Below are 72089 nucleotides of genomic sequence, written 5' to 3' on the forward strand. Positions count from 1 at the left end.
ACATCAAAGGTACAATGGATTATAGCTTGTTTTATTCTACTGAAAATAATTTCAGATTAGTTGGTTACAATGATAGTAATTGAAGTGATTGATGATAAAAAGAGCACATTCGATTTTTTTTTCTTCATTGGAAATTTAGCTTTTTCTTGGGGTTCAAAGAAATAACCAATTGAAACTCTATCATCATGTGAAGCAGAGTATGTAGTAGCTGCATCTTATATTTGTCATGGGATTTGGTTAAGAATATTATTGGAAATACTGGGTTTTACCCAAAAGAAAGCTACTAATAATTTTATTCACAATAAGTCAGCGATTACTTTGAGCAAAAATCTAATTTTTCATGATAAGAGCAAATATATAGACACAAGATATCATTTTATAAGAGAGAGTATCAACAAGAAGGAAGTAGCTCTAAAGCATGTGAAGGGTAAAGAACAAATTGCAGATATATTCACTAAAGCATTAAAGTATGAAATTTTCTACGGATTGAGAGCTTATCTTGGAGTGTTGATATGATAAGTTTAAGGAGGGGTGTTAAAAGGATAAACTTGTTATATTAGTCATTGTAAACAGCTCTTATATCAATGATGTATTAAGTTTCATGTACCTTGATTAGTGTGTGCAAGGTTTAATATATGGGTTAATTCATGTATTAGTCATTAGTAGGGATTCACGCATTAAGGCATTCATGTACTAAAGTTCAAGAGACATACTTATACTCCTATATATGTACCTATGTATTTTGTATTTGAAAATAATGGAAGAATAGCGAAGATTATTCTCTTCATCAAGTTTTTTCTCCTCTAGTTTTCCTTTTTCTTTCCAACACTTTCTTAGAATTTTATAAATAGATAAATAATATAAAGGCATTGAGGTAATGCAAGATCCAATGTTAGTCTTCCAAGAAAGGATAAAACTTTTTTTTTCCCAAAAAGAGTGTCTATTTTCAACTTTTTAAATGAGAGGATTCCAAGTATTGCATCCTCCACCATTAGCTCCTAGGCAAAACCCCAAATATCTTATTGATAGACTTTCCATTTTGCAACAACATGAACTTACAACCGCTTTAGAAAGATATTCATTGACATTAATGGCAATAAGTTGCCTTTTGTGAAAATTAACCCTCAAACTAGACAAGTAGTAAAATCATTTAAGAATTCTTGTTATGGCAGTGATATTTTGAAACTTTGGAAAGGCTAAAAATATGGTATCATCAATAAAAAAAAAATTAATGGGTTAGAGAGACGTTGCTGCTGTGAGCCCCTAATTTAACACCTTTTAGGTCACTCGAAGCACTTGTTGGGGTTCAACCATAATAATAAACAAGAAGGATTATAAAGAATCACATTGCCACATTGATTCATAAGCTAAAATTATTTTGAAGGAGACTCATTGATAAATAGGCACTTAAAAGAGCAATAAAGTGGCTTAATTACAATTTTAGGATAGCTTCTAATTAGCATCAAATCATCAATGTAAATTAGGAGATACATAGCGATGGTGGCATGGAAATAAATGAAGAGAAAGTTGATAGATTTAGACATCTGAAAACTAATTGAAAGAAGAAACGAACAAAGTTCATTGTACTAAGCACGAGATGCTTGCTTGAGTCTGTAGAGGGCTTTACAAAGCTTACACTATAATTAGGATATGCTTCATTGATAAAGCCATCTGTAAAAATAATTTAAGAGGTGTGTCTATAAAGAAATACGTTACTGACATTTGATTGGTGAAGTGGCCACTTATTGGAGAGAGCTCAGCAAAGAACAATACAGATAATGGTGGGCTTTACAATAAGATTAAAAGTGTCTTGAAATTCAAGACCAAGGTTTTGTTGAAAACCCTTTGCAACAAAGCAAGCCTTGTGCTTAGACATGGTCCCATTAGGATTTCTTTTAAGTCTAAAAATCCATTTGCATGCATCCAATGATATTTTGGCGTAAGATTTCATGTTCTATTGCAAGGAGGGCATTGTGTTTCTCAGACATTACTTACCTCCATTCATAGATTTCATTGCTTGATGAATGATAGTTAGTTCATGGTGGAGAGGGGCAGGGTGGATTATGAAGACAAATGTGCATTTCTTAATCTTAAACTATAGTTTTTCAATCATGTAATCATGGGATGTTGAGATAGAGGTGGTACAAGCTAAGTTGGATTTAGTTCCACGAGGGGCAGAGACAAAATCAAGGGGCGCTAGGGAGCTCAGCTTTCTGAAGATTTCTTAAATTTTTTAATTATTTATAGTAAATTTTATTTTTTATTAATTAATTTTTTAAATTTTCTATTGGCCCTTCAAAAATTTATAGTAACTAGTTCGTATGTTCTATAATTTTTATCTATTTTTTTTATTTATAATTTTTTAAAAATATTATATATATTTTTTATTTGTATTATAATTAACATATAAATTAATTATTATGATGATATTTAGTTTATCTTATTTTTAACTCAATCTCTCATTAATTGTTTTTTTGTTTTCAAATAAAAATCCAAATCATCTCTCAATATTTAATTCAAATTAAATGTCATTAATAATAATTCTATTGTTTCAATAAAATTTAATGTTCTTGTTTTATTTTAAAAAAGTATAATTTAACGAAACTCAATGTATTAACTACATATCATGCAACCTTATATTAATTTTTCCTATTCAAATTAATATATATATATATATATATATAATTACAAAAAATGAGTGATTTTATTTCTCCTAGATTTATTAACCTAGATTTATATTTATTTTTGTTTGATGTGTTTATTTATTAACTTAGATGTATATTTGTTTTTGTTTAATAAGTTTACTTTACTTTTTCGTAATTTTTAATTTTTTATGTCTCTTTTTACTTCTTATTAATTTTTTAATTTTTATATTATACTTAAGATTTATATTATTTTTAATTTTCAACTCTATGAATCTTTTTACAAGAATATAGTTCAATAAAAATCTTATAATTTGATTTTTTTATATTATTATATGTAATTACAGAATACATGAAATTCGGTTATTTGGATAGGACTTCTTTTAGTGCTGATTTTTTAATTAATTTTATAATATTTCAATTTTTTAAATTTTTTGTTATCGATTTGATTAATTCTCAGTTGACAATTAACAATAAATTTATTGATAATATTTTATTATATATATAGTACTTAATTAATAAAACATATATTTTAATTTTCATATTTTCTCATAATTTTAGTTTAATTCATGAAACATTTTAAACTTGGTTGAAAATTTGATACATGAAACATTTTAAATTTGGTTTGGGAACTTATTGCTTGGATTATGCCTTGATACATGAAACATATATAAAAAGCAAAAACTCAATGATGCTTTTTTTTAATGATATTTTCATTTTTAAATTTTAATATAATTAATAAATTTATTTTTATATTTTTAAAATTAAATATTTAAATTTTTTATGATCAATTCATCCAAATTAGAGGTCCATTCCTTTATTTTTACAGTAAAAGTGTAAAAATATTTTTATTATTCTTTTTAAATGGATAAATTATGTTTCACTCTTGAAATTTTAACAAAATTAATGAATTGATTTTCATATTTTTAAAATCGTATATTTAAATTTGTTTGTGCTAAGCTCATTTATAATAATTTAAATATTTTAATTTTTCATTTTTTATTTTAAAAAAACTTAAATCCACATTAACTTTTATTTATAATATCTCATTTAACTAATTTTTAATATTTTTTGTTATTCAATTTTCATTTTTTAAAAATATTTCAACACTTATAATTTTAAAATTTTTATAAATACTTACAATTTCAGCTATTTTTAAATAGTACCAAGTAACTTTTAAATAAATTTTAAATTTTTAAAAAAATTATTTTAAAAAAATTATGGTTTTAAAAAAAATTTGACCATCCATTAATTTTGAATTAATATTTATAATGAATAGAAGAATAATTAAATATAGAGAAATTTAATGATTTAGTTTTTAAAAATACAAGGACTGATCCATCAATTATGCTAAAATTTAAAGACCAAAATATAATTTATGTAACATAAAATTTTTGTTCTATATTAGAAAGAATTTAAATGTTAATGAGAATATTTTAAATATTTAAAATATATATTCTCCCTCTGATCGATTGGCTAATGGAATTATAGATAGAAGGAACTTCAATTTAGATGAAATAATTATATAAAGATTTAAATGTTCAATTTTAAAAATATAAGAATCGATTCATTAATTATATTGAAATTAAATATTAAAATATAATTTATTATTTTTTTATTCATTAAAAATATTATAGAAATAATTTTACGTCCAGTACAACTAGCAATCACAAAATAATAAAAAAAGACAAAGAAGTCACCTTATCGATGATAGACGATCCATATGAACTATGGATATAGTTATCTGTCGTCCCATTGAAAAACTAAGGAAAAGAACTAAACATAGCATGACAATAAACATGAACAATCTTCAATATGTCTTTAATAGCAGCAAAGCTATTTCACACCTACCTTAGAATTTCAAGACTCAAAGAATAAAAAGCAGCTCCAGAATTTATAAGCGACTCATGAAATGTTGTTGATGAGAAAATCACAGGAGAAGAAAATGTTTATTTTTTCAACTTCAAGACTCGAGAAAAAAAAGAAAACTATAATTTTCAATCTTCATTGAACACTTTGAGCTCAATGCTATTCTCCATTAAAAGCAGCTTCATCACTTTCCTCTTCACGACTCAAACTCAGGTTCCTCTTCTACCTGAAATTTAGAATACTCAAAATCACCATTGTCAGTGGCATCAAGTTCTTGTGTAACAAATAAATTATTTATCATATTTAATTATTTATAAGATATTTCTGAGATTATGCAATTGTGGGTTATTCACCAATAAAAAATAATTAAATTCATAATTTCAAAAGACATATGATAACTAAAGAAAAGCAATGCTTAGATAGAGGAAGAGTCAAATCTATTCCCCTTGTTTAGAATACAATTTTTTTTTTTATTTATAGAAAATTTTTTTTGTTTGAAATAAATTTTAAAATGATAGAATTTAATTAAATTTATTTTATTTTGAATAAATTAATAATAAATTTAAATTAATTTATTTTTTTATTATCCTTATTATTTTTAAACTAAAATATAATTATTTATTTCATAAATAACAATCATTTTGTCATATTGAAAATAATCTTGAACACCATTATTAATATTTTGCAATATTTAAAATATGATCTTTACATAACTTTTTTCTACTAAAAAATTACATTAAGATGGATAATTTAAGAAAAAAAAAAAATAAAATTGTCCATATCAATTATAAATATATTAAATATTAAATTAAATTAAAAAAATAGTTATTAATTAAAAAAAATAAACAAAAAAAATAAGGAATAAAAGAAGAGAAAAATGGAGTTCTTAATTGAGTAATTTTAATGCAAATAAATTTAAATAAAATCATTTCTTATAAAATTCTTACAAGATTTACTTTTTAATTCAAAATCAATTCTCACAAAAATTTTAAAAAAATCTTATATTCTTAATTTTTCTAAACACAAAAAAAAAAAAAAAAAATTAATTCACTTAAATTCTCTAAACATTTACCATTCCAAATAAAGGCATTAGGAAATGAATCATACCTCTTGTTGATTCATCTTCAACAACTCATTGATTTTTGCATTAAGGTTTGGATCAGATCCCATTAATTGATGCCACCTTCCATTTATCATAACAATAACCTTCTCTAGCTTTGGCATGCTTAATGATCCATAGGAGAATGTCTCCATCCTTTTACATTTCCGAAACTCCAATGTTTCTAGAAATGGAAATTCAAGAGCATAAATCGTATTGCAGAAACTGTTGAGGTTGGGTAAATCCTCAAGTGTCAGAGACCTTAGTTGAGGGAACACAATTTTTTGCATGCTAATTTCTTCACCCTCTTTTCCAATAATTTCCTCCATCCTCTTGCACCTTCTAATCTTTATTGATTGTAGCTTTCCTACAAGTTTGGCCGAGCAAATTGAGAAAAGGTTTATTAAATTATCACACTCTTCTACCATCAACTCTCGCAGGTTTTGGAAGGCTGTGATTTCTGGTGGAATCTTGAACCAAAGGTGCTTCAAATTTCGTAAATTAACTAAGCATATCTTTTCCACTGAATTGAGCACTCCATTAATCAGCCCTTCAAATGAAAATATTACTTCCACTGAATCGCTGCCCTCAATCCAAAGGTGTTTCACATTTTGCAACTGTTGAATCAATTTGGACGGAAATGCACAACTTTCATCAGTATTGCTAACAGATGGATCCCTCTGATTCTTTATTAATGAAACCTGCCAAACCAACATATATATTTTATAAAAATACAAAACATCATTTAATAATATGATTCACTTTCATAAATCAGTAATTAGATTGGTAAATTTTCCTTATAAAACAACATAAACAGATAATTTTTTTTTAATAATAAAACTAAAATTCTAATATTAATTAGCTAATAAACTAAATTGAATTTAAACAAATTAACGATAACTTATATTATAAAACTAAAATATGGACATTTGAAATAAATATTTTTATTTTGATAATATCATTTTTTGTCATTATTAAAGTCAATTGTGTACTTTTTCATCAATTATAATATTTTTCTCTTCAATAATTAAAACATTATAGAAAATAAGTTTTAAATTGAATTCCACACATTTTAAATTTTTATTAACTAATGCTAAAATAACAAAATAATATATTTAAAAATTTTATTTATTTTTTAATTCTTAAAAGTTACATGCATGATTTTCAATATTATTGAGTATCAATGAATTAATCTATCAAAAGTTGCATTCAATATTTATGCTCATATTCCATGCTTAATAATATTAAAAATTATGTACATAAGTTTTAAAAATTAAAAATAAAATACTGTTAAAATTAATTTAAAAACACCATTTTGTTATTTTAATATATGTTAATAAAAATTAAAATACATTAATTTGATTTGAAGTTATTTTTCACAAATTTTTAATTATTAAGAAGGAAAAATAATAAACTAATAAAAAAAATAAATAAATTTAATAGATATGATTAAATAAAAATATTTAGTTCAAAGGACTATTTTATTAATAAAATAAAACTTTAAAAACCTTAGTACATGTTCAGTACTAAATCTTAATGTTTTACCTTTATCTTAAAAAAAATTATATAAATATGAATTTGTGTAAATATTTATCTATTTTTTTATATCCAATATAGCAAAAAAATAATCATACTGATAGATATTGAATAAATTTTTATAAAATATAAAATTTAAAAATATATTATGTGTGTCGCATAAAATAGTTATAATATGATATTTAGAAAATGTGAATTTTTTTTATTTAATTACAAAAATATGAAATTTTTAAATAAAAATAAAATATATAACTGATTTGAAAATTTTAATAAATGAAAATTGACTAATTAAATAAATACTAAATTCAAATTCACACTTACTCATTTCAAATAATTATAATTTATCTTGAAAGGCATACCTTTTTGCTGAAATTATTATCTTGCTCTTTCCTTCTTCGTGATATCAATGTGGCACAAAAGGTAGTATCAAGGTGATCAACCTCAGCACTCGTACTCAATATTGATGATTTTGGAACTGAAACGCAAATTGTCTTAATTTTCGGACATTCAACAAAGCTCAATTCTTCTAACAAAGACCACTCAAGAGAAACATTATTATCTTTGCAAAAACCCATCAAATTTGGCAGATCTGAAAGGTGAAGATAAGTTAGGCTAGGAAACAATACTATTTTGCTTCTTCCCTTATCTTTTGCAACAATGTATTCCATCTTCTCACATGACAAAATGGTTAAGTCTTTAAGCTGCACCAATTGTTGAGCTACAGAGAGAGGAAAGGCTGCTTCTTGAAAATGACAGTGAACGATATGAAGCTCTCGCAAATTTAATAATGGTGAACTTGGTAGAAAAAATAATGTAGAAATCATTTCCATTGGTCCACTTTTCATTTGAGATGTGCTTGGCTGCTCCATCTCCATATCCTGCCAAATTTATTAGGGAGATCATCTGATTCATTCATAGCTATTGTAGGTGTAATGCTTCTAACTCCCAAAACCTAAAGTAAATTTCAACAATTTCAATGGCATTACGTTATGAAATTCAATGAGTACATACCTTTTTCTTGGAAACATCTTTTGGCTTTCCTCTTCTTAGTAAGCGTTGAGCAATTGAGCTTGTTGGGAACATGACTTTGAGCTCACTTTGATCGTAACTTTTGTTCAAAGTTGATGAGTCTGGAGTTTCACAATAATGTGTCTTCAGTTTAGGACAAGACCATATATTCAAATCTACTAATGAGTACAACTCAAAAGAAAAATCATTGTCTGCAAAGAAAGCCACCAGCTCTGGTAGATCATTAAGACCAAGCTCAGTTAGATTAGGAAATGCTATTTTGTTTATGCCCTTGTTTTTTTCTTCTTCTTTTGCTTCTGCAACTATATATTCCATCTTACAACATGCTGAGATATTTAATTCTTTAAGCTGCACAAATTGCTGGGCAACAGAAGAAGGAAACAGTGCTTTTACTAAACCACAATTATACAAGGTAAGCTTTTGCAACTTTGATAGTCTTACCCAAAGAGAAGAAAATAATATAGAAATCTTTTCCATTGGTTCAGTCTTAGATTGAACAATTTCCATCCTATTGTTCATTTCAGATGCACTCGACTCTTCTATATCCTGTTAAATACGAATATATATATATATATATATATATATATATATATATATATATATATATATATATATATATATATATATATATATATATATATATATATATATATATATATATATATTAGCCATTGGAACAAAAATTAAAATTCAATTTCTTCTGTATAAATGAAAACAATTAGCAAACGTAGAAGATATGGATGAAAATAATTATAGAAAAATAACATATATCAGCAATGGAAAGATAATTTTGGGTAAATTTTGTTTTTTTCTTTTGAAATGGGAATTTAGAAATTGGAGAAATATAACCTGAAATATATCAGATTTACTCAGATACATTTACCATCAAATTAAGTCTGTGAGTGTAATTTTGAGTAAATTTATAATGTGTAGTTTTATGAAATAACAATAAAGTAAATTATGAATTTTTTTGTAGACGGAGACATATATTCTGATTGGATTTAAATTTGAAATTAAGGTTATATTTATATGTAAAAAATAATTTGTATTTAAAAAATATTTTTTATAAAAAATGTTTTTTTAAAATTTTTTTAATGAAATACTTATTTTTTATTATTTAATTTTAATTTAAAAAATAAAATTTTATTAATAAATTTATATATAAATGTCTTGATAAATATTTTAAGATGTGAAAAATGATTTTATTTTTTCAAAAGTAAAAATTATTTTCTTGGTTTATTTTTTTATTAGAAAAATATTTTTTTAACTAAATTTTTTTAAAAAAATGAAAAATATTGTTTTAAAAATTATTTTTTTTGAAATAAATAGAGCTTATTAAAAAGTTAAAAAAAAAAAAATTTTTAGTCACGCTATGAAGCAAGGGATTAATATGTCAATGTGAGGGCTTCGAGCAATTTTTTAAATCATGCATAATTTTAAAAAAAATTATCAATTCATATAGAATCCGAAAATATTTTCGAATATGAATTGATAATTTTTTTTAAATTATGTATGATTTGAAAAATTGCTGCAAAAGGCTTCACAACATAAAATTTCCTTATTAATTTATCGCCAAGTCATATTATTGATAGAAACAAATTATAAATATACTGTGTTTTCTTCAAGGGATTACTCACACATATTTAAAATAATGAAATATTTTTTTAAGTAATAAAAATAATTACTAAAAATTTAAAAACAAGTAAAATTATAAATTGGTCTTCATATTTAAAATAAGATTTTCTTTAATAATAAATAAGAGTTCAGCACAGCAAGGCTAGTCAATTTGCAGCTCTACCCGCATGCGCGCTAAAGGAATTAAATGACTGCCTGACGTGAAGAGGGGTCCTGACACTTTCGTACTAGCTATCTAAGCACCTTCAGTTGTAATTAGATAATATTAGATATTTTTATACTAATAAATATTTTTTATAATTTTAATATATTAATATTTAATAAATTTTATTATTAATTTTTAAATAAAAAATTACTGTAATATATAATTTTATAATTATAAAATTAATATTATATTGCGATTAGATATATAAAAATAATTCGGTTGTAATCAGATATATAAAAATAATTTAATAATGTTGTATATATTTATTTAATGATAAAATTTTTTATTACTTTAATAAATTAATATAGTAATATTATTGTTAAATAATATCAGTAATTTTTTAATTATCTAAAAATATTATTTTATAATTTTATAAATTATTAAAATTTTTTCAAAAGTAAATAAAAAAAAATAAATAATGGCATGGCGCCACTCTAAGTGGCGCCAGGCCATTCTTAAAAAAAAAAAAAAAAGAATGGCTGGCGCCATTTTAAATTGCGCCAGGTTCTAGCGCCTGTCAAATAGGTGCCAGGATTTCTTTTCAGCTGCCACCTGGCAGTCCAACCCCAAATCCACAAATAATTTTTCTCCAACCCTAAATCTACAAATAATTTTTCTCCCACTCCTAATTTTACAAAAAGCCCAAATAAGTTTTACCTCAATAATATTTGAAGTTATGTTAATATGATCAAATCAAATAGATTGAGAAAAAACTTAAATACATTTCAGTTAAATATTAAAAGTTGTATTTTTATGTGTGTGCAAATGAAATTCATCGCCAAGATATTTGAAAATATAAAAGCTTACCTTGTAGATAAATCCAATGAAGTTTGGAAGGTTATCCAAGCAGAGAGTTGTAAGTGGCGACTCAATCTCATCATTCACTTTGTTTCTGTAGAAAATTCCCTCCATCTTTTTGCAGAACATTACAGTTATGCTGTGAAGTTGCCTCAACTCTCTAGCCATGGATAGTGGAATAAAGTACTTCAACTCATCACATCCCCTTATTTCTACTTTTCTTAAATTGCTAAGTATGGGAGGCGACTTTTTGGAGACTCTGGAATTCTTACTAGTGCATCAACACATTCATCTCGCTTCAAATCCGCATAACTATTATCTTCTATCTCATTTACAATTTTCTTCAAATTTTTCACTTCTTCCAAATACAAGACTTCAACTTCCCTCAACAAAACACATATCCCACTCCCTTTAATATCACTTGCATCTCCTTTAAGATGCAACACATTCTCTGAATCTTTGTGAACAATATCAACCTTTGAGTCGCCTACAAAAATGTGGAATCTTATTAAGTTTCTAAAGACTGAAGCTTTAGGTGAAATGTAGGCATTTACTACAGTAATATGCAATGCAGTTATATGATGAGTCTCTAGCTCGCTGAGGCTTGCATTGGTTTTCTTTTCTTCCTTCCATTCCCATTTCATCATATATCTAAGTGGAAGATACAACTCTTCTAGTTTGGACAACCTTAATAATACAACTGGTGGAATGTATCTAAGGATCCTGACCCTGCGCAGGTTTAGCAACCTTAGATTTTTCAGTGATCCTATTTCTGCTGGCAGCTCTTCTAAACAATAACTACGAACTTCAAGTATTTCCAGTTTAACGAGAGCTCCAATTGTATGCATCTCGTTTAGCCTACCATTCAAAAGACGTAAGGTTTGAAGATTCTTCAAGACATCAATTGATTGTGGCAGTGATGGGATACAGGAGGCTATATATAGAACTTTGAGTTCTTTCATCCCTTCTAACACGTTGGTTGGAAGGCTTTCTAACTGACTATCATGCCAAAGCTGTAAGAGTTCAAGCTTCGGACACTTTAAATGATCTTTAAGTTTTTTGATGTCTTCACACAGAAGTGAAATTGCAGTGCAATTTTTGTACCCATCATTATCTTGCCACTCTTTTATTCTAGCTTGACTTTGTAATGCGTGCCACTGCTTATTTATGGAGGCAAGTGATATGGCTACATCACGGACAAGGTCATGCATTTTGACAGACTCGTTCCGTTTGTCATCACCTTCAAGCAACAAATTTGACCCTTTGAGCATATCAATAAGCTTATAGATCCTATCTCTTCCTTCATGCACATATTCAACACCTTTAAACAGCCTTAGGCCCATTCCAAATTCAAGCAAATCTTCAACCAGAATATCGAAATCTTCAGGGAACAAGCTACAAAGCAAAAAGCATGACTTGGCCTCTTCATCTTCCAAATAATTGTAACTTAATTCAATTGCAGAAAACACCTTTGCCTTCATTCCTGAGATATCTTCCAGCTTAGAATTCTTTAGATGTCGAAGCACATCATTCCAAATGTGTTTGTTTTTGTTTTTTAATGTCTTGGAAAGAGTTACAATGGCAATTGGTAAGCCTTCACATTCATTTACAATCTCCTTCACCGTGTCGAGTAAATCATGGCCAATTGAGTCGCCCGCTGTCTCTTTGAAAAGAACGAGAGCTTCTTCATCATTCAGAACTTTCATTAGGAAATTTCTTTGACTTCCCAAACTAGAGCACACAAATTCATTTCGTGAAGTCAACACGATTTTGCATCCATTGCTCCTGCAACCTAAAGGAACTCCAATTTTTCCTAAACCATCCTCCTTCCAAACATCATCCAATATTAGAAGGATCCTCTTATCACAGTTGGTAAGCCTCTGATGCAGTTTGCTTGCGCTTACCACCTCACTTTCACCATTCTTGAGTTCCAATCCCAAGCAAAATGCAATTTCATCTTGGATCTTTCTGATGTCAGGAGTATCAGACACGGTTGCCATAGCAAACTCGTCAAACAATTTCTCTGTTTCCATTATTTTCTTAAGCTGTATTGCCATAGTGGTTTTACCGATACCACTCATTCCGCAAATCCCAATCACACGAAGATCGTCATCCTTTAAGGCCATCAAGATGTCATCTAGAATTGATTCCCTTGATTTAAAATTCTTGATGCCTTCAGCATCACTGATCCATAATTCTATCTTTTGACGATAGGCTATTTCACCAAAATTCCTCGCTTCTTCAAGCAAAGCAAGCATATTTTCTGTCATCTTCTTAGCTTTTCTACTCAAGGAATAACGATTCAAACACTTGTTCATGTTCATTTCATTTTGAAGAAATGCTTTACTACTCCTATCAATGTCATCTGCTTTCTTTTGCCAATGAATTACAGAATCATGAACCCCATGCAAGTTGTTTTTGTCGTTGTTCACACGTAGCCCCACCTCAGTTCTCTTGTCATCCAGTTTCTGAAGCTCCTCTTTTAAATTCTCGATGTTATGTTTGTAGTAAATCAGATAATAAAACGGTCGCCAAATAGGAGCCACCAAGTTTTTAGCAATTTCACCAGCAATTGTACCTCCAATGGCAAGGAGAACCTCCATTTCTCCTGTTATATTTCTACAATAACCAAGTCCTAGAATTAATATAATTGCACGACAAGAAAAGTAAAACACAGTTTAAATTAAACAATAAGTATATTAAAATCTTACAAAATCCAAGGACGGATTGCTAATAGATCTGCAAAGAGAAGTATGCGTACACTAATCTGCAAAAGAAATCAGCCAAACATTTAAAAAAAATTTATTTTCATTGAATTTGAACATTAAAAGCAACAAATAACCAATAAAATAAACACTAGTTAAATAATAGCAAAGATCAAGAATATCATTGATCTCCAAATTAATAATTACCAGCGACTGAAATTAATTTTTAAAAAAGAGTTAATGAGAAGAAAGTCAACTTTTTTTATATTTTCTTATCCTATTCCCTTTAAATTTCAGCACTTTTGTAGTTTAATGTATCTTGTGTTGAAATTTATTACTTGAGATATTTTTGAATTAAATTGAAAAATCAACTCCTTAATTTTCCTAATTTAAATTGTGATATCTTACTTACTGGTACTTGAGTTGAAGATTAATCGCGTATTTGCTAAGTTGGTTGCTTACATATTGCATATTTAGCTGAGCATAAACTACAAATATGCCCTAATCGTAGTTCGATTTGGTTCAGGACTGAGCACTTCTCAGTACTAAATTGAAAAATCAAATCGAACTAAATCAGTTAAATTTAATTCTACAATTAAATTGGTGTGGTTCAATTAGTATCTCATAGAATTTTAAATTTTCAGTTTAATATTTTTTTTAGTTAAAAACCGAAAAATAAAACCAAAATGAAATTAGTAAAATACATGTAGTATATATATGTAATATTTCTTTAAAATTTGCGTTTTATTTTGTTGAAAAATTCTTGATGAAAAATTCAAAATCTATGATCCTAAAGCATGTGATATGCACTATATATTTTGCATTTTTAATTATTACTTGGAATTGAATTGTTTGATTTTTATTGTTTCTTTGATAAATTCAAATGATATCAAGGTTGTATATTTGTATCTCAATTTGATTGAGAATTGAACATAAATTCACAAATTATATATATACATATGAGTAAATCTGAGAGATCTCAGGTTCTACTTAATCTCCATTTCAACGACGAAAAAAAATTATCTAAATTATCTAAATTAAACCCTAATAAATTTTTTATCTATTAAAGTCCCTAACTTATCGATAATGAACAATTAATTCAAAACATCTATTTTTGTTATACCCTGTTACTCATCTTTACTCATTACATATTCGCCTTTCTCATGTATAACATAATTCCATTCTTAATCAATCTCCATTTCCTCTTTCCCATGGCAAAACTCTTCCTCTCTAAACCATGGTTATCAAGTAATAGATTTCTCTCTAAACATCATTTCCATTCTCAATCAAATATTCGTTTCCTTTAAAAATCTTAATTTCCTCTACAAATGCCAATCCTCTCAACACCTTCACTAATAACCGATCAGTTGTCATCCTCGATCTCAATAACCATCGAGATTTTCATTTATGGTCCATAATTGTCAAGTCACCATTGCTCATTGCTCCCCTAACCACGAATGTGTCATTTTTGCTAATGTCTTTAATACTGTCAAAATTTGAAAGTTTATAATTATCATGTCTTAAAGAAGAATTTTAAGGTTTTATCTAATTAGATTGATTGTCTTTAATAGTTGCTTGATGGATTTCGTCTATTTGGTAATGCTTTATTTCTTTCACCTTTTCAATCATAATATATTTTCTTTTTCTCAATTCTTTCTCCGCAGTTTTTTTCTTTTCTTCATAAAAATTGATAAACAACTTTCTTGCTAAAGAAAAACACTTTAAGTTCTCAAAAAGTATAACAACGAAAGCATAACAACTAACATGTAAAAATTCATAAAAGAGTTTAAACTAGAAGAGAGAGGTCTCTTTTAACATGGGTTAGCAAATGTAAAGATCACATATTTTATTTCTGCTTAATTTGATCTCCTTTAATTATAATTAAGTGTTAATTATTTATTATCGATAACTTAATGTCTTCCATAAATCAAAAAATATTATTAAGATTTTAAGTAAATAATTGAAAATTTATCAAAGACCTTTAACTTATATCGTTGTTTTTTTGGTAAGCTTAAATATTCAAATAGAGTCTGTCATCATAATTTGATTTTTATTTAAAATTATGATATTGTCTTACAGTAATTTTACTGTTGGAAATCTTGATTACATATGATTGCAAATTTCACTTTTTATCAAACCGAACCGAATCATTATTTATTAGTTTGATTTGATTCGATTATGGTTCAGTAATTTAAGATGATTCAATTTTTTAGTTTTTTAAATTTTGTTCGATATGGATCCAAACCAATCGAATACTCTCTCTTAATTTGGACTATGAAATAGACAAGAACCAGACTAGTCAAATTCGAAACCAGAGTAAAGCCAATCCCTTTTTTGAATTAAAATCAAAATCAAACTAGAATCGATTAGTTTAAACTAGCGATTCCGATTATATTCGGTTTGATTTTTAAATTTTTAAAATAAAGCATACATAAATAAATTAATTATCAAATAATTAATTTAAGTTCATTCTTTTTTATTTGTGAAAAGTATTATTTTTCTAATTTTATTTGTTAAGTATTCACGTCCAAATCTATTTATATAAATAATTATTTTAATATAAATATATATTTTGTAATATAATTTATTTTTTTTATATATTTTTATTTAAAAATAGATTATAATTTTTTTGAAATATAACTTTTTAAAAAAAATTATTAATTAAAAATATTTTTTATATAATTTATTAATTAAAATATATAAAATAAAATAAATTCAAATATTAAAAATATTAATTGAGTTCGACATGATAATTTTTATAAGTAATCTACCTGTTGGCGTCCCTACTTTTTAACTTCGATGATAAGTTAGAAGTATATGTTTATAAAAATATTAAATTATTTAAAAAATTAATTTGATTAATGTTTATTTATCTTATAAATATTAAATTAATAATAAAATTATATAGAAAATATATTAATTATTGATATAATTAAATTTATATCTTTATATAAAATGTAAGAGTTATAAATTCAATTTTTATAACAAATATTTTTTTTCCTATTTTCATATATTTGTAATTTTTTTATTTAAGGTAAATTATTAATAGCTCCTTATTTTGTTAAAACTAACTATATAGTTCTTATTTATAAATCACACGATTAAAATATTTATATATTTTATAAAATTAAATTTTTTAATCTTTAACTAATATAAAATTTAGTCATTAATTAAAATTTTAAATTATAACAATTAACTACTAAATTAATAACTATTAAAAAATAATATATTTTTTAAAAAATAAAAATATTTTAAGAATAAAAAATAAAAATATATAAAAAATTAAAACGAGTAAAAAAATGTGTTGCACGTAAATAAATGTGTTGCACGTAAATAAAATTAGTATATATAAAAGAGGGAAGAGGAGTTGTCGTCCCAAAACAAGTATCCAAAAGGGAACAAATAGAATATAAGGCCAATTTTTTAATTTTTACTTTAAATTTTATGAAAAATTATAGTTGAGCAAAATTAATAGTTTATTAAAATTAAAATTAGATAAAAAAAAATGAATATGACTTTCATCGCTCTCCCGATTGAAAGGACCTAGATGATTCCAATCCTTACTCTAATCGCGCCACAAAGAAGGTGAAGCATAGGGATCACATCCCTTTTGTGCAATTTGATGTGTCTTTCAAAAATAAAGTTATAGGAATTGCATATATGGATCATGGATCGTTTGCATATATGGATCATGAATCGTTGAAAGGAGGGCTTCAAAGCCCTTGAGACAAGTCTCAAGGAGCTTTGGAATATGACGAAGTTCAATCTCCTTGATATAGGCAACGACTTCTTTTCTAGCCAACTATTCTGATGATGAAGGGTACTGCAGAGCCCTTGTAAAGGGACCTTGGGTGATGCTAGGAAGCTACTTATAGATTCAACCATGGCATCCCTCCTTTGATGCTTCGTCCAATGTTATGGAATCTGCAGTGGTTTGGATCAGATTATCTGTCTTACCCTGCATCTTTACAATAAGAAAATGATCCACAGAATTGGCTTGTCAGTTGGTAAGATTGTTAAAATCGACGAAACTAACTTTGTGGCTTTAAAAGGAAATTATGGGAGAATGGCTGTGTCGATGAATCTCACCAAGCTGCTTTTCTCTAAAGTGGATATTAGGGGTAGGGTTCAGTTGATTGGGTATGAAAACCTACCTCAGATCTGTTTCCAATGTTAATGGATAGGACATTCTATACCTACTTGTGCTTTCAAAGAAGGTTGCTCTGAGAAATCTAAAAGCTCAAACGCAAAAGAGTAGACTCCTCTGATCCTCAAAACCGCCTCTGGGGAATGGATTGTTGTGACTAGCAGAGGAAGGAAAGTGCAAACTACAAAGTTTCGAAGAGCATCAATCAAGCTGGTAATGGATCTTGATTTGATTCCTTAAGAGAAGATGTTGAGATGAAAACTCTGGCTTATGAGAATCAATCAGTTGACGCCCTATTTGTGGCTAGTATTAAGCCTATCCCTACAATGGATACCCGCGAAAAAAGGAAGGTCAAATCTGCTAAATAGGCAGACATACCTCGGGTAGGGGGCACAATCGAAGCAAAAAGGATAAGGTGGAGATTCCAGAAAAAGATATGCTCCTTCAGACCAACACACTGGCAGATTCCCCACGTACAACAAATCCCATGTAGAATCCGCATGCAAATATCTCTTGCATGAAGACTTCCTTAGACCCCAGGAATCATTTTGTCATTATTATTGAGCCCTCGATGAAAACTGTAAATAAAGAGGCCCTTACCCAAAGCCATAAGAGTGGGACATCGATTAAAAATAAGAACATTATTGCGCACAACAGACCGCTAGACACAGGCCTTAGCTCCTATTCGATTCCTTTTTCCTCCATGCCAAGCTTGCTCTCTAGTGATGGGCTCTTATGTAGGAAGCTTTGCCATCCATCTCCACTCAGCTAGCCATGGATGAGGAAATGGGAGAAGACCAAAATGGTGACAACGAATATATGGATCTGGTCAACATTTGTAGTGATTTTGAGAAGGAGCCGTTAATGGATCTTCACCTACGGGACTGAGGTTTGGTTTCATTGGTTTTCATTCTCTCTTCTCTTACATCTTTAATATGTCCATATTTATATGGAACTTCCAAGGAGCAGGAAGCTCTCCTTTCTTTAATGCTTTTAGATTATTTATGGAGAAATAATGGTCGGATCTAGTCGTGTTGCTGGAACCATGAATTCAGTGGCGATAAAGCAAATACATTTATAGAAAAAACGGGTTTCCCTTATTCCCACAGAGTTGAGGCTTAGGGTTTCTCTAGGGGTATATGGCTGTTGTGGATAGGAAATTGGGATATTCAGATTATTCTCAATAACGAGGAATTTGTGCATATGGTTATTTTTTAGAACAATACATTTCTCATGTATCTAATAGCTGTGTATGGGAGTCTAGTGGCTCATTCAAGGAAGCTTCTTTAGACAAATCTACAGTCACTTCTCTAGCTTATGAATGGGCCTTGGCTTTTAGCCAGTGATTTCAAATCTCTTCTAAAGTCTAAAGAAAGAAGGGGTGGCTCATCCCACAGGATAAGGATTTCTTGTGATTTTGCTAACTGGTGTTACAACTCTCATCTTATTGATTTGGGTTATAAGAGTCCCACGTTTACTTAGCAAAAAGGTACTCTGCTGCAATGGTAGGACAGAGCTATTTGTAATGAGCAATGGCAGTTAAGGTACCCAAAAGCCTGTGTTTTTCACCTCCCCTGAATTCAAAGTGATTGTAGACCTCTTCTCATCAAGTTTCAAAGTTTTTTGCCTGCTTTAGGTACTAAACGACGTTTGGATTTCAGGTTGTCTAAATGACTCATAATGACTTCCACTCCCTACTGAAAAATAATTGGATCCCTAATGAGTCAGTTATGAATAATCTCAGCAATCTCACGGCTAAGTTGAAATATTGGAACATGAGTACCTTTAGGAATGTGTTTCGACAAAAAGGCCTGCTTTTTGCCAGCATTAATAGAATCCAACATACACAAGAAGTGAGATTCTCTGATGCCCTTCAAAAACTTGAGCTTCATCTTTGGCGAGAGTTAGATATCATCATGCTTCGAGAGGAGATCATCTGGTACCAAAAATCTAAAGCGGATTGGATTCAATGAAGGGATAAAAATAAGACGTTCTTTCACACCAAAACTTTGATGAAAGTAAGCTTGTTCGCACCATTTTCTGTTAAGCACGTACTCGCGTGTTTTGTTTTCTATTTTATTGATAAAGCACTATCCACGTGTTTCTGCATGTTTTTCAATTTGTTAAGAGTCTGTTGCCCACGTGTTCTGTAATCCGAATCTTACGGGATGTGGCTTTAAGATCGGAGTAAGTTTCATTTTCAGTTTGTAATGGTTGATTTGATTCAGTATAAAAAAGAATAAAAAGTTGAAACAATGTGATCAGCTAATTGTAAAAGAAGGAGGTTACACTTTGCACAGAAAAATTTTGCACATGCTCGTAAGTTTGTTTTGAGAGAATTGCTAGAGCTCGGCAGTCCGGCTATTGTGTTTGCACAAGAGAAGAAGAGTGCTCACACTCGTTAAAGCTGATCTGCTGCAGAATTACAGCAGGTCGGAGAGCTCGGCAAGGTCTGCTGCAGAACTACAGCAGGTCGGAACTTGGCAAGGTCTGCTGCAGAATTACAGCAGTTCGAAACTCGTCTGATTTGTTGCAGAGTCATAGGAGGTCGGAGCTCGGCTCCTGTGTTCACTTGCTTTCGGGAGAGCAAACTAAGAGGTTACAGGAGATCAACTACACTTGGTATCAGAGCCCGGGACCTTGTTTATGCCCAAATACATGCCTCGGCACAAATCATCATCGTCCAGTACTGTCCGTAGTGGCAATGGAGGCGATGGTGGTCAGACGGCAAAAACTGGTCAGACGACAGAAACCGTGGTGAGAGCGCCCGTAAGAGAAGGGGGTGTCTCTCTACAATATCCGCTACTAACAAAGACAAATTATGCGGCTTGGGCAATCAAGATGCAAGTCTATATGCAAGCTCAAGGTGTATGGGATGTCGTTGAGTCGGAAGATCCTGTTGATCCTCGTTCAGACCGGATTGCATTGGCGGCAATCTTTCAAGGGATCACCGAAGATACCCTGTTACAGTTGGGGTTAAAGAAATCAGCTAAAGAGGCATGGGATGCTCTCAAGGTTATGAACCTCGGTGCAGAGAGGGTCAAAGAAGTACGAGCACAAGCTCTTAGATGGGAGCTCAAAAGCATGAGAATGGAAAATGGTCAGTCTGTCGATGATTTCACAGGAAAAATCTCAACTGTTGTCAACAAGCTCCGAGCACTTGGAGAAGTGGTTAATGAAACTTATGTAGTAAAGAAAATGTTGCGATCAGTGTCTCCTAAGTATCTTCAGATTGCCTCAACCATAGAAGAATTTGGGAATCTGTCTGTAAAGACGATTGAAGAAGTAACCGGTTCTCTCAAAGCTCACGAGGAGAGGTTGCGGAGCTACGACTCCAGAATAGACGAACACGTGCTACTCACTAAAGGAGAGTGGAAAGCACGAGCTGAGTCCTCAAAAACTAATGAGGTCGAGGACGCGGAAGTGGGCGTGGTAGAGGATGCAGCAGAGGTAGAGGAGGTGGTCGCGGCAGGGGTCGTGGCCCTCCTAGAATAGGTCGAGGTCAGGATGATGAAGGACAACACCGTCAGAAGTTCGACATTAAAAAGGTTAGGTGTTCCAATTGCAATGAATATGGCCATTTTCAATCTGATTGCAAAGCTGAAAGAAAGGAAAAAAATGAGGCACATTTAGTGGAGCAATTCGAAGAGGAGTCAACGTTGTTGATGCTAGAAACCAGTGAGCTGATTTACATTGGTGAAGAGAAAGGAAAAGTGCTAATGCTGAATGAAGAACAGATGCATGACTTTGAAGGTGTAGAAACAAAAGGCACCATATGGTACTATGATACAGGGGCAAGCAACCATATGACCGGCAATAAGTAGGCCTTAACCGAACTCGATGAAACAATCAAAGGGAATGTCAAGTTTGGTGATGGTTCCGTCGTCAAGGTAGAAGGCCGAGGCACTTAGTGTTTCAGTGCAAGAATGGAGATCATTTTAAACTAACAAATGTGTACTACATTCCTCGATTAAGATCCAATATTATAAGCCTTGGTCAACTCGACGAATCAGGAGCAAAAGTGGTGGTGAATGGAGGAATTCTCAGAGTATATGATGCAAAGGATAGATTGATAGCCAAGGTGCAAAGATCTGAAAATCGTCTGCATACGATGAAGATGATACAAGCTAAATCGGAGTGCCACTTGACAAAGTTGTCAGAAAAGTCTTGCTTATGGCATGCACGCTTTGGGCACCTGAACTATCAAGCTTTACACAAGCTTGCACAAGAAAGCTTGGTGAAAGGTTTACCGGAGATAGAAACAATGAAGTACATTTATGAATCTTGTGTGATTAGCAAGCAACATCGCACAAGTTTCCCGAAAGCAGGAGAGTATCAAGCAACTAAACCTCTGGAACTCATGCATGGTGATCTGTGTGGGCCGATATCACCTACCATATGCGGGTGGAAACAGGTATTTTCTTTTGCTTGTGGATGACTACAGTCGTTATATGTGGATTGAAATGCTTAGAAGTAAAGATGAAGCTTTTAATGCTTTCAAGAAAGTGAAAGCTCAGATCGAAGTCCAGTCTGAATGTAAGCTTAAAATGTTTAGAACAGACAGAGGAGGTGAGTTTGCATCGAATGAGTTCGAAGAGTACTGCAAGTTACATGGCATTAAATGCCAGCTCACTGCACCTTACTCCCCACAGCAAAACAGTGTAGTAGAGCGGAGAAACCAAACCGTAGTAGAGATGATGAGGTGTCTATTAAATAGCTCTGGGGTGCCAGCTACATACTGGGGAGAAGCTGCACGTACTGCAGTATACATATTGAACAGATCACCCATAAAAAGTGTCCAAGGCATGACTCCGTATCAAGTGTGGCATGGAAGACTCCCAAGTGTTCATCATATGCATGTTTTTGGTTGCATGGCATATGCCAAGAACACAGCTCCTCACTTGAGAAAATTAGATGACAGGAGCATGAAGCTGGTCTTATTGGGATATGAGCCAGGGTCCAAAGCATATCGATTATTGAATCCAAATTCTAACTGAATTGTGGTAAGTCGGGATGTTGTGTTTAGGAAGAAGAGAAGTGAAAATGGCGAGGCCAGACGACATCAAACTCCTCAACAGAAGGACCATTTGTCATCACATACAAGGAAGCACAAATACAAGAAGACAAAAACTTTCGAAGTTAGGAACTGACGCCGGTTTCCTTATCACCTATAGCCGGGTTAAGTCCAGAACATTCAGAGACAGGAGAAAGCAGCTCGGAGGGACCAAGGAGGTTCAGGACTCTTCAAGAAATTTATGACAACACAGTGGAGGTCGACCAAGACTACGGTCTTTACCTCATGTCAATTGAAGAACCAGCATCTTATCATGAAGCTGCCTGCAGTGAACATTGGCGACAAGCAATGATAGAAGAAATGGAGGTTATCCGGAGAAACGGAACATGGGAACTAGCAGAACTCCCAAAGGACCAGAGAGAGCTATTGGTCTGAAATGGATTTTCAAAATAAAGAAGAATCCGAAAGGGGAGATCATTAAGTATAAAGCAAGACTAGTTGCAAAGGGGTATGTGCAGAAACAAGGCATAGACTTTGAAGAAGTCTTTGCTCCCGTAGCCAGACTTGAGACTGTGAGAGTCTTACTTACTGTAGCCGCTCAAGAAGGCTGGATAGTGCATCATATGGATGTCAAATCCGCATTCTTGAATGGTGAGATAGAAGAAGAGGTTTACGTGACACAACCAGACGGATTCGTTGAATAAGGGAAAGAGAAAAAGGTTCTGAAGCTACGGAAGGCCCTGTATGGTCTTAAACAGGCGCCTCGTGTATGGAATATAAAGCTAGACAAATGTCTCCGTGAACTAGGGCTTCAAAGATGTGTGATCAAACATGCAGTCTACAAGAAACACAAAGGAGATGAAGTGCAGATTGTGGGAGTGTACGTAGATGATCTGATAATCATGGGTTCAAAGCTGAGAGCAGTGGAGAATTTCAAAGCCAAGATGAGAGAGAACTTCGAGATGAGTGATCTGGGAAAGCTAAGCTATTATTTGGGAATAGAAGTCAAGCAGAGGCCGTATAGTATCACCCTTAACCAGGCAGGGTATGCAGAGAAGATACTCGAGAAGCTTGGCATGGCTGAGTGTAAGCCGTGTCGGGTTCCAATGGATACACGAGTAAAATTGAGCAAATCAGACGGAAGTCCTCCAGTAGATGCAACACTTTACAGAAGTGCAATCGGAAGTTTAAGGTACTTGGTGAACACCCGTCCCGATCTCGCATACTCAGTTGGGATGGTAAGTCGCTTCATGGAAGCCCCAACAACGAAACATCTAGCAGCTGTAAAACAGATATTACGCTATGTAAAAGGCACTTTGCATCATGGCTGCAATTACAATAAAGTTGAAGAGGAGGAGTTCAAGCTGGTAGGCTATAGTGATAGTGACTTAGCCGGAGACGTAGATGATTGGAAAAGTACGACAGGGGTAATCTATTTTCTCGGCCAAAGCCCAGTCACCTAGATGTCACAGAAGCAGAAAGTCGTAGCCTTATCTTCATGTGAAGCCGAGTATATTGCTGCAACAACAGGGACTTGTCAAGGCACTTGGATTAGTAGACTGTTACATGAGCTGATCGGTTGGAAGACAAACAAGTTCGTGTTAAGAGTGGACAACAAATCTGCAATCGCGCTCACAAAGAATCCCGTTTATCATAACAGAAGTAAGCATATAGACATTAAGTTTCATTTTATTCGGGAATGTGTTCAAAGAGGAGAAGTCGAAGTCGAATATGTCAAGACTGAAGAACAACTGGCTAACATTTTGACAAAGCCATTGTCTCGGGACAAGATCGACGAGCTGAGCATGATGATCGGGATCGGAGATGTGAAGAACAAGCTTACGGGGGAGAAATGATGAAAGTAAGCTTGTTCGTACCATTTTCTGTTAAGCACTGACTCACGTGTTCTGTTTTCTGTTTTATTGATAAAGCACGTATCCACGTGTTTCTGCATGTCTTTCAATTTGTTAAAAGTCTATTGCCCACGTGTTCTGTAATTCGAATCTTACAGGATGTGGCTTCAAGATCGGAGTAAGTTTCATTTTCAGTTTGTAATGGTTGATTTGATTCAGTATAAACAAGAATAAAAAGCTGAAACAATGTGATCAGCTAATTTTAAAAGGAGGTTACACTTTGCACAAAAAAATTTTGCACATGCTCGTAAGTTTGTTTTGAGAGAATTGCTGGAGCTCGGCAGTCCGGCTATTGTGTTTGCACAAGAGAAGAAGAGTGCTCACACTCGTTAAAGCTGATCTGCTGCAGAATTACAGCAGGTCAGAGAGCTCGACAAGGTCTGCTGCAGAACTACAGCAGGTCGAAACTCGGCAAGGTCTGCTGCAGAATTACAGCAGGTCGAAACTCGTCTGATTTGTTCCAGAGTCACAGGAGGTCGGAGCTCGGCTCCTGTGTTCACTTGCTTTCGGGAGAGCAAACTAAGAGGTTACAGGAGATCAACCTCTCAGCCTACAAACTTTGTCGAGAAGAAAAAGGAACTGCATTGAGTTATCACAAAATGATCAAGGTAGGTGGATTGATGATCAAAATGACTTTAGCAGCCATGCTTGTAACTTTTTTCGTTTGGTTTTCTAGGCTGGAGATTCTGAGCCCCCTTTATGGAATCACAGGTAAGTTCCTACTCTCTCTCAAGTTTCTGTGATATATCTTGTCTCCTTGGCAACCACTAATGAGGTCAAGAAAGCCCTCTTTAAAATGAAGCCCTCCAAAGCTCCTGGCATTGATGGCTTTCACGCAGGATTCTTCCAGAATCATTGGTCCCTCATTAGTGAGGACATTTGTGCTGAGGTAAATCAAGTTCTACAAGGGGTGCTCTTAATGATAATATAAATAATACTCTTATCTCCCATATCCCCAAAGTCCCAATTCCTATTTCTATCAAATATTTCAAACCTCCTTTGCTCCCTTTTATGATTGGCCCCAACTAGACTATTTTTGTTCCTAAAAGAAGAATTACAGATAATATCATTATTGCGTAGGAGATCATTCACTCTATGCCCCAAAAATAAGAGCTAAAGGTTCCTTGGATTTGAAAAAAGCCTATGATTGAATTAGTTAGGCCTTCCTCTAGGAGATGCTTTTTGAAGTAGGTATCCTTTCAAATTTCATGTGTATAATAATGAACTATATTACTTCAATTTCTATGCAGGTTATATGGAATGGAGCTTTGACCGAAGAATTTTATCCAATCATAGGTTTAAGACAAGGAGACTTGCTATAACTTTACTTATTCGTCCTTTGTATAGAAAGACTGGCTCATGGCATTTCTGATGCGGTGAATAAAAGAGACTAGGGAACCATCATTCTTGGTAAAGGTGGCCCTCCAATTTCTCACTTATTTTTTACTTATGACCTTATTCTTTTTGCAAAGGCCTCAAGTGCACAAGTAGAAACTATTCTTAAAGTTTTAAAGGATTTTTGCACTAGTTCTGGCCAGAAGGTGAATTTGAAAAAAAAAATAACTCACGTCTATTTTTCTAAAAATGTTTCCCTACAGGACAAGAGAGCCCTTAGCAACAAATTGGGTGTCTCTAAGACTGAGAATCTGGGAAAGTACCTTGGGGTTCCCCTGCTGCATTTTCGTGTCTCCAGATAGACTTACCAATACATCATCAATAATATCAAGAACAAATTTGCCAAATGAGATAATAGAAAGCTCTCGCTTGCAAGTTGCATTACTCTTGTTCAATGGATTATCTCAACTATTCCATCTTATGCCATGCAAACTTATATTCTGGCTAGCCTTATCTATGAAGAAGTGGATAAGTTGTGTAAAAAATTCATGAGATAGTTTGGATGGTTCCAAGAAAGTCTCCCTGATTCCTTGGGAGCAAGTCATTGAGCCCAAAGAATGTGGTGGCCTTGCTCTTAGATGTGCAAGAGTGACTAATCAAGCATACATGATGAAACTTGCTTGGGCTTTGGTCATAAATAAAAGTGCCATATGGGTTAGGATCCTTCACTCTAAATACAAGTTCAAATGTGAATACCCAACTGCTCCAACCTTTATAGAGGCATATATTTTTCATACTATGTAGTAGTCAAATGTTCTACATTTGACTTGAGAGATTAACTTTAATTATATATATATTTATACCATATATAAAAAATAGAAGAGGAATACTCAGATTGCCAATTATGCTACTAGATTATTTACCATTGAATTTAAATTTAAAAATAGATAATGATTTTATTATTTAAAATAATTTAAATTTAATAAATTACTCCTCTATTTTATAATTTTTATCTATTTTTTAATTTTTAATTTTTAATTTTATCTTAAAATTATTAGTTACTTTTCCATATATATATATATATATATATATATATATAAATTGATTATTATAATCCTATTTAATTTTATTTTATATAAAAGAATCTTTCAATAATTATCAAAATATTTTTTATTATTTAATAAAATTTAATATTCTAAAATGAATATAATTGAAAAGTTAATAAAAAAATATCAATCCTAATATGTATCGAAAAATAAAGTGAACAAAAATTATAAAATAAAAAGAATATTAACTATTTAAAAATTTTTATTTTTTAATTTAATTAATTTTATTTAGTATTAATATTTAAATATATTTTAATAATTCTTGTCTTAAAATTTTAACCTTGATATATTTTTGAGCATTCAAAACTTTGACACTTTTAATAAATCTAAAAATATATTAAATGATAAAATCATTATCCATTATTATATATAGGTTGTCATATAGAGAGAGAAAATTATTAAAAATTAATAATTTCGATAATATTTAAATTTTAATAAATTAAAAAATAAATTTTTGATATACGATTATTAAAATAATAAATTCAAATATTAATTCAATGTATTAAAATATTAAAATAATTATCACAATACTAAACTATTAGATAATAAGTTTAAATTTAAAAAAATAAAAATTATAAGATATACAAAATAATCATCAACATATTAATAATTTTAAAACTAATAGTAAAGTGATTATCATAATTTTAAAAATTATTATTTTAAATGTTAGTAATTTTAAGATTATCCAAATACTTAAAAAAAATTTTAAAAATTTAAATATATTATCTTATAAAAATGTCTCATTTAATAAATTAATTATAGAATAATAAATTAATTATATAATTTTTTAAAATTATCCAAAATAATTATATATTTTAAACTCATTTATATAGCATTTTTTTGGATGGCTAACGAAAATGTCTTCATCTGCTTAATATTAAATTTATTTTTCTAAAAAATTATAGGATAATAAATTAATTATCTTCTATTTCAATAATATTAATAAATTTACTAACAAAAATAGAAATAATGCTAAAACTAATTGATAATTATCATAATAAAACATGTTAAATAATGATTCTCTCTTATTTTACATTATTATTATTATTATTATTATTATTATTATTATTATTATTATTATAAAGATCATACAATATATGACAATTATCAATATAATGGTAAATAAAAATAATAAATTTAATTAATAAAGAAAATAAGAAAATAAGTTATTTTACATTGTAATAGTCTTTTAAATTCATAATTTCTGAAAGTGTTATTAACTGCTTTTGTAAAAGATATATATATTTTGAAATAATGATAGTGTGAGGTCACTCATATTTTTAATTTGAATGAGACTATATCAATTGTAAAAAAAAATCATGCAAAGACATCCAAATTCATCCTATAATACAACAAAAATATCAATGGAAGTAAACAAAAATGATAAATTATTTGGAGCGAGAAAGTAATTTTACCAGCAAATGTACTGAAATGACAATGAGAATCTCAATTTTCTCACTTTGTTACTGGAATAACCAAGAGCTGGAACACAAATAATTAAGCCAAAAAAACATAAAAAACGAGTTAAAATTAAAAAAAAAAAAAGAAAGAAAGAAGAAATAAAAGGAGGGCAAGTAAATAAAAAATAATTAAAAATTAACTTATAACTAATAAAATTAAAAATAATAATAATAATGAACCTAGATCTGAATAACAAACCAAGATCTGCAACATGTAGAGTCCTTTGGAGCGGTGATTTTGATGAGAATGATCAGCAGGCATGGGATGAGTAGCTAGCTAGCAAGCAGGAACTCTTCCATCTCTTTACACACAGCAACAGCAACAGCAACGGCAACGGCAACGGCAACGGCAACGGCAAAAGGATCAGCCAGTGCAGAAAGCTCAACCACAGGCAGGAATAGCTATTAGCTTAGAAGATCGATGCATATCAGAGAATATAAAAGCAAGGGAAGGGAAGGGAACAAATAATACTGGTCATGTACATTCCACGTCATTGCGGTTGCTTGATACACGTTTTTCCAAGTCAACCTTGGGTCTGACTATTCTAAAATTATTAGTGTTTTGCTAATAAACTCCTAATAATTAGAAGTTAAATAGATAGAGTTAGTTTTGAATTAGTCTCTAACAAACACCACAAATTGTAAGTGGTTGTTACTAGTAATCTTATCATGTAAAAGCTATAAAAGTCTGATGTTGCTTAATAAATAAAAGATTTTTTTTTTTCAAACCTCTATGTATGATTAAGAGTCTTTCAAATTTGGTATCAGAGCCATAAAGAGGCCTGTAGTGCTCAAACACTGCGGGTGTAGGTAAGTGTGTGACAATGACTGAAACTTTCCCAAATTTAACGGGATTATGGTCATTGGAGTTTGATCATGGAAAATCTCCTTAGATCAAATGAATACTAGAGTGTCGTCCAAAAAGATTACACAAAACCAGCTGATGAAGAAGTACTAACACCAGTTCAGAAGAAGATCTTAGAAGAAACGAGGTTAAAGGATTTGGAGGCCAAGAATTATCTCTTCAGTTCCATTGATGAGACCATTCTGAAGACAATTTTTCATATAGGTTAATGGTAGATAAGTAGTTTATTATATTCTCTCAAAATTTTTAATTAAAATAATAATATTATAAAATTTCAAGAATTTTTGTCTATTTAAACATATTGACTGGAATTATTAAATATTTCTTTTTAGATAACCATCTCAATAATTTATTAATTTCATAAATCAGTGTCAAATGTGATATATTATTCATTCAAAATTTCTTAATTACCATTATGCGACTAAACTTTAATTATGATTTTATTTTTTTTTAAAATACAATAAATATATTAATGAAATATATTTAAAAATATTTTCATATTAAAATTTAACATTTTCGTTTTAAAAAATAATTAAATAATAATTTACTTTATGAATGAATCTAAAATATTATTAGTATAGAAAGTAAGTTTGAGACATCAAATAGGGTCCATATTTATTCAAAATTTTCAAATTACCATTCAGTGGCCAAACTTCATAATCAACTTCAATTTAAATGACCCACCCAATTACATATGAGAAAATTCAGACCATCTCTGCATCCAAAATACTAATTATTAGTGAGATTGAAGCATTTTATAAATTTCTCATCTCACAATTATTTTCTTTTTTTTTTGTTAATTACTAATTGTAAAACTCATAAACTTATTATTTTTTAATTTATTAGGACTTCAAAAATTAGAATATATAAAATTGAAAAACAAAAGTAAAACCTAATGATTTTTTATTTTCAAAATTTTTCTATGCTTAATTTTATTTTTAAAATTTACAATAAAATAAAATTAATTTTTTAAAAATTATATTTATTAATGGAAACTTAATATCTCTTTTCAGATTCTTTATAATAATTCTGTTTTAAAAAAAAATGGAAGGAATCAATAAAAAAAATTTAAAACTATATTTTTAAAAGAAAAAATAGTTTATCTAATGAAGGACTTTTAAGAGGAAAAAAATATTTAAAAATTAAATTAATATAATTTCATATGAAAAGTCATAAAAAAACATAAGAAGTTAAGAACGTAAAATAAAATGGACTTGGAAAACGAAAATAGAAGAGACAGAGATGGAAAGGAGTGCAATTTGGTGTGATATATGGACCACAGGCACTTCTATTTTGGAATTCCGGATTTGAAATGATTTACACTTTGTAAAATGACTTGATTTATCGACTACTTTTTATTTATTTTTTCTATTTATTTTTTTATTTTGATATTGTGCAAATTATCATTAGTCTTCAAGATTGAGTTTAGTAAGTTTTCGACTTCACATACAGTTTGCCGAATTATTTTGTGATCGGTGATTTTTTACATTTTATTATTTTAGTAGATTTATAGTTTTTTTTAACCCCTATTTTTAATTTTTCTTGCCGATTGTGGACTGCTTTTATTTTGCATGTTCTAGTCTTCTCTAATGAGGGATTTGCTTGATAAATTTAATTTACGTGATAATTTTTATATGACTTCAAAAAGGATTTGATTTTAGTAACATTGGACTCTTGAGACCGCGCTATCATATTCAACGATCTCTACTTCGGTATATCATTATTTAGCTGAGCTCTGAATACCTCCATTATCTGAATACCTCCCCTGTATAGTAGTGCTTACATGATCAATGCTCTTATTTTATTTCTGTTTATAAAACTTTAAAAATAATTAAATAACAATTTATTTTATGAATAAATTTAAAATATTATTTTAGGACCATGTTATTGCCAATATTTTTAATGATGTGTCATATTCCTCTTAAATTTTCTATCAAAGACAACTATATATCAAAAAATTTTTGAGAATTTTATTCTACTCAAACTTATTAACCGGGATATTTAAATTTTGCATAATAATTTCAATGAATCATTAATATTTAACAATTATAGTCAATGATAGATGAGTGATTTATTGTATTTTCTCAAAATTTTCAATTAAATTGATAATATTATTAAAATTTCAAGAATTTTATTCTATCTAAACGTATTGATTAGATCATCAAAATTTTCTTTTCAGATAACCATTCTAATAATTTATTAATTTTTTAAATTAATATCAATTATGGTCCTGTATGCATTCAAAATTTCCTAATTACCATTTTATGATTAAATTTTAATTGATACCACTATTTATTTGGCATTGATATTTACTTTTATTTAAAAAAAAATGCAACAATATATTAATGAAATATATTTTAAAATATTTTCTTATTAAAATTTAACATTTCCATTTAAAAAATAATTTACTTTTTGATAATATCATCAAAATTTCAAAAACAAAATCCTAATTACCATTCAATGGCCAAACTTCATAATCACTTTAATTTTAGTGGCCCACCCAATTCTCTATGCAAGTCTTAATCTAAAATGAGATTAATTATGTTCCATAATACATGGAATAACTATAAAATATATGAGTATAACAAAATATCTTAGATGGGTTACCAAATTACCTAAAAAAAATACAAGAAGTTGAGAATGCTAAAAAAAAAAAAATTATAATGGACTTAGATTAAGTCTTTACAATTTCCTTTCAATCCCTCTTTCACCATCATTTTCGTCGTCTCTTCATGTCTTTATCTCTCTAAATATTATAATTATAAATTATTTCATATATTATTATTAATACTTATTTCAGTAATTTAGATTTTATTTGTTTATAAAAAATAATTTATATTTAAAAAATATTAATCAAAAAATATTTTATAACAAAATAATTTATTTTTTATTAATAAATTTTAATTTAAAATATAAAATCTATTAATAATTTTATATATTGATATTTTAATTAAATTGATAATGTTATCAAATTTTAAAAAATTTTATTATATCCAAACGTAATGACTGAGATCATCAATATCATATTTTTGTGTATTGTTGAGCGAGAGCTCAGTTACATGACCAGTGATTGAGTTGCAAATGACACGCTCCCATTCACAACAATTGCTGATTGGATCATCAATCCATGAAGGAAGAAGATGGTCTGCGTCGAACCCATTTGATCCAACAAATGCCTTCGAAATCTAAGAGAGCCGATCTATCTTCTTCAAAGCAACCTTTGTTTCCATGAAATCTAAGAGAGCTAATATTATTTTTTTTTTCTTTTAACAAAAAGGCAACCTTTAAAATCTAGATCAATAAATAAATTAGTAAGACATTTAATTTTTTGATGTATAATTAATAAAACTATTAAATTTTAAAAAAATATCAAATAAATTTAAAAAAATAAATCAAATAAACCTTTAAAGCAAAACATTCTCTCTTTTCTATAATTTTTATTCACTTTTTCACATTTACTAAAAAATATAATTTTTTATTATCTTTTCAATTATACACTCTAAAATACATTAAATTTTATTAAATTTTATTTCACACATATTAAAAACTTATGTTTTGAAAATGCGATCCTACCATCCGTCACTCTTTTAACTTTTACTTTTTAGAATTTCCAGTTGAAAACCTATCAAATTCTAAAGATTACATTGCCAATTTCAATATTTTTAATAAAAATTTGAGAGGAAGTGTTTAGAACGGCCATCTTAGATATTTTCATTCTTAAATTTGAGTTAAAAATTATTAATTAATTTCCATCTCGAACTTAATTGAGCTAATGGTCTGATTTCAAACATAACCGTACTTAGACGGAAATATTTTCAATCCTAAATTTGAGTTAAAAATTATTAATCGATTTTCATCTCGAGCTTAATTGAGTTAATGATCTAATTTCAAACATAACCGTATCTTGAACGGAATTTGAAAACGCAAATAGAAGAAAACGAAATGAAAAGGAGTACAATTTGGTATAGTATGTGAGACCACAATCACTTTCACTTTGAAATTCCGGGTTTGGAATCATTTAGACTTTGTCATCAAATGACTTAATTCATTGATTTCTTTTTATTTATTTTTTATTTTGATATTGTGCAAATTATCGTTAGTCATTAGGCTTGTGTTTAATAGGGTTAAATCATTTACTTTTTTTAATTTATTTTTTTATTTTGATATTATGCAAATTATTATTAGTCATTAGGCTTAAATTTTGATAGAGTTTTTGACTTCGCCTACGGTTTACCAAGTTACTTTGTGGTTGGTGACTTTTTGTATTTTGTGGTTTTATTAGATTTATAGTTATTTTTTTAATCTCTACCTTTAATTTTTCTTGCGGATTGTAGGCGGCTTCTCCGGCGAGAGATTTGCTTGATAAACTTTGTTTGCTTGAGGGTTTCTATATGATTTCGAAAAGGGTTTGATTTCAATAACAGTGGACTCTCAAGACCGTGCTGTTACGTTCGGTGATCCCCGCTCCTGCATGTCATTGTTTAGTTGAGCTCTTAATGTCTCCCCTTTATAGTAGTGCTTGGATGATTAACGCTCTTGCATTAATTAAGATTACTATTTGCTTTGCATTGATATTTTACTTTTTCTTTTTTAAAAAATAAAATTTCCGTTTATAAAAATTTAAAGATAATTAAAAAAAATTTACTTTATGAATAAATTTACAATATTACTCTGAAAATCATATTATTACCAATATTTAATTTATTATTAACTGTATTTAAAATTTTATTGATTAAATTTTAAATTTTTATAAAATAATAAAATAATAATAAATTTATAATAATTCATAGCATAGCAAAATTTAAAATACGGTTAGTATTATGTGATCAATTTTTACTTTTTTAATAAATTATTAATATTATAATTAATTATTTATAAAAAATAATATAATTAATTTGTATTTAATTAATATGATTTTTATAAGTTTTAATGTTGAATAAATTAAAATTTTAATGCAGATTAATCACAATTAATATAAAATATAATTATATATTCAGCTATTTTAATTTATAACAAACTCTTTGTTTCATAATTTAGTGGATTACAATATTTTATTATGAATTTTCTATTTTAGTGATGTGTAATATTTCTCTTAAATTTTTTAATTTGAAAATTAATTTTATTGTATTTAAATTTATTGATTGGGATATTTAAATCTTTCTGTACAGACAATAATTTCAATGAGTCATTATCATATTTTCTCAAATTTTTTAATTAAATTGATAATATAATCAAATTTTTAAAAATTTTATCCTATCTTATCTAAACGTATTGACTAAGATTTTTTTTAAAAAAAGAAAATAAAATTCTTAATTACAGCCAAACTTCATTAATTTAAGTGGCCCACCCAATTTCATATGAGAAAATTCAGACAATCTTATATGCAAATCTTAATTTAAAATATATTTTTATTTATTAGTACTTTTAAAATTAGAATATATAAACTAAAAGTAAAATTTTTGTTTTATTTTTAAAATTTACAATAAATAAAATTAACTTTTTTAAAACATTAAATTCATCCATTTAAAAAAAATATTAAATTTATTAATGAAACATAATATCTCTCGGCAGAATCTTTGCAATAATATTTTTAAAAAAAAAATTTTAATTAATATCCAATGAAGGGACTTTTTCCCCAAATGACAGGACGTGAAAAATTCATTTCAGGGATCTTTGATTTAACGTCACAATCTACAATCTAATTTTCAATGCAATAATAGAGGCTTGCAAAGAATTATTATTCAATTTTTATAATATAAAAAAATTTACTAATTAATTTTTTTTAAAAAAAATATATTAAAATATTTTAAATATTTAAAAAAATTTATTAATTAATTTTTTTTATTAATTTTAACCGTTAAATATTTTATTAAATTATTCTTATAATTTTAAAAAATTTATTTATTAATCCTTTAAATTTTTAAGAAACGTATTAATTAGTTTCTTTATATTAAAAATACTTTAAATTTTTTTACAATATTTAATGATTAAAATCAATAGAAAAATTAATCAGTAGACTTTTTAAAATATCAAAAATTTTTATTTGTATTTTTTAAAATTGAGAGATAAATTAATAAATTTTCTTTTATCATAAAAATTAAATAATAATTTTTTCTTCATAAATAAAGTAACTGATTCTATTAAAAATTTATATTTTTATTTATTATTATTATTATTTTGAAATAGGGGGTTGGGGGAGTCGAACCTTAGACCTTTCAAGGCTACAGGATGTACTTTCCACCAGGCTAAGCCTCGGAGTGCATATTATTATTATTATTATTATTATTTATATATAATTAAAGTGGTGAAGTGATAAATGCAGCTACCGACTATATGAGAAGTGATAAATTTCTATTATTGGAAGTAAAATGGATTAAATTATAGATGGCTTATCAAATTAAATTAATATAATTTCGAATGAAAGATCATTAAAAAAAATATAAGAAGTTGAGAATGCTAAAAAAAAAACATAGTAGTGGACTTAGAATCTTATTAAGTTTTTATAAATTTATTTTTTAATATTTTTAAAATTATTGTTCGGAGAATGACTATTAACAAATATTATTATTAATACTTATTATTAATATTTATTCAGTGATTTAGATTTTATTTTTTATTTTTTATTTTTTTTATTTTTTATTTTTTAGTCTTTACAACGAAGAATTAAGTTGAGCTTTCTTTGAATATCATGTTTTTAAAATTCTGGTCCTAGAAAAGAACTTTCATGCTTGGGATGAGTGTGTTTTCATCAATTCATTTTAATTATTTTTTATAATATGTAATTTAATTAATAATGGAATTAATTTAATTTCTTTAATTAACATAGATACCTAAACTAAATATTATTTATATTTTTATCAATAATATTAAAGTATAATATTATTTTTTAATAATATATAATTATATTTTCATTTATATTATATTTTTTTTGAAAGTAAAATTACTGATTGTATTAATAAAATTTTATCAAACAAAGAGAGATATCATCCCAAATAAACAGACGATCATGCCTAATAGATTCTCCAGCCAAAGTATGAGTATTTAGAGTGGCATGACGACGAACTCATCTAACTGAAATATTAGTTCTAAAATCTAACAAAGATTTATAATCATTCAAAATCAAATCCAATTCAGAAATATCTAAATGTGTAGACTGAAGAGCTTGAACTATATGTAAACAGTCTGTAAGAATGCAGCCATTAAAAGGCAAAAATTTCGTCGCAAAGAGCAAACAGTGATGGAGAGCTAAAACTTCAACAATTACCGGCGTACCATTACCTTCCGAAAAACTAAAAACACCACATTTAAATATACCCTCAGAGTTTTCCATAACAAAACTGTAACCAATAAAATCTTGAACTTGAAACAAAAACCCATCAACTTGACAAAACCAACTGAAATTGTCCAAACTTGAAGATGACGCACGAATTTGGAGAGGAATGGCTTCAGGATCACGAGTAGGGTTGGAGGAATAAAACAAGTTTCTGCCATGATATAAAGTAGCAGTGATATTTCCATGCAAAGCACCAGCACGTTGAGCAGCTTCCCAATCTAAGATATGATGCAGGACATCTTCCACAAGGTGAGCTGCTGAATTTTGCACCTGGTTTTATAATAATGAGTTCCTTGCTGACCATAATCTCTATGCACAGACCATTACAAAAGTAAGTTTTTCGAACCTTGTCTTAGGACTTCAAAATTTGTAGTAAAAAATTAAAAAAATCATCATTAAGCTGCAAATCTCTCACTCTCCCTAACCTCCAAACTTCCTTGGACATAGGACAATGCAACAAATTATGATTGACACTTTTATTTTCATGGCATCAAAGACATCTAGCATCCACATCTACACCATTTTGCTTTAAGTTATCCTTTGTAGGCAATATATTTCTACAAGCTCTTCAACAGAAATCCTTCACTTTTGGAGGGATCCAAAACATTCCACAAACTAGTCCACAACTTACCCCCACATTAAAAGATGATCTTCCTAGCAAGTCCATACACACAAAGTATGCGAACTTCTCCATATATACATTTCTTTTATCAAAGTGCCACAAGAAGGAATCTTCCTTATTGGTAATATTAATAAGAATACTAATAATAGCTCTGATATCTATTGAAGAAAAAACCTCCATTAAAAGAGCAATATTCTAAACCCTTCCATTACCTTTAAAAAGATCACAAACACGCAAATGTGGTTCAATAAAATCGGGGCCATCATCCACAAAAAAGGTATCCTTCTTAGGAATCCAGGGAGCTGAAGCCACTAAAATCTTCTCTCCATTACCCACCCTCCACCTTGTACCCCTTCGAATCAACTCCCTTGATGCCATCACACTTTTCCAAACAAAGCTAGCACCATTACTTATATTGGTGGAAAATAAATCACCATTTGGGAAGTACTTTGCTTTAAACACTCTATAATAAAGAGTATTAGGATTTGTTAAGAACTTCCACAGTTGTTTGCCAAGTAAAGACAAATTAAAACTTCTAAAGTCCCGAAACCTCATACCCCCTCCTTCTTTCTACTACACATCTTCTCCCACGCTAGCCAATTAATACCCCTCCGCCCTTCTCTTTTACCCCCCACCAAAAGCTATTGACCATTCTATTCAATTCATTCAAAATAGTAATGTGAATCAAAAAAATATTCATGCAATATGCAGGTATAGCCTGCAACACAAATTTTATGAGAACCTCCCTGCCTGCTCTAGATAGGAATCTACTGCTTCATGAATTAATCCTCTTCCACATTCTTTCTTTCAGAAAATCAAAATTGCTTTTTTGGTCCTCCCAATAAGAGAATGTAACATCAGATAGACATTATGACTCAATGGTGAAAGAACATTCAGAATATTACTGATATTAGTCTTACAGAGGAGACCACATTGAGACTGAAGAAAATGTCAGATTTGTTGAAATTCACCACTTGTCCAGAAGTAGCCGCATAGGTATTGAGAATAGATTTAATACTATCTGCTTCCTCCAGTCTAGCATTAAAAAATAGCAGAGAATCATCTGTAAAAAATAAATGTGAGGTCTTTAGGCATCTAGCACCTGCCCTACAGCCCTGCAACCAGCCCCTAGATTCAGTATCTTTAAGTAGTAATGATAAACCTTCCGCACACACCAAATGGAGATACGGAAAAATAGAATCCCTGTCGAAAACCTCTACTAGACACAATAGGACCAATCCAATCACCACCAAAATATAAAAATTTATATTATAATTTTATAAATTAATATTTTATAAATTATATATTATATATAGGATTACATTAAGCAATTAAATTGAATATTTCAAGTTGATTTTCAAGATGTGCATTTACAGATAAAAGAAAATCTGTTATCGTAAGGCGTTGGTAATTAGTCAATTGATAAAAAAATCAATTAATAAAAAAAATAATTTTTATATTGTCATCATTTACAATGAGTATATATGATAGTCTACATATTTTAATTAGGATTACTATTTACTTTGCATTGATATTTTACTTTATATTTAAAAATATTTCATATTAAAATTTAACATTTTCATTTATAAAAATTTAAAATTTTATATATTATATATATAGGATTACTAACTGCATTTAAAATTTTACTAATTGAATTTTAAATTTTTATAAAATGATAAAACTATATTCATATAATTTTGTCAATTTATAATAATTCATTTAAAATATAGTTAGTAATATGTGATAATTTTTAACTTTTTAATAAATTATCAATAATATAATTAATTATTTATAAAAAAATAATATGATTAATTATTATAAGTTTTTTTGTTGGCTGAGATATTTAAGTCTTTCTGTATAAACAATAATTTCAATGAATCATTAATGTTTAACAGATAAGTGATTTATTGTATTTTCTAAAATTTTTTAATTAAATTGATAATATTTTCAAAATTTTAAGAATTTTATTCTATCTAAACATATTTATTGGAATTCTTTTAAAAAAGAAAAAAAAAATTCCTAATTACCATTCAATGGCCAGACTTCATAATCAATTTAATTTAAGTTTCCCACCCAATTCCATATGAGAAAATTCAAACCATCTTTGTATGCAAGTCTTAATCTAAATGAGAATTATAAAATAGTACTTTTAAAATTAGAATTATAAAATAGAAAAACAAAAGTAAAATTTAATTCTATGCTTAGCTTTTTTTTTTTTAAAATTTACAATAAATAAAATTAACTTTTTAAAAAAATTAAACTTATTAATAGATAATTAATACCTCTTTACAATAATAATTTTAAAATTTTTTTGAATCAATATATTTTTTAAGAAAAAAAAATAGTTTATCCAATGAAAGGAAAGAAATGATAGCGTTAAGGGATCTTTGGTTTAATGTGCCCAAGTCACAATCTAATTTCCAATGCAATAGTAGGGGCTTCATTAATAAAAAGGAAAATTACTATTCAATGATATTAAAAAAATTTTTAATTTTAAAAAATATATAATTATTTCTAACATTTTAAAAAATTTATTAGTTAGTTTCTCTGTTAATTTCAGTGGTTAAAATGTTAAAAACGTTTTAATATATTTTTCAAAACTAGAAAATCAACTAATTAATAAATTTTCTCATACTAAAGATTAAATAATATTTTTTTCTTTAGTAAAATAAAATATTTTATTTTACCAAATTACCTAGAAATTTGGTAATATAATTTCGAATGAAAGATCATTGAGAAAGAAAAAATACAAAAAGTTAAGAACGCTAAACAAGGAAAAATGATAGCATGAAAAATGATAGCAGTGGACTTAGAATTTTATTAAGTTTTTATAAACTTATTTTTTCCGATTGTGATGTTTTTAAAATTGTGGTATGGAGAATGACTATTAACGTATATAATAATCTACATAATTCTTTTTCTTTGTATTTCTCTCTCCATTATTTTCATTCGTCTCTCCATGTCTTTATCTCTCTCCAAATATTATAATTATAAATTATTTCATATATTATTATTAATACTTATTTCAATGATTTAGTTTTTATTTATTTGTGAAAAATAATTTATATTTAAAAATATCAATCAAATAAAATATTTTATAATAAAATATTTTATTTTTATTGTTTAATTTTGATTTAAATATTAAAATATATTAATATTTTAATAAAATTTTAAAATACAGAAAATAATATATTTTTATTTTGATAAAAAAATATTTTTAGTTAATTTTTTTATTGACTTAAAAGTTAAAAATGTAAAATATTTTTTTGAAAAAGGATTGTGGAAAACTAAGATCGCTTGAGTAAAAAGTAAATTAATATAATTTTTTATGATTGAAGTAATTAAAAAAATACAATAAAAATCATGACAGTGAGACTTGGATTTTTTTATTTTTGAGTCTTTGGAACGAAAAATTAAGTTAAGCTTTCTTTGAGCACCGTGTTTTTAAAATTCTGGTCCTAGAAGAGAACTTTCATGCTTCGGATGAGTGAGTGTTTTCATCAATTCATTTTAACTATTTTTGATAATATGTTTTTTTAATTAATAATTGATTTTGGTTTGTTTTCATTGTTTTGAGTAACCTTTGGTATCTTTTTTATAGCTGGTTTTTAGGAGGTTTTGTTGCATCTTTGGTGATGCGTATTGGTTTCCTGAAGTAACTAGTGCTGCTGGTTTAATTTCTTAGCGTTTTTTGTTTATTGCATCGAGGTTTTCCAGATTTTTTCACTTAGCATGTTGGGGCTAAGTTTGGATCTTAGTGGTCCGGGACGTGCTAAGTTTTTCCTGGATTTTTAATAAAATTTTCTTTATGAAAAGGTTTCACAATAATTATGTATTATATTTATCTAAATTTCTTGCCTTTTTTTGGAGCGCAGTCTTAGTTGGTGGCATTCATAATGGTTTGTAGGCGGACTTGTTAGGATCCCCAGTTGTGAGACCTGCTGATATAGAGACAACAGCTCTTGGAGCGGCCTATGCTGCTGGCTTGGCTGTGGGGATTTGGAATAGTACCAGCCAAATAATTTCCTTTCAACAAAAAAACTTATAAATTGGGAAGTGAAGTTATTGAATCAAGAATTTTACCGGACAGATTATTGTCTCTAATGTCCAATGTTGTTAGTACTGAAGAGTTGACTATAGATTTTGGTACAAACCCTATGTATTTTGTATTTTGTAGTTTCAGGTAGGTAGGTATTAATCTTGTCAAATAGTTGTAAAATAGTCTATAAGACTGGGTGAGAGAGTAATAAGCAAGTTCCAGTTCAAGTCTAGATGCTCTAACTTGTTCATTATTCTTTTAATTAGACTATTCATAATTAAAAATTCTAATATAAATTAAATCACAATCAATTTTGCATATCCGATTTAAAATTAATTTGGTAATTAATACTCAAAATTATTATAAATACAATAATCGTAAATTCACATTACCGGTTCAAGCACTATTAGCTCCAGATGATCTAAGAACTAATTACATTAATTAATGATATGAAAATTAGACAAATAATTTCACTAAATTATTATACAAAAAGTAATAACACGAAAATAGATACTGTCTAGTATGATAGATCGATCTCTGTTGCCAATAAGGATTGACATATAAAATGGTAATGGCAGACAAAAAAACATTATAAAAGTTATTGAAAAACTTGCAAGGAAAATCTTGCGATCAATTTCATACCATTTCCCACTTGCTTCTTGTAATGACTTTGGTGACTCCATTTGTGATTGAGATAGTTCATCATTATCATCATGGCATTTTCTTCTCACTTGAGTTCCACAAAGAAATGGATTCCCTTCATAACTTTTACTATCAAATGTACTGAACTGTCATTTTATATCTAGAATTCTATCTGATAAATTATTGTGGGCCACACTAAATACCTCTAGAAAGTTTAGATCAATCAACTCTATAGGAATTTGTCCGCTTAAAATGTTGTAAGAGAGATCCAAACTTTCTATTTGAGATAAATTTGAAAAAGATCTTGGGATAGATCCTGTCAGTTGGTTGTGTGATAGGTTTAATGCATGAATATGAGATAGCGCTCCAAGTTCATATGGAATTTCACCCGTTAGGTTATTATCTGACAAATCTAATCCAGACACGTAGTTAAGAGCCTTATTCTTATATGTATGGGCTCTATATTTTGTAACAAACTCACTTTCTTCATCAACCTCAGCATCAAAAGAAGCTGTGTTATCTAAGAGAATATCGCTGCTGCCCCAATATCCTATCCCCCCATTCAACAAGTTTGTCACTGAATGGACCATAGAGAGGTCCTTCTCCTTCCCTAAGCAGTGGGGTATAGACCCAGAAAAGGAGTTCCTTAAGAGATCCAATAAGCTAACAATATTTAGCTGACACAGCCAATTTGGAATGAAACCACTGAAATGATTTCCTCGTAATAAAAGAACTCGTAAACCACTTAAATTCTCAGCAGATTTATTAAGAATGGTGCCCGACAACTCATTGTCGCTTAAGTCTAATGAGTTCAGTGTTGAGATATTAAGCAAAGTTTCAGGTATTGAACCACTGAATCTATTACCTTGCAAATTTATTTGTTGCAAAGAATTTCCATTGAAGCAAGAAGGTAACAACCCAGAAAGAGAATTATAAGAAAAGTCTAGATACTTTATTCCTGTTGAAAGAAGTTGGCATGAAATCTACCTTGAAAAAGATTATCGCGCAAGTTGAGATATTCCAATCCTGTGATGTTACCCATCTAGTGTGGAATCTCACCGTGTAATTGATTGTTGCTCAAATGTAGCACTTCTGGGCCATAGCTTTGATGACTAAAATTGGTGAGTAAACTTGATAGGGTTCCTTCGAATTGGTTGTCATTCAATTGCAAATCAGCAATTCGAGTCAAGTTAAACAATGCTATCTAACCATGAAAATTATTATGAGATAACCTCAGAAATCTCAAGGAAATGCAATTTGAAAGCAGTTTCTCTGGAACTTTCCCTGAAAAGTTGTTATGAGACAAATCTAAAGCGATCAATTTACAGTCATCAGAAAAAAGAAGATCACCTTCAAAATAGTTTCTAGCTAAATTAAGATATGTCATGCTCGAAAGCATCTTTGCCCCAATTTCAAGTTGGCCATTGAAAGAATTATTCATGAGATTTAGGATCTCAAGTCCTCCATTGTTATGAAGTAACCAATAAGGAAATCTTCCTTTTAGTTTGTTGTGAGAAAGGTCAAGTACTTCCAATTTGAATTGGTGAAACAGAAACTCAGGAATACTTTCGAGGCCACAATCTTGCATTATAAGAGTCCTTAACTGAATGGAATCCAACCATTCTCAAGGCTGGAATAATTAAAAGAGAATACGCTCTCGAGATGATTATGGCTAAGATCAACGTATTGGACCTTAGGTGGCCAAAATGAAGGAAGATACCCTGTTAGTTAGTTCCAGACAGATCTAGGATTGTGAGAGATGTCAAATTGCCAAGGCATCGAGGAAGAGTGCCTCCAAATTCATTATAGGTGAGATCTAAATGTTGAAGATCTTTTAAACTACACAAACCTATATTATAACAAATAAAAGAATTATTAACATTAATATCTTCTGTTTGCAAATGATTATCACAAATATAATGCTTTCAAAGAAAGTGGAGCCCACATATCTTTCAGAATACATCCAGTGAAAGCATTACCCTCCAAATTCAAAATCTCTAACATTTTGAAAGTCGAAAATTCTGTATAACGAAAGAAATTAAATTCACGAATTTACAATAATAAAATTAATGATTCTAAATAAAATAATTGATATATATATTGATTTTTGTAATAAATTAAAAATAAATGGCAACGTTATATGTAAAATAAATTAAAATTAATCCAAATAAGAAAAGGTTTATATTATTAATACTACGTTATTATTTTGTTTATTCTAATATTTGATTTCACTTATATATTATTTTCATAACTATTACAAGATTAAAATTATATTATTTTAGAGGAATTAAATTGCAATATTAATTTTTATTGCAGCACTAGACTGATTTAATTCATTGCTGGTATAAATTATATAACATTTTGAACATTAAAAAATTGTCAAAAAGTTATTTAAATTTGATAAACTTAAAGCATTATTTTTAGATTTTTAAACTTTTTATAATTGCTATTTAAGAACTTAAATTTTAAGAAATAGGTAAAACAATAAAAAAAACTAACATCATTAAATCTCTATTAAATAAATGTTGGATATTAAACTGTAGGTTAACAAATTCTTGGTGGTTATTTAGAGCCTTGAACAAATAAATTTTAATAATCAAGTTTTAAAATAAATATGGTACCTTACACTGTTAATAAATGAATAAAACAATAATAAAATATTACTAAAAAATTTATGAATATTTAATCCTAATTATAAAAATAATTTAAAATGTTTGGAATTTTTAGTATTCTAATAACTAAAAGTTTAAATTTAAAGTGATTAGCTAAATTTGTAAAAGTTATTAAATAATATGACTGTATATTTTATTATTATTATTTTTATATATTTATAATAGCCTTTCAGTTATTTTGCAGGTAAACACTTATTCATTTTAAAAACAATTTAATAAAATTGTGATTTATATTTTATCTATCTTAATTTTTTATTTAAATTAATATAAAATTTATGATATACATAATTTATATAATAAATTTTAATAAATAATATTACTTGAAATGAAGACAAATTTTTAGTTTATATATCATTTTTTAAAATCATATGTAAAAATATTTGAGAAACTCATTTATTTTTCATAAAAATAATCAATTTTATAAATGCAAAGATAAATTACATAAAGAAATTTAAAGTTTACCTTTAAATGATAGGGTACTATTAAAACTGTTATAACTTATATCCAAGATGATAATATGTTTTTATTGAATCTATTCATACTAATGTCTAACTTTTTTAATTTTTCAAAATCCGTAAACCATTCATGAGTAATGAGAAAAAAACATAGTCAACTTGTTTTCTCAAAATTACAATTTAATCCAATAATTTTAGTTTTCATAATTTACTAAATTGTCGGAAACTAAAATTTTATACTAACAGTATTAATTTGAAATGTTAATATTAATTTCTATTACTATATATTTTATTTAAAAAATCTCAAAATTTAAACATTAATTTTGTGAATTATATAACAATTTATAAAAATTATTAGTTTATAAATGCAAAGACAAATTACACAGGAATTTGAAGATTACTTTAAAACGATACTTAATTTTAAACAAATAGCAAAAAGTATAAATTTAATTTCAAATGAATTTATAATATAAATATATAAAATTTTATATAAATGTTGAATCCAAAAAATTCAATTTAAATAATTATTTTTCTATATTTTTATATATATAAAGGGTATGGTTGAGTGGATTTAACTAACTAAAGAGTCAAAGAACTACTATTATTTTATTTTTGAAAATATATTTCAAATTTTATATATTTTTTAATTATGTGTATTTTTTTAATTCACATAACAAATAACAAATATTCATCGATTTTAATATTCTTAATTTAACCTGCTTTATATATTTATATGAATTGGAAATTTTAATGTATAGATTAATAGCGATGATGAACAATGTTAAAAAAATAATGTCACCGAAGATTGTATTTCTCAATTATATAAAAAAAATTACTTTTTTTAGTATAAACTTTTGTTATTTTGTAGCTAAACTCTTATTTCATTTAAAATATTTTAATAAAATTATGATTTACATTTTATTTATCTTAAAATTTGATTTCAATTATATTATTTTAACGCAAAATATGAATTTATGTATATCCATAATATATATAAAATGAAGAGAAATATTTTAGTTTATACATATTTTGTAAAATTATATATAAAAACATTAGAGAAATTTTTTTTTTTAAAGAAATCAATTTATAAATACAAAGATAAGAGATTTAAACTTTACCTTTAAATGATAGGGTACCGTTGAAACTGTTATCACTTATATCCAAGAATGTTAAATTCTTAAAGTTCTTTAATTCTGCAGAAATAGCCAGATAAAAAACAGAATGTTGTAATAGAATGAATGTAAGAAAAATAAATTTTAGATTAATCAAACATACCTTGGATAGGGAATGAACTATCCCTTGAATCAAACGAGCTATTAAGAATTAATGTGTTGTGTGATGTAAGAGCTCCCAATGATGATAATATGCTTTTATTGAATCTATTCCCACTAATATCTAACTTTTTCAATCTTTCAAAACCTATAAAATATTTCTCATTTAAGTAAGGATAATGAAAAAAAAGTCAAATTTTTTATTAAAATTATAATTTAATCTAATAATTTTGATTATCATACATATATATATTTTTTTATTTATATACAGTAATTTTTTATATTATTTTCGATGATATATAATTTTATTGAAAACTTTTCGATTAAAAAATATTTTATAAAATTACGATTAAAGTTAGTGTGATGACCACTTTATTCAAATTTATTATTAACTGTAATTTAAATGATAAAAAATAATTTTAATTATCTCTCAAATTTTATTTTATCAATAAAATGGCATTTTAATTAGAGTTTTTATTTAATTTAAAACTAAAATATATATTATGCGTAGAGTATAATAAATATAAAGTTTTTATTATTTTCCAATATGAGTTATACATTAAATTTGTAAAAATAATTCTATTAAAATATTTATATATATAATTTATTCATTAAATATGTCTTAATGTAATAAAGAAATAAATAAAATGAGGTGAATTGAATAATTCATCTTAAATTTTTATACTTTAAATGAAAAAATTAGCCTACTTTACCAAACTTATTTATACAAATAAATAAAAAAATATCAAATTGTATAAAATAAATACTTTCTCTTTTTCATAATTTTTATTTATTTTTTATTTCTTGTTGTCCTAAAATTATTATTTATTTTTTTCCACTATAATAATATATAAATTAACTATTATAATTTTATTTTATTTTATTTTATTTAAAAAAAATCTCAAAATATCTTTTAATATTTAATAAAATTTAATATATTTAAGGATGTATAATTAAAAAGTTTATAAAAACATCTTTTCAATGTTTTATTAAATATATATATCAAATATACCTTGATTAGGTGATATATTAAATTTGAGTGTGAAGAAAAAAAATTCCAATAATCAAATATACCTTGATTAGGAAATCGACCTTCCATGTAATTGTAAGTGAGAATCAAAGTGTTGAGTGATGGAAGAGCAGCCAATGATAATAAGATACTATTATTGAAACTATTCTCACTAAGATCCAAATCCTCTAATCTTTGAAACCCTGTATACCATAGGACTTGTATGTTATTTCATAACGCAATTAATTAATTAATTAATCACTTTCACATAATTAAGTTAAAAAAAATATATGTATATAAATAAATAATAATAAATAAATAAATATGTATATAAATAAATAATAATAATAAATAATCTTAATTATCTCTCAAATTTTATTTTATTAATAAAAGAGCCTTTTAATTAAAATTTTTAATTAATTTAAAAATATAATATATATTAGTCCAGAGTATACTAAATATAATATTTTTATTATTTTTCGATATGAGTTACACATTTAATTTGTAAGAATAATTTTATTAAAATATTTTTATATATAATTCATTTATTAAATATGTCTTAATGTAATAAGACATAGGTAAAATAGGTGAATTGAGTAATTTATCTTAAATTTTTATAAAGAATAAATAAAAAAAATATCAAATTGTATAATAAATATTATACTTTATATATTAAGCAAATTATAATTAAGTATCTACTTTATATATTCTTATGTTTCTTAATTATATATTCTTATGTTTCTTAATTATATATTCTTATGTTTCTTAATTATATATATTCAATTATAATAAATATTATACTTATATATTGTATTATTTTGACATATTTATAATTATCTTTCAGTTATTTTTAATTTTTATTTTTTTAGTTATTATGATTTTGCAGAACTATTAAAAACATTTACAACTCCACTTATTTTTTAGAAAAAATAATTACATTACAAATGAAAAGACAATTAGTAATATAATTAAGTATTTATCGATTTTAATATTCTTAATTTAACTTGCTTTATATATGTATATAAATCAAAAATTTTAAAATAACGATGATGAATAATTTATAAAAAAATAATATGGCTCGAGATTATATTTCTCAATTATAAAAAAAAATAGTTAGTTATTTCACTTATTCACGTTAAAAACATTTTAATAAAATTATGATTTATATTTTATTTATTTTAAAATTTAATTTCAGTTATATTATTTTAATGTAAAACATGAATTTATGTATATATATAATATATATAATAAAATTTAAAATTTAATTTCAACTGTATTATTTTAACACAAAATATGAATTTATGTATATATATATAATATATGTAATAAAATCTTAAAAATAATAAAGAGAAATATTTTAGTTTATACATAATTTTATAAAATCATACATAAAAATATTTGAGAAATCTATTTATTATTTTAAAAAAAATCAATTTATAAATATAAAAATAAAGAATTTAAAATTTACCTTTAAATGATAGGGTGTCGTTGAAATGGTTACCACTTATATCCAAAAATGTTAAATTCTTCAATTTCTTTAATTCTGCAGAAGTAGAAGGACAAAATTGTCTAGGACAACAAAATGTTGTGGTAGAATGAATGTAAGGAAAACAAATCTAAAATTAATCAAACATACCTTGGATAGGGAATGAATCTCTCATATTATACATGTCTCTAAGAATTAAAGTGTTGAGTGATGTAAGAACTCCCAATGATATGAAAAATTGTCTATCCGCATGAATCATGTGAACTGGCGGATTAATCGAAATTATACTGGTCACTTTTAATAAAAATAATTGTCGGTTAGAAAGAAGTATATATAAACCCTATATCAAAGCTATCCATTCCTATCACTTTGACGTATAATTTTAATTTTCACTCCAAATCACTTAAATTTTATACATTTTCAGTTATGTTATTTAACTCTAATTTCTTTATTAAAATTACTCAAACTTTCATTTTTACTTTTTTTTATCTATTGTTTCAGGTTTTCATATTAATATATATAAATAATTTTTTTTCCTTTTTATCATCCATTTTATAATTATGTTCACTATATTGGGTCTGACTATTTCAAAATTATTAGTGTTTTTGCTAATAAACTCCTAGTAATTAGAATTAGTCTGTAATAAACACCACTGAGTTGTAAGTGGTTGTTACTAGTAATCTTATCATATAAAAGCTATAAAAGTCTGATGTTGCTTAATAAATAAAAGATTTTCTTTTAGACCTCTATGTGTATAATTAAGAACTTTTCAAATTTGGTATCAGACTCACAAAGAGGTCTGTAATGCTCAAACACTGCGAGTGTAGGTGAGTGTGTGACAATGATTGAAACTAACAGCTTCGCACAAGCATGCATTCCCAAGTTTAACGGGAATTATGATCATTGGAGTTTGATCATGGAAAATCTCCTTAGATCAAAGGAGTACTGGAGTGTCGTCCAAAAAGGTTATACAAAATCAGCTGATGAAGAAGCACTGACACCAGTTCAGAAGAAGACCTTAGAAGAAACAAGGTTAAAGGATTTGAAGGCCAAGAATTCAATTGTGGGACTCAATGAAGGTTAAGTATCAAGGGAATGCTAATGTGCAGCGTGCTCAACTTCAAACTCTTCGTAGAGACTTTGAGCTACCGGAGATGACCGGGAGAGACAATCAATGATTACTTCGGGAGAGTGATGGTGGTGTCCAATAACATGAGAAACTGTGGTGAAGACATACCAAATGTCAAAATTGTTGAGAAGATTCTACGTACTCTCGCCGAGAAATTCAATTACATTGTATGCTCAATTGAGGAGTCAAAGGACATTGATAGTCTCTCAGTTGATGCTTTACAAAGCTCGTTATTGGTTCATGAGCAGAAGTTTAGAAAGAATGGTGGAGAGGAGCAAGCACTAAAGGTTAGTTATGATGAAAAAGGAAGCAGAGGTAGAGGAGCTACAATTAGAGGCTGAGGGAGACAAATTAACAAGTACACCGTGGAATGTTATAAATGCCATCAACTAGGGCATTTTCAATACAAATGTTCTAGCAGGGACAAGAAAGCCAACTATGTTGAGGTTGATGAGGATGAAAAGATGCTCCTGATGGATTTTGTGGAAACTAACAACACAAAAAGGGAAGAGATGTGGTACTTAGATTCCGAATGTAGCAATCGCATGTGTGGGAAGATGCAGTACTTCTTAGATTTTGATGGTACATACCGACATTCTTGAAGCTGGGTAATAATACAAGAATGGAAGTGATAGGAAAAGGAAACATACGACTGAAAATCAAGGGCACAACTTAGGTGATGATGGATGTTTATTATTTGTCGGATTTGAAAAATAATTTGCTCAGTATAGGCCAACTTCAAGAAAGAGGATTAGCCATTCTTATAAAGCATGGAGCATGCAGGCCTTATCAGCCAAGAAGGGGTTTGATTATCGAGACATGGATGATGACGAATAGGATGTTTGCATTGTCAGCTAATGTGATACCAAAAAACTCTATTTGCTTATAAACAATGATGGAAGATGAATCACAGCTGTGGCATCGGAGATATGGATATCTGAGCTATAAGGGGCTACCAATATTAAATATAGAGGTATGGTAAACGGTGTTCCACCTCTAAAAGCTACAACTAAATCATGTATTGTTTGCTTGGTAGGGAAACAACACAAAGAGGCAATTGTAAAAAAAAGTCAATGGCATGCTTCCAAGAAATTGCAACTTGTACATGCTGATATCTGCGACCCAATCACACCATCCTCTAATAGTGATAGAAGGTACATTTTAACATTCATTGATGATTATAGTAGAAAGTTGTGGATATATTTTCTGAATGAAAAGTCTGAGGCATTCACAACATTCAAACATTATAAGAGTCCTATTAAAAAGGAGTTTGGAGTACCTATATATTGTTTACGCACTGACAGAGAAGGAGAGTTCACCTCCAATGAGTTCAATACTTTTTGTAAAGATAATGGTATAAGCAGACAACTCACAGCAGCTTACACTCCACAACAGAATGGGATAGCCAAACGTAAGAATTGAACTATTATGAATATGGTTCGTTGTATGCTATCTGACAAAGAGGTACCAAAGAGATTCTAGCCAGAGGCTGCGAGATGGACAACACATGTTCTCAATAAGTCCGACGTCGATTTTGAAAAAGAAAACACTGGAGGAATTGTGGAGCGAAGTTAAACCTAACATGGATTACTTTAGAGTTTTTGGATGCTTAGCTCATGTTCACGTGCCAAACTAGAAAAGAAAGAAGTTGGATGATAAAAGCTTCCCTTGTGTGTTATTGGGAGTCAGCGGTGAGTTGAAAGCATATCAGTTGTTTGACCCAACAACCAATAAAATATTGATAAGTCGAGATATGAGTTTCCAAGAAGATAAGGGTTGGAATTGGGGAAGAACAGCGCAAGAAGTGAGACAAGATGTATTGGTTTGGGAAGGTTGTGATGAAGATAAAGTTGAAGAGTATGGGAATGAAGAAGAAGCTGCAACTGAAACTAACAATGAAGACCAAGAATTCATTGCACCAACAGTCAATCAAGAAGCACAAAGTGATGTACTTTCGGCAGCAAATAGATCTCAGAGAGCTCCTCTGTAATACCCGGCTAGACCCCGGTATCGGAATTCCTACGTTCCGGCGGATTTTCCGTTGGAAGTCGGGATTCGAGGATGTCGGAGCTTGCCCTAAGGGTATAAGAAAGGTTTTGAAGATGTTTTTACAATGTTTTTCTCATGTTTGCATGTTTTGAGTTAAGAAAATTGAGTTTTGAAATGAAAAGGCCAAGGGGACAAAAGCCAGGTTCGGCCGCCGAAGGTGAAGTTCGGCCGCCGAAAGTTGCATGGTTTCGCATGCACGTTAGGCCGCCGAAGGAAGGGTCAGTTGGTCACTACAAAAGCACCTTTGCCCGAGACTCAAGGGTTAAACACTCTGTTTTTGGGTCAAAGGTGGGTTCAAGCTCTCCTTGGTGTGATTTCTCATGTTTTCCTCAAATCTTGCATGTTTTCACATGTTTTGAGCTTTGTTTTAGAGATTTGAGCAAAAGGAAGCAAAGTTGAGCACTTGGAGCTTTTGATTGAGTTTTCACCCATCTCCAAGCTTGGACCATCAATCCTCTAGTTCTTCAAGAGGTAAGCATGGATCCTTACCTCCCTTATGTTTACAGCAAGTTTTAAGAGTTTTTAGAGAGTTTTATAGCATGGTTTGGGTGTAACCATGAGTTTGAGCATATGTTGATCATATGAGCTTTGATGAGTTTTGTTGTTGTTTTTTTTGGGGTTTGAGCTAGTTGTTAGGCCCCTATTTGCATGAGATATGTTATATGTTAGTTGAGAAGTGTTGGTATGCATGTTATGGGTGTTTTATAGGTTTTTGGAGGCTGAGAGCATGAGTTGTGCTCGGATTCTGCCTTTCTGGAGAATCCAGGTTCGGCCGCTGAAGAAAGGTTCGGCCGCCGAACCCCTTGTGGAGGCAGTTTCGGCTGCCAAACCTTGCCCCCGAAAGCTAGGCTTTCGGTTTAGAAAGGGGCTTTCGGCCGCCGAAAGAGGGAGTTCGGCCGCCGAAAGTGCATGAGTTTCGTCTCTGGACGAGACTTTCGGCCGCCGAAGGTGCCGCCGAACATGCATGAGTTTCGTCTCTGGAGGGAGGTTTCGGCCGTCGAACCAGCCGCCGAAAGTACCCAGTCCAGCCTTCTTTTGCCCATTTTTCCATGCATGCCTATGATGTTTTAGAGGGGTTTTGGGGAGATGTTAAGAGTTATGTTTAAGTAAGTTTGGTCCTCATTTGAGTCCACCTGTGTAGGTGCGAACCCGAGGAACCCAGAAGGCCCACAGAGTTGAGTTACAGAGACTGCTCAGCAGTTGACAGAGGTGAGTGGAACAGAACTTTGTTTTCAAGTTAATGAATGTTTTAGCATGATTTCATGCATCATTGATGCCATGTTATATAGGATGTATTGCATTGCACTAGTATTCACTCAGTTGAAGCATTGCATAATTTAATGTTGATGTGGATTGGACCGAGGCGACCCCAATAGCCCTATGGAAAGACCTGGCTGGGCCAAGCATAATGAAAGACCTGTGTGAGCTCCTTAAGGGGGGCCGGGCACTATACTTGGGTGAGTCCTGTGTGAGCCCTTTCAGGGTCGGGCACCATGAGCTCAGGGAGTTTTGGTGGTCATGTCCAATCCTTGATGTGAAATGTTTGTGTTGTGACACATTTCATGATAGCATGTTTTAAATGTTTTTATGATTTCCGCTCACTGGGCTTTAGTAGCTCATCCCTCTCCCTAACCCCATTTTTTCAGGGCCTCATAGAAGAGAAAGAGAAAGCAAGGGTAAAAGTATATGTAATAGATAGAATAGTGGACATGATTATTATGACAATGATTGTCAGTACAAAGTTGATGTAATATGTAGATGAGATGTAATAGTAAGTTATGTACTGAGTTATAGAACTGTGCTTGACCCTAGTGTATGTTTATCCCTTTGCACATGATCATTTTATGTTTGAGATGATAGTCTTATGATGAGAGCTAGGCTTGGTGCATGGTAGTATTGCTATCTCTGTAGTTACTGTATGGTACCATAGCCGGTATCACTCTCTGAGTGCATACAGACAGGGCATGCATAGTCCAAGCTTAGTGTATGAGAAAAGTTTCAAAGTTGTACAGAAAAAAAAAAAGTAAGTAACAGTTTTAAGCTTAAGTATGATCATGTATGGGATTTATCAGGTACACAGAGTTTACAGTAGGCTTACTACGGGTCCCGGCGGCCTTAAGCCGATCTGGATCCTAGTGCCGGTGATGGTCCGGTAAGCGGGCTGTTACAGATTGGTATCAGAGCATAGGGCCTCTAGAGTACGGTGTGCTGAGCTCAGATGTTCAGGGATTAGAGATATCTCACATCGGAAAGAGGTTGTTTTAGAGGGCAAGCACAATAGGAAGATCATATCCACGAGGATAGGATGTTGAGTCCTGTCTTGATGTGTAATGCCATGTGCATTGAATGATATGCTATGCTATGCTATGCTATGCTATGATATGCTATGCTATGAGTTGAGGGTTCATGTTTTTACATGGATCCTATGATGCTAAAGTTTATGTTATGTTTCAGAAGCTAAGATGAGAGGAACCCGTCGATCAGCTAGATTGACTGGAGCTCCGCCCGAGAATGAGGGTATGGAAGGGCGTCCCCCTGCTTTGCCAAGAGCTGTGTCCCAAAGAGCAGGCAGAGAAATATCATCAAGGGACCCTAGAAGGTCTTTTGATGAAGGCAGGAGGGAAACAGAACAGAGAAGAAGATCGAGTGATACAAGGGAAGAGATGGATGTGGATCCAAGAAGGGATGGAGGGTTAGGTGTTGGCACCACAGAGGAGGATGTGGGATCATCACAGGGAGGCGGACAGGCCTCGGGGTATGGTTATCCACCCCACTATCAGCCCTACCCACAGGGCCCAGGATATTCGATGGGAGGTACATCGGATTATCCTAGTTTTCACCCATATCCCACATATATGCCTTATCCACCGTATTACCCCCCATATCCACCATATCCCACGTATCCACCCCTCTCTATTCCTCCCTACAGGATGGCACCAGCAGAGCTTAAAGAGTTGAAAGAGCAGCTACAGGAGTTGGTAGATAAGGGTTTCATCCGTCCAAGTACCTCACCCTGGGGTGCTCCAGTGTTGTTTGTCAAGAAAAAGGATGGATCCCTTAGACTTTGTATCGACTACAGGCAGTTGAACAAAGTCACTACCAAGAATAAGTATCCTCTACCCAGGATCGATGATCTATTCGACCAGCTAGCAGGAGCAGGTTGTTTTTCTAAGATAGATCTGAGATCGGGTTATCATCAGCTGAGAATCAGGGAAGAGGATGTACCTAAGACAGCTTTCAGGACCAGATATGGGCATTATGAGTTCTTAGTGATGCCGTTCGGGTTGACTAACGCCCCTGCAGCATTCATGGATCTCATGAATCGAGTTTTCAGAGAGTACCTGGATCACTTTGTTATTGTCTTCATAGATGATATCTTGGTGTATTCCAGGAATGTAGAGGAGCATGCCCAGCATCTGAGGATAGTTCTGCAGACCTTGAGAGAGCATGGTTTGTATGCCAAGTTCTCCAAGTGTGAGTTCTGGCTAAGGAGCATTTCATTCTTGGGGCATGTAGTGACAGAGCAAGGTATAGCAGTGGACCCCAAGAAGATAGAAGCTGTAGCCAATTGGCCTAGACCCACCACAGTGACAGAGGTCAAAAGTTTCTTGGGTTTGGCAGGCTACTACAGGAGGTTTGTTCAGGACTTCTCTAAGATAGCGGCTCCTATGACCAGATTAACCAGAAAGAACCAGAGATTCACATGGTCTGACCAATGTGAAGAGAGCTTTGAAGAGTTAAAGAGAAGATTAACTTCGGCACCGGTGTTAGCTCTGCCTACTAGTGATGAGGACTTCACAGTGTTCTGTGATGCGTCCCGAGTGGGATTAGGTTGTGTGTTAATGCAGAATGATAGAGTAATAGCTTATGCTTTTAGACAGTTGAAGAAGCACGAGCTGAATTACCCTACACACGATCTTGAGATGGCAGCTGTTATCTTTGCACTCAAGATGTGGAGGCATTACCTCTATGGGGTGAAATGTGAGATCTTTACAGATCATAAGAGCCTACAGCACATCCTGAGTCAGAGAGAGTTAAACTTGAGGCAGAGACGGTGGGTGGAATTGCTTAGTGATTATGATTGCAGGATCCAGTATCATCCGGGAAAGGCAAATGTTGTAGCTGATGCCTTAAGCCGGAAATCACTAGGCAGTTTATCTCACATTACAGTAGAGAGGAGGCCGGTGGTGAAAGACTTTTACAGGTTAGTGGAGGACGGGCTACAGTTAGAGTTAACTGGTACAGGTGCTTTGATTGCACAGATGAGAGTTACCCCCGTGTTTCTGGAGCAGGTGGCTCAGAAACAGCATGAGGATCCAGAGTTGGTCAAGATTGCCAGGACTGTTCAGTCAGGCAAGAGCGAAGAATATAGATTCTGCAACGCCCCGAAAATCGGGACCGCTACCGGCGCTAGGATCCAGATCGGCATAAGGCCGCCGGGACCCGTAGCAAGCCTAACATATAGCTGTAAACCTGCTTAATCCCATACATGATCAACCATCATACATAAAAATTAAAACTTTTCTTTTATACATGTGATCAATCACCAACTCAACCTGTGCATACTCTGAACATATACATAAATAAAGTCCCTCTGTGGGATCTCATCAAAGCCTCGAAGGGCTATACATCATGTGTTGAGTTAGTTTTGCATAAACATCATTTCATAAGATCATGTACATAAAATAAAAGGGATTAGCAATACATTATGGTCAAGCACAACTCTATCCTCAATAACATAAATACACAACTGTTTAAAACTCTACATTACATTCTTATCATTGTCATGTCCACAAACTCTAACTATTACATACATATGACTTTTCTCTTCTTTGCTTCTCTATCAATCCCGTACCTGCAAACCTGGGGTTTAGGGGAGAGGGGTGAGCTAGATGCCCAGTGAGTAGAACTATAAAAAGAATATTTAAAACATGCTATAATGGAATGCATCATTGCACAAACATTTCACATCATGGACGGACTGACTCAAAAATTCCTCAGCTCCATGCCCGGCCCTATTATGGGCACCACAGGACTTCGTATTGCCCGGCCCTATTATGGGCACCACAGGACTTCGTAACTCGGAGCTATTGCCCGGCCCTATTATGGGCACCACAGGACTTCGTACACAGGGCTAGTGAGTCGTGCAATGTCCATCCTCATCAACCACAATATAATAATGCAATGTAGCATATTCGTGATTCTAATGCAAACATCCTATATTATAGTCATGATGCATGAAACATGATAAAACATTCACTTTCTTAATTTAGAAAAAGGTTAAGTATAGTTCCACTCACCTCTGGCTGACTCTGTCAAACTCTCAGCAGCTGGTTCACTGCTGGGGTCCTTGGTTCCTCGGGTCCGAACCTACACAGGTGGACTCCAATGAGGGACCAAACACATATAAACATATCTCTAATATATCCCCCAAAAACCCCCTAAAACATCATGAAAACATCACAGAAAATATGCATGAAAAGGCTGAACAGGGCACCTTCGGCGGCACCTTCGGCGGCCGAAAGTCCTGGACAGAGACGAAACTCAGCTAGGTTCGGCGGCACCTTCGGCGGCCGAAAGTGCCAGACAGAGACGAAAGTCTCTTTTCGGGGGCAACTTCGGCAGCCGAAAGGCCTGCCTCCCCAGCCATGTTCGGCGGCCGAAAGTACCTTCGGCTGCCGAACCTGGTTTCTGCCAAAGGGCAGAAACTTGGCTCCCTTTGCACATTTCGCCTCCAAATCTATAAATCATGCATATTTTTCAACCAAAGCATGCATACAAGTTCCTAGGGGCCTCAAACATGCATATACCCCATCTACAACACTTCATTCACACACAATCAAGCTACATTGTTCATAAAGTCATCAAAAACCCATAGGTTCAACATATACCCTAACATGCATTCTACCCCCTTAAAACTTCATAAAACTTGTTTAAATCATACATTGAGCTTAAGATCGGCTCTTACCTCTTGAAGATCGAGGGTTGAGGCGATCTAACTTGGAGTTGGGAGAAATCTAGCTCCTTGGGTCTCCAAGCTCAAAACTTGCTCAAAACTCACAAATCTTCAAAATAGAAGTTATAAGCTTGTTAAAACCATGAAAGATCCAAGGAAAACACTCAAGATTGAGGGAGGAGCGGCGGAGACTCACCTTGGCCGACAATGGGAGAGAAAAAGCTCGCCCGTGCGGACCAAGGGAACCCTTTTATAGTGGCTGGCCAGGCCACGTTCGGGGGCCGAATGTGCCTCCGCATCCATGCAATGTTCGGCGGCCGAACATAAGGTTCGGCGGCCGAACCTGCACTTTCCTCACTTAGACATTCGGGGGCCTAACGTGCCTCCCAAAGTCCATGCATGTTCGGCGGCCGAAAGTGGGTTTCGGCGGCCGAACCTGGGTTTTCCCTCAAGAACTTTTCATGCAAAAATTCATTTAAAAACATACTTAAAACCATTAAAAACATGAAAACATTTTATACAAACATGCTTTTACCCCTTCTAGAGGTTTCCGACACCCAAATTCCACCGGACGGTGGGAATTCCGATACCGGAGTCTAGTCGGGTATTACAGATTCGATGACCAAGGGATTCTCCGCTACGGGAATAGACTATGTGTACCAGATGACATCAGTTTGAAAGGAGACATTATGAGGGAAGCTCATAATGCGAGATATAGCATTCACCCTGGAGCCACCAAGATGTATCAAGATTTGAAGAAAGTATATTGGTGGCCAGCGATGAAGAGAGAAGTGGCACAGTTTGTGTCAGCCTGCGAGATATGTCAAAGGGTGAAGCTAGAGCATCAGAAGCCGGCTGGAATGCTTAACCCCCTGCCGATTCCAGAATGGAAATGGGAGAACATAGCCATGGATTTTGTAGTGGGGTTACCGGCGACGTCCAACAGACTAGACTCCATATGGGTGATTGTGGATAGACTGACTAAATCTGCTCACTTCATTCCTGTCAGGAGTGGCTACTCTGTGGACAAGCTAGCGCAGGTATATGTTGAGGAAGTTGTGAGGTTGCATGGGGCTCCTGTTTCTATAGTGTCTGACAGAGGACCCCAGTTTACCTCCAGGTTTTGGCGAAGTCTGCAAGAGGCTATGGGCACGAGGTTAGACTTCAGCACTGGTTTCCATCCACAGACTGATGGACAGTCAGAGAGGACCATCCAGACCATAGAAGATATGCTCAGAATGTGTGTGCTAGATTTTGGCGGATCTTGGAGGCAGCATCTACCCTTAGTGGAGTTTGCCTACAACAATAGCCATCATGCTAGCATAGGGATGGCCCCATATGAAGCTCTGTATGGGAGGAAGTGCAGGTCACCAGTTTGTTGGGAAGAGGTTGGAGAAAGGTCCCTAGCAGGGCCTGAGTTAGTAGAGATCACCAACAGAGTGGTGCCCATCATCAGAGAGAGACTCAAGACGGCTGTTAGTCGGCAAAAGAGCTATGCAGACGTTCGCAGGAAGCACATAGAGTTTGAGGAGGGGGATCTGGTCTTATTGAAGGTGTCTCCAATGAAAGGGGTGGTTCGTTTTGGGAGGAAAGGTAAGCTGGCTCCACGGTACATCGGGCCTTTTGAGATTGTGCAGAAGGTCGGGAATGTGTCGTATAAGCTAGATTTACCTACGTCTATGGACAGAATCCATCCAGTCTTCCATGTTTCGATGCTAAGGAAGTTTGTGTCAGATCCGAGTAAGGTTCTCGGTGAACCAGATGTGGAGATCCTAGGAGATCTCACCTATGTAGAGCAGCCAGTACGGATCATTGACACCCAGATCAGAAAGCTAAGAAACAAGGAGATCCCAATGGTGAAAGTCCTCTGGAACCACCATAACATAGAAGAGTGCACCTGGGAGACAAGGGAGTCTATGCTCCAACAATACCCCCATCTCTTTTGAGGTTAGTTCTAGCTTCTTTTGTTCTTTATGTGCTATGTTATGTTTTAGTATGTATGAGTTAGAGAGGAACATTCGAGGACGAATGTTCTTAAGGGGGGGAGAATGTAATACCCGGCTAGACCTCGGTATCGGAATTCCTACGTTCCGGCGGATTTTCCGTTGGAAGTCGGGATTCGAGGATGTCGGAGCTTGCCCTAAGGGTATAAGAAAGGTTTTTAAGATGTTTTTACAATGTTTTTCTCATGTTTGCATGTTTTGAGTTAAGAAAATTGAGTTTTGAAATGAAAAGGCCAAGGGGACAAAAGCCAGGTTCGGCCGCCGAAGGTGAAGTTCGGCCGCCGAAAGTTGCATGGTTTCGCATGCACGTTAGGCCGCCGAAGGAAGGGTCGGTTGGTCACTACAAAAGCACCTTTGCCCGAGACTCAAGGGTTAAACACTCTGTTTTTGGGTCAAAGGTGGGTTCAAGCTCTCCTTGGTGTGATTTCTCATGTTTTCCTCAAATCTTGCATGTTTTCACATGTTTTGAGCTTTGTTTTAGAGATTTGAGCAAAAGGAAGCAAAGTTGAGCACTTGGAGCTTTTGATTGAGTTTTCACCCATCTCCAAGCTTGGACCATCAATCCTCTAGTTCTTCAAGAGGTAAGCATGGATCCTCACCTCCCTTATGTTTACAGCAAGTTTTAAGAGTTTTTAGAGAGTTTTATAGCATGGTTTGGGTGTAACCATGAGTTTGAGCATATGTTGATCATATGAGCTTTGATGAGTTTTGTTGTTGTTTTTTTTGGGGTTTGAGCTAGTTGTTAGGCCCCTATTTGCATGAGATATGTTATATGTTAGTTGAGAAGTGTTGGTATGCATGTTATGGGTGTTTTATAGGTTTTTAGAGGCTGAGAGCATGAGTTGTGCTCGGATTCTGCCTTTCTGGAGAATCCAGGTTCGGCCGCCGAAGAAAGGTTCGGCCGCCGAACCCCTTGTGGAGGCAGTTTCGGCTGCCAAACCTTGCCCCCGAAAGCTAGGCTTTCGGTTTAGAAAGGGGCTTTCGGCCGCCGAAAGAGGGAGTTCGGCCGCCGAAAGTGCATGAGTTTCGTCTCTGGACGAGACTTTCGGCCGCCGAAGGTGCCGCCGAACATGCATGAGTTTCGTCTCTGGAGGGAGGTTTCGGCCGCCGAACCAGCCGCCGAAAGTACCCAGTCCAGCCTTCTTTTGCCCATTTTTCCATGCATGCCTATGATGTTTTAGAGGGGTTTTGGGGAGATGTTAAGAGTTATGTTTAAGTAAGTTTGGTCCTCATTTGAGTCCACCTGTGTAGGTGCGAACCCGAGGAACCCAGAAGGCCCACAGAGTTGAGTTACAGAGACTGCTCAGCAGTTGACAGAGGTGAGTGGAACAGAACTTTGTTTTCAAGTTAATGAATGTTTTAGCATGATTTCATGCATCATTGATGCCATGTTATATAGGATGTATTGCATTGCACTAGTATTCACTCAGTTGAAGCATTGCATAATTTAATGTTGATGTGGATTGGACCGAGGCGACCCCAATAGCCCTATGGAAAGACCTGGCTGGGCCAGGCATAATGAAAGACCTGTGTGAGCTCCTTAAGGGGGGCCGGGCACTATACTTGGGTGAGTCCTGTGTGAGCCCTTTCAGGGTCGGGCACCATGAGCTCAGGGAGTTTTGGTGGTCATGTCCAATCCTTGATGTGAAATGTTTGTGTTGTGACGTATTTCATGATAGCATGTTTTAAATGTTTTTATGATTTCCGCTCACTGGGCTTTAGTAGCTCATCCCTCTCCCTAACCCCATTTTTTCAGGGCCTCATAGAAGAGAAAGAGAAAGCAAGGGTAAAAGTATATGTAATAGATAGAATAGTGGACATGATTATTATGACAATGATTGTCAGTACAAAGTTGATGTAATATGTATATGAGATGTAATAGTAAGTTATGTACTGAGTTATAGAACTGTGCTTGACCCTAGTGTATGTTTATCCCTTTGCACATGATCATTTTATGTTTGAGATGATAGTCTTATGATGAGAGCTAGGCTTGGTGCATGGTAGTATTGCTATCTCTGTAGTTACTGTATGGTACCATAGCCGGTATCACTCTCTGAGTGCATACAGACAGGGCATGCATAGTCCAAGCTTAGTGTATGAGAAAAGTTTCAAAGTTGTACAGAAAAAAAAAAAAAAAAGTAAGTAACAGTTTTAAGCTTAAGTATGATCATGTATGGGATTTATCAGGTACACAGAGTTTACAGTAGGCTTACTACGGGTCCCGGCGGCCTTAAGCCGATCTGGATCCTAGTGCCGGTGATGGTCCGGTAAGCGGGCTGTTACATCCTCCATACTTGCAAGATTATGTATCAGGAGAAGGACTTTCGAAAGAAGAAGATGAGTCAAACAATCTTGTGATGTTTGCTTCCTATGAAGATCCTTGTTCCTTTGAAGAAGCAACAACAGAAGAAAATTGGAGAAAAGCTATGGACTACAAGATGGAGTCCATTGAGAAGAATGAGACCTGGCAGCTTACACAACCAATAGTTAGGGCAAAGAAAATCAGTGTCAAATGGGTTTCCAAGACCAAACAGAAGGAGAATGGTGAGGTGGACAAGTACAATACTCGGTTGGTTGCAAAAGGTTACGCTCAACAGCATGGGATGAATTACAATGAGGTCTTTGGTCAGTTGCAAGATGGGATACAATTCAGATGATTCTAGAATTAGCAGCACAAAAAGGTTGGGGTGTGTACCAACTTGATGTTAAAAGTGCGTTTCTTCATGGTGAATTGAACGAGGATGTGTATGTGGAGCAACCGATGGGATATGTTTGAAAGGGTGAAGAACAGAAGGTTTACAAACTTCGAAAGGCACTTTATAGATTAAAATAGACACCACGTGCTTGGTATAATGGAAATCCAGTTAAGAATCCAATTGTACCAGGTTCTAAATTCTCGAAGGATGGAGGAGGAGCTAAGGTGGATGCAACCTTATTTAAACAATTAATTGGGAGTCTCATGTATATTACTGCTACAAGGCCAGATGTAATGCATGTGACATGTTTGTTAAGTAGATATATGGTCGGTCCAACAGAGTTCCATTTACAAGCAGCAAAAAGAGTGCTGCGTTATTTTAAGGGTACTGTGTCTTTGGGTTAACTTTATAAGAGAGGTGATACAACAGAACTAGTTGCCTATATAGATAGTGATTATGTAGGGGACATCGATGATAAGAGGAGTATGAGTGGTTATGTGTTTTTTATTAATAGAGGGGCAGTTTCTTGGGCCTCAAAGAAGCAGCCGGTGGTGACACTATCAACCATGAAAGCTGAATTCATTGCGGCAGTATCTTGCGCCTATCGATGTGTCTGGATGCAAAGGATTCTGCAGCAACTTGGTTGTCTACAACAACAGCCCACAACTATCCTTTGTGATAATTGTTCAACAATTAAATTGTCCAAGAACCCAGTTCTACATGGCAAGAGTAAGCATATTGATGTCAGATTCTATTTTCTAAGGGATCTTACGAATGAGGGAGTTTTGAGGCTTGTTCATTATGGCACAAAGGAGCAGGTAGCTGATATAATGACTAAGCTCCTAAAGCTTGATGTGTTCATAAAGCTACGAGAAGAGCTTGGAGTGTATGAAGTATCTCTGAGCTTAAACTGAATGCTACTGCGTTCAGTTTAGGGGACGCATTGTTGGGTTTGACTATTTCAAAGTTGTCAGTGTTTTTCTAATAATCTCCTAGTAATTAGGAGTCAAGTAGATAGAGTTAGTTTTGAATTAGTCTGTAACAAACACTACGAGTTGTAAATGGTTGTTACTAGTAATCTTATCATGTAAAGCCTATAAAAGCCTAATGTTGCTTAATAAATAAAAGATTTTTCTTTCAGACCTCTATGTGTGATACTAAGAGCCTTTCACATTAGACCTTCTTTTATTATTTTTTTTTGTCAGAAAATAAAATTGTTATATTAAAGACTTAAAACCTATAGAACTTACACTCATGCTCATCACAAGAAAACATGCTAAAATCACAGAAACCTAAAAAACTAAGCCTAAGTCACGTAGGCTGAAGTCCAGCTCAACATTCAAATCCTAGCTTGCAGGAGGTAGGAAGATCTTTTGGATTATGTTGCATGATACAGTCAAAAGTTTTGTCGGTAGTCAAAATAAGAAGCAAATACCTTGAGAGTATCAAACCCTTCCCATCCAAAAAGAAAACCAATCTCAAAAGGACCACATAATCCCAGGAAGAGCAAGGCCAAAAGAAACGCCTAAAGAGCTGTGGAGGAGAGCTCGTTGACAAAACAATGTGCCTTGAGGATCAGATACTCATCATAGAGAGAGCAATAGAATCTAGAAATTCTCTACAGAATAAAAAGATTTAAATTCTTCCACTACCAAGAAAGTAAGTTGTTACCATTTGAAGCTCCAATAGGCATCAAAGGGTGAGGCTGGTTAAAAGGGAGGACATCCAAATCAAATCATCCACTCTTTTCCAGTGCATGCAGAAAATAATCTTCAAGAAATTTTGAAATCCACCTATATACAAACAACAAAAAAGAATAAAAAAAAAACAGCAGCAACAAACAAAGCAAATTAAATATAAACCCTCCTCTATAGCTCAGATCTACTTAAAACTAAGAGAAAAACTTATTTAGTCATGCTACCCTACCTAGAAAGTAGAGAGAAAAAATCCACTGCTTTGGACGGGAGAAGGACGATTGTCTCTCGCCAGGGTATGGCCACACGAGAGATGGCAAAAGAAAATGGATGAGCCATATAAAGAAAAAAGAGTAGACAGAGAGATTCCCTCTCTAGAGAAAAGTTAGAGAGACTAGAGTTTTTTTTCACAGTGAAAACTACTCTCTTTTATTGTATTTTTCTTTTATATGTATTTACTCTTGCAATTTGTTGATTATTTATTTTTTATTTTAATATCTTAATTTATATTTTTATATTTTATTTTTAAACTTCACACAAAATTTTTTATTAATAATAAAAGTATAAATTAGTTATAATTTTATTTAAAATATTAATGAATAATATTTAGGTAGTAATTTTTATAATTTTATACATTAAAATGAATTTTAAATAGCTATTATTATATCCTATATAAGATAAAATTTTGTTGTGCTTAAAATTTAAAAATACTTTTGAATGTTAAATTATATAGCTATAATTCACTAATTTATTTTTATTAAAACAATATATAAAAAATATTATAATTATATAGATTAAACATATTATAAATATAAAAATATAGTTTTAAATATATTAAATACTTTTATATATTTATATATAAAAAAAAATCCTTTTCTTATTTTTAATTTGTTCTACAGAGATTTAACTACTCTAAATTTTATAAATATTATTCCTAACTGAAAGTTGCTACCATATAATAATTAGAATTAAAATAAAAAATTATATGAATTAGCTACTTCCCGTAGATTATTTATTAATTTTTTTTAAAATAAAATTTAATACTTTTATATCTAAAATAACAATGTAAAATTCTATCAGCAATAAAATTATTTATTAATTATTACTTCAATGAATAAATTTTTAAATAATAATTTATATAAGTTACATATATTTATAGTAAAATAAAATTTAGATAATTATTATTCTATTTTATATGAAATAGGATTCTAATATTTAATATTTAAAAATATTTTCAGCTAATAAATTATAAAAATTGGAATAAAAATAGAAGATATTACATGTTACTTTTTCATGTATATGATAAATTATTGTGAAGTCATTTTTAAGGCTTGACTTATAAACATATTTACTTCTTGCAAGGAATCACCCCATAGCATTATGGGCAATCTATACATAAGGAATCACTAGAGGTGAGCATTCGGTCGGTTCAATTTAAAATTTAACCAAATTAAATTGATGACCACCAGGCTTCCTCTACCTGAGGACAAGGCGGGGCCCGAAAGAAGAATACAGGCTCAAGGCCCATCAGGTTCTTCTCAAGGAAAACCAGCCCCATGACGCGCGTCTCAGCCTGGTCAGAAGAGTTGGGTCGGGGATACCTCACATGCAGGCCCACCTAAAGGAAGGCTAGCCTAGTAACATGACAAGAGGAAAGAGAGCAGGCCAAGTCATCTTGCAGCCCTGCCCGCATGCTGATAAGCGGTTGTCGAAGCCGTAAAAAATAAACCTATTAAACAATCAACAATAAACTTGTAGATAGTGGCAATAGAGTCGAACCACAGGGAATTGACACCAATGATTTTCTTAATAATGACTAGGTCAAGTAAATAACAAGTAATTAAAAGAGGGGGGTTTTGATTTGATGATTAAAATTAAATAGCAAAAGAAAGCAATAATTTAAAGTTTGAGTAAATCAATAAGAGAAAAGCTTTTAGTTGAAGTATGGATCTATTTCAGATTGTTTAGAATTGATCATTGATTATTTAGGACTCCTATTTTATTTCAATAAATTGGTTTTGGTTATGGAAGACGCTTCTCACAACCAAATTCCTCCTTAGTTCTAGTTTGATTAGGAAACGTTCGTTAATCAAACACTAATCAACAAGTTGCCAAGGAACGTCCTTGGGGCATTGTAGCATCGAACAACTGTTGACTGCATTAAGACTAAGAGAAACCCAATTCTATCCTTGCCAACCGCATGGTCAAGTTTAGATTATGCAATTTGATTAAATGTGTATTTGAACAACCTAAGCAATTACGGACCTAAATCATTCAAACAATATTACTTAAGCAATTTAAAAGCAATGGGCCCTTATTGATTCTAAAAGCAAAGTAATAATTATGGAAAGCTCAAATTGCATAAATATTGAAAATAAATAGAAGTTTAACAATGGAGATTTAAATCTCCCAATTCATCACAAAATCTAAAATTCACCAACTTCAACTAGAAAAGGATGGAATTTAGCCACTCATGGTGGACAAAATCTCAAAAGAAAGAAAAGAAAAGAAAGGAAGAAAGCTGCTGTAATTTTCTGCAGTATTGCTGAAGATGGGATGATGAGATGTTGGTTTGGATGCTGCCCTTATATAGCTGGAGAATCCCAATTCCAATTTGATTAGGGTTTTGGAATCTCAATTTGATTTGGTCTTCTTTGTAGTCTTTGATTTCTCTTTGGATTTTGTATTTGATTGAGAATGGAACTCTCTAAGTGAAGGGCGTGGCTCTTGGGACTGATCTTGTGGTGTTTGAAGTGGATTTAGACTTCTTTTCTTTGAATTTAGATTTTCTGCTCTTTTCCCGCCTCTGCTGTAAATTCTGCTGTCAAGGTGATTTGGGCAGTTTCTGCGAGTGATTTGGGTAAATCACTTGCCCAATCTACCCCAATCGTTCTCTGGGATTCAGTCCAGTTTCTGTCTCTGTCTGTGCGAGTGATTTGACCAGTTTCTACGAGTGATTTGGGCAAATCACTGACCCAATCACTTCTGCCTGTTGCCTCCAGGTTTCTGCTTCAGCTTGATTTGGGCAGTGATTTGGGCAAATCACTGACCCAATCACTTTTCTGTCATTTTCTGCACTTTTTTTCCATTTTTCCAATTTCTTCCTTTTCTGTAAAAACAAGGTAAAAACCATAAATTAAGCTAAATAATGTGTAAATAAACAATAATAAAGATCATAAAAATGTGGCTAAATTATGTTTGATCAAATACCCCCACACCTACCTTTTTGCTTGTCCTCAAGCAACAAATAACTTAGTCAATCAAGCCCCTTTTTCTTTTGAGCCTAAGTACCACTTAATCAGCCCCCCCTAGACTCCTAAATTGAAGTATCACAGTATAGAGTACATGCACCAAGGTTGTTTCTTCTTTTCCTTGTTTCCCCTCACCTACCATGGTCAAGAGAAAGGTTTTTGACTCAATCATGCTTATTCTTTTATGTTAGGTTTAATGCAACCCCTAGGAGTGACTTGCCACCTTTTCTTCTCTCTTTCTCCTTTTTTATTTTATTTTTATTTTTATTTTTATTTTTATTTTCAGCAGCACTTATTCTTATCCTTGCCTGAAAAAGTCACTAACCTTTTTACGCGATTGTGTACATGGGTGATACACCCCCGGTTACTCAGTTAGTCACTTGTTCAAGTGGCTACTAGCTCTGTTCATAGCTTATTTGGCCATTGGAACAGGTTTATGATTTGTGCTTTGTGCTGATTTTTCTTTTTATTTTCTTTTCATGATAGTTTGGGCAAATCAGCTCATAGGGAGTTACACTAACTTTGTGTTTGCATGTATTTGTATTTTTATTTCCCTTGACCTTAGCAAATTTAAGGATTCAATTCAAGATAAAAACTCCCTAAGTGAAGGTAACATACTGTGAATGATTCAATTTAGGCTTAAAGGGGTGGCAAATCAATGGGGTCATGAGACAAGGAAACTCTTTTAACTTTGTTATCTATGTTGAGTAGAGCAAAAGATAAGACAAAATTCTGTGTGTGTGTGCAGAAAGTGTGAAAAAAATTCTGGTATGTGCAAAAAGGGGTAAGAACAATGCAAAAAGAAACAAAAAGAAACAAAAAGAAACAAATAGAAAAAAAAAAGAAAAAAAAAAGAAACAAAAAGAAACAAAAAGAAACAAAAAGAAACAAATAGAAATCAAAAGATGATGGAATAAGAACAATGTAAAAAGAAACAAAAAGAAACAAAAAGAAACAAATAGAAAAAAAAAAGAAAAAAAAGAAACAAAAAGAAACAAAAAGAAACAAATAGAAATCAAAAGATGATGGAATCAACGCAAATCAATGCAAAAATAACCTAACAATACCCCCACACCTATGACAAACATTGTCCTCAATGTGTAAGCATATATATAAAAAATTAAGAAGAAAAGGGAAAAAGACTTCCTGGCCTGTGGGTGATTTGGCCAGTGATTTGGGCAAATCACTGGTCAAATCACTATCTGTCACGGTGCTGGGCAAAAAATGGTCTACCAATAGGTCCAGCAGGTGCTCCATGTGCTGCATCATGTCTCTGATTCTGGTGAGATGAGCCTCCACCGAATGGTCTTGAAGTGCCTTTTATGTCCTCCAAGGTCCACCCAATTATTTTCTTGTGCTTCTTCAACACATCAAGGAGCTTTTCCTCTTCTTCTTGGCTGAGCTGGTTAGAAATAATTACTGGAAGTGTATTTCCAGCTCCCAAGTAGGCATATTTGAGATGGCTGGGCAAGGGTTTCAGATCTGGTGTATCTGCTGTCTGCTCTGATTTCTGCTGTTTGCTGTCTGATTTGGCCAGTGATTTGGGCAAATCATCTGGTGATCTGGGCAAATCACGCTCTGTTGTGTTTGTCTGCCCCAGTGATTTGGGCAAATCACCCGCCACCAGCTGTGAACAGTACTCCATCTGGTCTGTATCAGTGTTGCTGTCCACTTCTTCCCTCCTGCAAAGACCTTCATAAAGTAAGTTTTCTTGATCATAATCAAAAATTTCTTGACTTAAATCATCAATAACATCAAGGCCATAAACATGAGAAACATCATTGGGAAATTTCATGGCATCATAAACATTAAATTTGATAATTTCCCCTTCAAACTCCATGGTTAGTGTGCCATCATGCACATCAATTTTTGTTTTGGCTGTGCTCAAGAATGGTCTCCCAAGTATGATGTCCAAGGTGATTTTGCCCTTATCCTCCTCCATGTCAATCACATAAAAATCTGCTGGGAAGACTAGTTGGTCAACTTGTACCAACACATCTTCTAGCACTCCCTTGGGATGGACGACGGATCGGTCAGCCAATTGGATCACAATGCTGGTGCCCTTGAGTGTACCTGCATTCAACAAGTTAAAAATGGAAAGGGGCATGACATTGATTGAAGCCCCAAGGTCACACATGGCCTTCTTTATTCCCACATTGCCTATTTTGCATGAAACCGCGAACATTCCTCTATCCTTGCATTTGGTGGGAAGTTTCCTTTGAATGACAGCTGAGACACACTCTCCCACACTTACCTTTTCATGTTCAGCAAGTTTCCTCCTATTGGTGCATAGCTCTTTGAGAAATTTAGCATACCTTGGTATTTGTTTGATAGCATCAAGTAGAGGTATATTGATTTCCACCTTGCGGAGTGTCTCAAGTATCTCTTTCTCCTCTTTTTCTTTTTGAGATCTTGCAAATCTTTTGGGAAAAGGGTAAGGTACCTTGAATTTTTCTGCTGGTTGCTGTATTTTCTGCTTTTGGCTGGACTCTGCCTGATCTGTTGATTTGGGCAAATCGATCTCTGCCTTCTCTGGTGATTTGGGCAGATCACTGCTGGGCAGCTCAGTCTGCCTAGCGATTGGGTCAGTGATTTGGGCAAATCGACTGCCCTGATCACTTTCTGGCAGATTTTTTTCAATGGCCTGTTTTTGCAATTTTTCAGCCCTATTATCTTGCAGCTCTTTCCACTCCTCAATGTGATGGCACTAACATTTTGTCTTGGATTTATCTCAGTTTGGGAAGGTACCTTCCCTTGAGACTCATATTTGCTCATTGAAGAGGCTATTTGACTCACTTGTTTCTCAAGACTTTGCACAGTATTTGCTAAATTCTGCACAATCTCTTCAAGAGGTGCTTTGGAGTTCTGAGGTGCAGCTTGAGCTTGATTCCTTTGCTGGTAGCTTGGATATTGATTTCCCCTTGCATAGCTGAAATTTGGATGGTCCCTCCAACCTGGATTATAAGTATTTGCATAGGGATCATACCTTCTTTGCCCATTGAAACCTCCAACAGCATTGACTTGTTGGTCCTCCTCTTGAAGGGAAGGACATAGATCAGTTGGGTGGTTGTTGGCACATATTCCACATGACTTGGGCTGCTGAATCTGCTGGACTTGTTGGGTTTGACCCACAACAAGGCTACGGACAGCATTGGTGGGATCAGAAATTTGGGATGCTAGAATGGATGTACTCACCTCATTTACACTCCTTGATGGTGGCTCTTGGTCTCCAAATTGTTAAGAAGCTGCAGCCATGGTGGAAATTAATTCCCTCATCTCTCTAGGTGACTTTTTCTCAATGGGTCCTCCACAGGCTGCATCAATAAATTTTCTCTCTGCGGGTGAAATGAGTAAATATTGAAATTTTATGACTATTTTTTTTTTCACAGGGATAATTGCTAATAAATAGGGGAGACTCTTGCAGTTTCTCCATTTAAAATTATTTTGTGAATCAACATGCATTTAAACAACCTAAAGAACAATTTATAATGTCAAAGCTATCTTAAGTCCACATATGTAATTGCATATAGTATGGTATGTGGCATCCTTTATTAAGTTATTTTATAGACTGGTAAGGGCAACAGTTAGGAGGTCTGGTTCTGCATCAGCACAGAGACATCATCATAACCAGTTGTTCACAAGATTTGTACAGAGGTTGCTTATGTTTGGCATGTACATTAATAGTCTACCAAGAGTCTGTAATGAGTGTTGTAAATAGTACGAATATAAATAAATGTGTTTACTATTTTAAGTTACCATAGAAATACTCAATGAGAGATTGGTCAGAAATATCATGCTGGGGGCAGCTTGTGCACAACTTTTTGAACCTCTCTCAGTACTCATACAAGCCTTCAGAGTGCTTTTGCTTTATCCCACTTATCTCTCGACGGATGCCTATGGCTTTTGAGGTAGGGAAGAATTTTCTCAAGAATGCTCTCACCATACCAGCCCATGATGTGATGGATCCGGGTGGTAAGTAGAATAGCCATTCCTTGGCATAGTCATCAAGGGAAAAAGGGAAGGCTCTAAGCTTGACATGCTCTTCAGTAATACCTTGAGGTCTCATGGAGGAGCACACAATGTGGAATTCCTTCAAGTGCTTGTGAGGATCCTCATTTTCTAGGCCTCTAAATTTGGGAAGGAGATGGATTAGGCCTGTCTTTAACTCAAATGGTGCTGTCAAAGGGGGATATTCAATGCATAAGGGTGCTTGGTCTCCTGCGGGTTCGGCTAGCTCTCCGAGAGTTCTTTCCCGTGGCTGTGGCTGTGGTGCTTGGACAGGGATAAGCAAATTTCCAGCTTGAAGTTCCGCTTCCTCACGGACAGCAGGTTGTTGCGCCATTGCTGGATTTTCTGCCATAACCTGGAATCGGGTATCAGGTTCAAATGCAGTAGTGGCTGTAGGAGAGTCTGCTGGTGCAAAA

The 72089-nt window shown here is 31.8% G+C and overlaps 3 protein-coding genes across 4 annotated transcripts; 1 reads left to right on the top strand and 2 right to left on the bottom strand.

Annotated features, from left to right (window-relative positions):
* Positions 1-4410: 4410 nt before the first annotated feature.
* On the bottom strand, positions 4411-28888 carry LOC122721936. 2 transcript variants are annotated; one of them, XM_043951255.1, is made up of 6 exons: positions 28693-28888; positions 28449-28515; positions 8158-8721; positions 7506-8024; positions 5619-6311; positions 4411-4737 (listed from the first exon to the last, which is right to left on the bottom strand). In XM_043951255.1, exons 3-6 carry the CDS (start codon positions 8692-8694, stop codon positions 4708-4710), a joined length of 1779 nt encoding a protein of 592 aa, XP_043807190.1. In that variant the 5' UTR covers positions 8695-8721; positions 28449-28515; positions 28693-28888; the 3' UTR covers positions 4411-4707. The 2 variants fall into 2 exon arrangements, with proteins under 2 accessions (XP_043807190.1, XP_043807187.1); XM_043951252.1 differs by lacking the exons at positions 28449-28515; positions 28693-28888 and adding an exon at positions 10823-11431.
* On the bottom strand, positions 11035-13416 carry LOC110608477 (disease resistance protein At4g27190). Its single transcript, XM_043953818.1, has one exon. It carries the CDS (start codon positions 13414-13416, stop codon positions 11035-11037), a length of 2382 nt encoding a protein of 793 aa, XP_043809753.1.
* Positions 28889-50081: 21193 nt separating the features above from the next.
* LOC122723070 lies at positions 50082-51438 on the top strand. The gene is made up of 3 exons (XM_043953819.1): positions 50082-50331; positions 50410-50598; positions 51053-51438. Exons 1-3 carry the CDS (start codon positions 50082-50084, stop codon positions 51436-51438), a joined length of 825 nt encoding a protein of 274 aa, XP_043809754.1.
* The last annotated feature ends 20651 nt before the right edge of the window (positions 51439-72089 follow it).

Source organism: Manihot esculenta, chromosome 2 (assembly GCF_001659605.2).
Source record: "Manihot esculenta cultivar AM560-2 chromosome 2, M.esculenta_v8, whole genome shotgun sequence".
NCBI lineage: Eukaryota > Viridiplantae > Streptophyta > Magnoliopsida > Malpighiales > Euphorbiaceae > Manihot > Manihot esculenta.

What these genes read in the sequence shown, in the direction of transcription:
- LOC122723070 (XM_043953819.1), top strand. Translation starts at nt 50,082, where the DNA reads ATGGTGGTGTCCAATAACATGAGAAACTGTGGTGAAGACATACCAAAT. An exon ending in TGATGAAAAAGGAAGCAGAG is followed by an intron (nt 50,332 to 50,409) that starts GTAGAGGAGCTA and finishes GCCATCAACTAG; the next exon opens with GGCATTTTCAATACAAATGT. An exon ending in GTACTTCTTAGATTTTGATG is followed by an intron (nt 50,599 to 51,052) that starts GTACATACCGAC and finishes TTTGCTTGGTAG; the next exon opens with GGAAACAACACAAAGAGGCA.
- LOC122721936 (XM_043951252.1), bottom strand. Translation starts at nt 10,981, where the DNA reads ATGGCTAGAGAGTTGAGGCAACTTCACAGCATAACTGTAATGTTCTGC. An exon ending in ATAATAATTTCAGCAAAAAG is followed by an intron (nt 6,312 to 7,505) that starts GTATGCCTTTCA and finishes TTGGTTTGGCAG; the next exon opens with GTTTCATTAATAAAGAATCA. An exon ending in TGAAGATGAATCAACAAGAG is followed by an intron (nt 4,738 to 5,618) that starts GTATGATTCATT and finishes TCTAAATTTCAG; the next exon opens with GTAGAAGAGGAACCTGAGTT.
- LOC110608477 (XM_043953818.1), bottom strand. Translation starts at nt 13,416, where the DNA reads ATGGAGGTTCTCCTTGCCATTGGAGGTACAATTGCTGGTGAAATTGCT.